This window comes from Lactuca serriola, chromosome 1 (assembly GCF_051521515.1).
Source record: "Lactuca serriola cultivar US96UC23 chromosome 1, Lser_US96UC23_V15, whole genome shotgun sequence".
NCBI classification, from domain to species: Eukaryota; Viridiplantae; Streptophyta; class Magnoliopsida; order Asterales; family Asteraceae; genus Lactuca; species Lactuca serriola.
The window spans coordinates 237,208,866-237,280,954 of record NC_136408.1 but is presented as its reverse complement, the minus strand read 5'-3'; the positions used below and the strand labels follow the sequence as shown (position 1 = coordinate 237,280,954).

Sequence of the window (72,089 nt, the reverse complement as noted above, 5' to 3'; positions counted from 1 at the left end):
GATTTTCAAAAATAAAACCAATAAAGATGGAAACATTATTCGAAACAAAGCCAGACTTGTTGTAAAAGGTTATTCACAACAAGAAGTAATCGACTATGAAGAAACTTTCGCCCCTGTCGCAAGACTCGAGGCTGTTCGTATATTTCTGGCTTATGCAGCTCACAAAGATTTCGATGTATATCAAATGGACGTGTGCATTTTTGAATGGAGAACTCAAAGAAACTATATATGTGGAACAACCTCCAGGTTTTGTCAATATAGATCATCCTGATTATTGTTATATTTTATATAAGGCAGATTATGGGTTAAAACAAGCACCAAGAGCTTGGTATGCAACTCTTACCTCTTTCTTAAAAAAAATCTAAATTTAAACAAGGATCAGTTTACCCCATATTATTTTGAAAGAAAGTTGGGAATCATCTTATGTTTATTCAAAATTATGTCGATGATATTATCTTTGGCTCTACTAACCCTGTTTTATCTAATGAATTTGAAAATCTGATGAAAAGCAAATTTTAAATGAGCATGATGGGAAAAATTAACAATTTTCTTGGTTTAAATATTCATCAAAGTAGAGAAGGAATTTTTATCAACCAAGAAAAGTATACGAAGAATTTGCTTGAAAATTTTGGATTGAGGAATAACACAAAATTACGAGTACCAATGGCAACTGGAACAAGGATAACACCTTCGTTAGATAAACCAGTAGTTGACTTAACTCTTTATCAAAGGATGATAGGTTCATTACTTTATCTCACAGCAGGTAGGCCTAATATCATGTTTTTTGTGTGTAATTGTGCTAGGTACTAGTCAAATCCACGAGAACCACATCTTACTACAGTCAATAATATTTTTCGTTATCTCAAATGCTCATCTTCGTTAGGATTATGGTATCCTTCGAAAACAGGTTTCTTTATTCATGCTTTTTCAGATGCTAATTTGGGAGGTTGTAATCTTGATAGAAAAAGCACAAGTGGAGGATGCAATTACTTGGTGGAAAATTGGTGAGCTGGCAATCGAAGAAGCAAACATGTGTTTCAATTTCGACTGTTGAAGCAGAATATGTTGCTCCTGCTGCTTGCACATCAGAAATAATTTGGATTCAAAGTCAATTGTGTGATTATGCAATAAACATGAAGAGAATTCCATTATATTGTGATTCACAAAGTGCAATTCGTATCTGTCATAACTTTTACAGCATTCGAAGACTACGCATATTGCTCTTTGTTACCATTTCATAAAAGATCATGTAGAGGATGGTAATATTGATGTGCATTTCGTGAAAACCACTGATCAATTGGCTGATATTTTCACAAAACCGTTAGATGAAAAATCATTTGTGAGTATTTTAGGTGGACTTGGAATGGTTGATAGGGATTATGTTTCGAAAGAATAGCAAAAACAGAACAGTTGTCAGAGTCAAAGGTTATTGTTCATAGTCAACGCTTCGCTACCCTTCGTCTTCGTATATTGGAGCTGAAAATTTTGTATGTTTGGTATATTTTAAATATTTTTATTAAGTTGATTTTATTTTTGAAAAATTCAAAAACAACAAAAAGATTTTTCATTTGTTTTGTTATTTCTTTTCGAAAAACACAAAAACAACAAAAAGATTTTTATTTGTTGTCACACCCCAAAACTAAGAACGGCGGAAACGTTCTGTAGCGGAGGACGTCATGTAAAGTATCACAACAAAGTAAAAGTAAACAAGCATACAACATCATCCATTGCATTAAATATATAATTTTAATACAAGCGTGTTCTGAAAAGTTATAGACACCAAAAATAATGTAAATCAAAATAATAAGACAAGTCTTGGATGCGCTCCATCTTCTCAAAAGTTGGCCTCGGTACCTGTCTACTGTCGACCTGAGAATACAAGTTATTTTGAAAGAGTATATCAGCATTAAGCCGGTGAGTTCATAAGTATTTTAGTGTCGGTGTTTGTTATCAAAACGTTTGAACATGTCTCAAGTATATGTTTGTAAAATGTATGTAAATGTTTGTAAGTGTTTGTAAAAGCTTGAATCCCTAAGAAAAACCTATATTTTCTATTAAAGTAGCCTTCTACCAAGGCTTAACTATTTTGTATGTTCGTTTGTTGTAAAAGTGAGTAATTTCCCAAGTGTAACTATCATTAACAAAATATAGTTTGTACATTAATGTTTAAGTGACATAATCACTAAATATATGTAATCGGTAAATTATTATAGTACTTTAGTGTTGTATTGTAGGAACTACTGTTGTACTAACTACCTTAAACCGGATTTATATTAAGGTATCATGTGACTAATTGTACCATACTATTGACTGGTAACAACGACATACGAATGGTCGTAAAACGGAATGACGTTTGGCACCCGCAGACCTGCAGGTCCAGCTGTAGCTAACAGCAAGGTGTAGGATAGTCAATCCAGTATAGATCTATACGCAAACTCACGCTCTCCCTTCAAGAGACTCTGGCTACAACTCGGGCGATGACATTTAAGTCATGCTCTGATTCATATCACAATAATTAACGTATTCTTGTATATATAATGTAATGAACTGTTCTAGTATAGTTGTATGTGTTCTTTCTCTAGTATAGTTGTATATGTTCTCCTTCTAGTGTAGTTGTATAAGTTCTCTATCTAGTATAGTTGTATATGTTCTTTCTCTAGTATAGTTGTATATGTTCTCTATCTAGTATAGTTGTATATGTACTCATAGTAATGTAATGTATACGTTCTCATAGTAATACGTATTGACTCATGAATGAACTGACCCATTGATCTAGCAATAGTATAAGTATGATTCTGTGCTACCCCGATGGTAGCCTATTAATGATGTAACTAGTACGCATGAATATGGAAGCAGTTTTATGTCTATATATGTACACATGATATATAATCAATATTTAAACGACCTTCGGACGAGTACCCGATATCCTATCAGACCACATCCAAATCGTGGAAAACGAAACAAGGTGGATAGCCTTCCTAAGTCTTTTAAACATTACTTATATAACTATACATATACGGACATGCAATTTATAATAAGTGTAACAAAGTTTAAGTAAAAGTATTTGATACGTAAAAGATTTTGTAAAACACTTTGAAGTAAAATAGTTTGATAAACAGTGTGAACAGTATTAAAATCATTGGTTTTATAGTTATTAATCACATGTGATTGATGTAATAACTATAAATATTCAACTTGTATTCCCCCCATAAAAGCATTTAAAACATTTAAAAGTATTTCAAAGGTTAATTAAAGGGGGTATGAACTCACTTGTGGTGAGCGGATTGGATTGAAGTGACGGATACTGTACTAGGTGGCAGACGGAGACTTGTACACACGCACGAGCCTAGTTATCATATAATGAACATGTATATAACTAATTAGCCAAATAATAACTAATAAATTTAGTTGGGACACTCTTGAACATATAAACACCTTGTATAGGTGTTATAAGTCTTAAGGGTTGCATCCAAGTTGTTGTGGGACAAGGATAAAGGGGTTTAAAGTTTCCAAGGGCCTTGTATATGAGATTACTCTTCAATAAACCCCACACAAGGAGTTTACGGTCGTAAACCCTTGAGTTTACAGCCGTAAGCTCTCAAACATGTTAACATAATTTGCTTTGAAGTGCTACTTGATTTCTAGAATAAGTTCTACTTGGTGGTTTAGTTCTTTGGGTAGTTTAGGGCATAGAAACACTCCTTTGAGGAGTTTACAGCCCCAAGGCCAATTCCCTTGGAGTTTACGGCCGTAAACTCTCATGGGATGGGTGTTTTTATGTTCTCAATCCCTACACACAAGTAGGATAGTTTCTAGGCATTTGTTTCAAGCTAATGAAGGTCCTAGGCACACTTTGGTGTCCTTGATTTTTGTTCACGACCCAAGAACATTACCAGGGCCGTAAACTCTCTTTGGGGGGTGTCTTTGATGTTTTAAAGTCCACAAATTAGCTAGGATCAAATAGGGGTTAAAGTCCAATGCCTTAGGAGTGATTTAAACACTCTTTGGCACTTGATTTTTGGAGTTCACGGTCAAAGAATTTCTTTGGCCGTGAACACCCTAATCTTGGTGTTTTTGATTGTTTTCTAGTCCCAAATACACTTACAAATAAGCCTAAGTCTGTCACTTATCAAGGGGAAAAGGGTAGGTAGCATTTAAGCCTCATATTGGAGTTTACTCTCCAAGAACGTTCTTGGGCGGTAAACTCCCGAATCTCACAGATTTGATATGTAATATATGTTATTAAGCACATAATAAGCATTATAAGACAACTAGAGAAGTGTACTCACGATTTGGGAGGAAAACCCGAAGATCCGTGATAAAGAAAATGGCTTTTCTCTAGTTGGAAATGCGAATAATGAATGAATTTTCTTCAGAATTCTATTTATAGTCCTAAGATATTTTTAACAGAAAATATTTTTATTCTCGAAATGATTTCTAATATAACAGAGTGTTGGAATAACAGTGTTGCACAAAACCCTAGTGCATCCACTCTCCTGATATCTCCTTAAATGTAAACCCTGAAATACTCAAACTTATTCGGAAAATTCAGAAATTCACTGTAACTGGTCTAGCTTCTATTGAATTGATAATGTTCGTACAAAATGGAAATTTCGGGTTGTCACATCATCCCCCCTGTTAGAAGGAATTTCATCCCGAAATTAGAATTTAAGCAAATATGAAGTTACAAATAACTAAGCGAAAAGATGAGGGTATTTTAGTTTCATCTGATCCTCGCGTTCCCAAGTGAATTCCGGTCCTCGCTTGGCATTCCAGCAAACCTTCACGATCGGGATACGGCTTTGCTTCGTCTTCTTGACCTCACGGTCCATGATCTCTACCTGTTCTTCCACGAAGTTGAGGCTCTCATTGATCTCAATCTCGTCGAGTGGGATTACAAGAGTCTCGTCGGACAGACACTTTTTCAAGTTAGATACGTGGAATGTAGAGTGTACGTTACGGAGTTCGTCGGGTAGATTGAGTTTGTAAGCTACGGGGCCGATTCTTGCGAGAATCTCGAAAGGCACTATGTACCTCGGATTTAGCTTCCCACGCTTACCGAAGCGTATCAAACCTTTCCAGGGTGAGACTTTGAGAAGGACTCGGTCTCCCACCTAAAATTCTAAAGGTTTTCTTCGCTTATCAGCGTAGCTCTTCTGTCAGTCTCTAGAGGCTTTCAATCGTTCACGGATCTGAACGATTTTCTCTGTCGTTTCCCGAATGATCTCCGGATCGGTGAGAGTACTGTCAGAAGCTTGCCCCCTAGCTAATTGGGTATCACCCACCTCAACCCAGCACAGAGGGGATCTGCACTTTCGGCCGTAGAGGGCTTCAAATGGAGCAGCCTTGATGCTCGTGTGATAATTGTTATTATAAGAAAACTCGACAAGGGGTAAGTGAGTATCCCATGACTTTCCAAAGTCAATCACACAGGCTCTCAGCATATCTTCCAGTGTTTGGATGGTCCTCTCACTCTATCCGTCGGTCTGTGGATGGTAGGTTGTGATCATGTCCAGCCTTGTTCGCAGGGAGTGTTGTATCGATTTCCAGAATCTTGAGGTGAACCTACTATCTCTATCAGAGATAATGGATATAGGTGCACCATGTAGTCGTAGGATCTCCCGAATGTATGTTCTCGTAAGCTTCTCCATCTTGTCGGTTTCCTTGATAGGCAGGAAGTGTGCAGACTTGGTCAATCTATCGACGATGACCCATATCGTATCAAGTCCACCCGTTGTCTTGGGTAGCTTTCTTATGAAATCCATAGTGATCCGTTCCCACTTCCATTCTGGAATCTCTGGTTGTTGTAGTAAACCGGAGGGCTTCTGGTACTCGACCTTAACCTTTGTGCAAGTAAGGCATTTACTTACGAAGGTAGCAATCTCTGCTTTCATATTAGGCCACCAATATAGCTTTTTAAGATCCAGATACATCTTATTTGAACATGGGTGGACGGAATACCGAGTGTTGTGCGCCTCGGTCATGACCAAGTCTTGGAAACCACCGCGTTTTGGTGTCCAGATCCGGTTCATGAAATATAAGGCTCTGCCACCCTTGGCTTCTAGATTTTTATCCATTCCTCTAAGTGATTCACTTGTCACGTTTTCAGGTTGCATAGCTTCAAGCTGGGCCGTTTGAATTTGCTTAGACAAGTGCGAATGGATAGTCATTGTCAATGACTTGACTCTTCGATCAGAATATTCTTTCCGACTTAGGGCGTCTGCCACTACATTGGCTTTACCCGGATGATAACGAATTTCGCATTTGTAGTCGCTGAGTAGCTCGACCCACCGTCGTTGTCTCAGGTTGAGCTCTTTCTGATCGAATATGTGTTGTAAACTCTTGTGGTCGGTAAAGATAGTGCTTTTCGTTCCGTATAAGTAATGTCTCCAGATCTTTAGAGCAAACACAACTGCCCCTAGTTCAAGATCATGGGTCGTGTAGTTAACTTCGTGTGTCTTCAACTGTCTCGAGGCGTAGGTGATGACCTTACCTCGCTGCATCAGAACACACCTAAGCCCTTGATTCGATGCATCGCAATAGACTATGAAGTCTTCTATCCCTTCGGGGAGGGATAGTATTGGTGCAGTGCATAAGGCTCGCTTGAGCGTTTGGAACGCTCTCTCCTATTTCTCTTCCCAGTCAAAGGCCACGCCTTTCTGGGTTAGTGTTGTAAGAGGTTTCGCAATTCGGGAGAATTTCTGTATGAACCTGCGGTAGTAGCCAGCGAGACCTAGAAACTGACGAATTTCTGTAGGCGTCTTCGGTGCTGACCAGTTCTCAATGGCTTTAATTTTAGATGGGTCCACATGGATTCCCTCTTCGCTTACCACGTGTCCTAAGAATTCGACTCTTCGGATCCAAAATTCACATTTAGAGAACTTTGCATAGAGCTTCTTCGCTCGTAAAGTTCCTATAACTTGTTGCAGATGATCGCCATGCTCTTCCTTACTTTGGGAGTAGATCAAGATGTCATCAATGAATACAATGACGAACTGATCCAAGTAAGGTCGGCATACTCTATTCATCAGATCCATGAAGACTGCGGGCACATTGCTCAATCCAAATGGCATCACTACGAACTCGTAGTGTCCGTAACGAGTTCGGAAGGTTGTCTTTGGCACATCCTCCTCTAGCACTCATAACTGGTGATATCCGGATCTTAGATCAATTTTGGAAAATTAGTTCGCCCCTTGCAGTTGGTCAAATAGATCGTCTATGCGAGGCAGAGGGTAACGATTCTTGACCGTGAGTTTGTTGACTTCTCTGTAGTCGATACACATACGGAATGATTCGTCTTTCTTCTTAACGAACAAGACCGGTGCTCCCCAAGGTGAGAAACTTGGTCTTATAAAGCCCTTGCTAAGCAGTTCGTTAAGTTGACCAGATAGTTCCTGCATCTCTGGTGGTGCTAATCGGTAGGGCTACTTAGCTACTAGGGTAGCTCCTGGAACTAAGTCGATTCTGAACTCGACCTGTCGTTGCGGAGGTAATCCTGGTAGCTCTTCTGGGAAAATGTCGGGGAAGTCGCTCACTACTGGAATGTTCTTTAGTTCCCTCGTTTCGAGGCTCGTATCGATGACGTGAGCAAGGAATGCATGGTATTCTTTACGCAGATACTTCTGTGTTTGAATACTTGATATAATACGAAGATTCGCACCGGGTTTGCCTCCGTAGACGATAAGAGTTTTGTTAGACGGGAGATTTAGACGGACTGCTTTCTCGTAGCACATGATGTCGGCGCTATGAAGACTTAACCAATCCATGCCAATAATAACGTCGAAGCTTTTTATTGAGACCGGCATAAGGTCGATTGGGAATGAATGGTTATCTAGAGTTAGGATACAACCTACGTCTATGCTATTCGTACTTTCAGTTTTTCCATTAGCCATTTCTCCTGTGAATTGTTCCTTAAGTGTGTGTGGTTGTTGCTTAAGCATGCGAGCAAATTTATGGTTCACGAAGCTTCGCTCCGCTCCACTATTGAATAGAATGCATGCATAGGAGTTATCTAGGAGGAACGTACCAATCACCACTGTCGGGTCAGCAACTGCTTCCCCATGGCCTATTGCTAGTACCCTCCCTACTCCTCCAGCATTCTTTGCTTTGGGGTAGTCCCTCTTATAGTGGCCTACTTCGCCACATCCATAGCAGGTCGGGCTCGCACCAGAGCCGGGGACTTGGGTGATCGGCCTCGCCGGGGATTTACAGAAACGGACGGTGTGTCCTTTTCTATTACGGTTAGAGCACTGCATTTCACGGCAGCGGCCGTTGTGGTGGAAGTTGCATTTTCTGCACTTAGGCAAACTTCCAGCATACTGCCTCACCGGAGCAGTAGCAGTAGCAGCAGCAGGGGTTATTGCGGCATGCATAGCCACAACTTGTTGCTTCTTGGAAGCTCGCTGTCTCTTCTTCTCTTCCCAGAATTTCCGCTTAGTGTCAGCGGGTTTGGAGGGTTCCGGGATGGCTAGGGTGGTTGTTGCTGCAGGGGTTTTGATTCCATGGTCAATGAGTCGCTGTGCCAGTCGCTTGGCACTGTCGAAGGTAGCGGGGTTTGATGATAGGACATTCCCCTGGTACGAACGCACTAGCCCCCACACGTACCTTTCGATCTTTTTCCCTTCAGTGGGAACCATATTGGGGCAGAGGGCCACCAGTTCGCTGAATCTGGCGGTATAAGCAACCACGTTGGTGCCCTTCATGGTTAGGCTCCAAAGCTCTTGCTCCAATTTTTGGATTTCGCCCCTCGGGCAGTATTCCTCAATCATGAGGTCCTTCATGGTTTCCCTGCCCATATCATTCGCCACTACGAGAGTCAGGGCTTTAATGTGGCCGTTCCACCACGTCAGGCCTTTCCTTCAAAGGTGCATGCGGCATATTTGACTTTGCTCGCAGCAGGCCATGAACAGATTTCGAAGACTGATTCAGTCTTCTCGAACCATTGCGAGAGGGCAATGACTCCGCCGGTGCCATGGAAGGACATCGGCTTACAGTTGGTGAAATCCTTGTAGGAGCACTCTCTCGAGCGCACAGGGGTTTCAACCGGAATGGAGTTAACAGGGGTTCCACCTCTGCTGGCGTCAGTAGAGTGATACTGAGCCATGGCAGTTGCCACTGCTGCGGCTACGGCAGCATTTAGGGCTGCAGTATCGATGACCGGAGGCAGAGGAGGCGGTGGAGGTGCAGGGTTATTCCGGGGAGATTTGCGAGGAGGCATCTTTCAGCTATAAGTTTATAAAGATAAGCAAGGTGGTAAGAATCAATTTCTAAGTAAGGTGAGAGTGACACATGGACTAACTAACCATAGTCCAACAGTTAAATGAGTGTTTGAGATCATAACAAAGAATATTAGTAGGAAAACACAAGTGTACAGATTTTTCCCGCAGATTAGGTAGATGTAAAAAATACTGGTATTACCAATGAAATAAGTTCAGGGAAAATTGACCTAACAGTAGGTCTTACATCATACCATACGGAAAAGTTTGACAGTTCTTAGATTCCTAATTAGAGTACTGAAAGTTAGGAATATTTTACAGACAAGTGCTACTTAGAGCACAGATTTTAAAGGCTATTCCATAACCAAAAGACAGAGATGTACTAGACATCTTCTAACGGCGATGGGAAATCCTCGGGCGAACCCTGAGATCTGCCATTTGACGAAACACCTCTTGAAGGTGTCGCTCCCGAGCCCTCTGACGGGCTCGAAGTTCCAACACTTCAGCTCGGGAGGCAGCTAGCTGTTGCTGCAGGGTCTCATTGGTTCTCCGGGTCCGTTCCATGTCTTCTTCAAGATGGCGGATGCGGACTGTGTTGACACCAGAGTTGGCATCAATCTCCATGACCCGGTCGATGGCTGCTCGACCTTGCTCAACATTACGAGCTATTATGCGGATAATGACGGGCAGAGCTCGGTCAGCAGAACCACCCTCACTGACGTTGTATAAGCTTCGGTCCCCAAAGTATGCTAAGGGTTGACCCTGTTCGTCACTCCAGCGATTCAAGTTGGTTGCCCACAAAGGTGTAGGACCTGGAAAAGCTGGTCGGGGGTTGTTGTTCGGAGCTTGAACTACTAGCGGTAGGTTGCTGACCTCAGGTTCGGAGTCAGATCCATCAGAAAAGCCTTCTGCGAGGTGATCATCCAAAGGGATTGGATGCTCATCTTTGGGCTCTTCTTCGATCCACCCGGCATTGCCTTCATTTGGAAAATACGGGTCGCCATGATGGAATCCAGCCATTTAAATCTACGCGAGAAGAGAGGTATAAGAATATAGTATATATGTAGCTAGTAGTAGTACAAAATACACCTATAGAATTTTAAGTTTAGGTTCTACTGATCTTCTTGTGGTATTGTTGGTAAGTTTTTAGACTTGTTAACATATCACAACCATTCTAGGGCATATGCTAATCACTCCTCGGACCAGCATAGTTGATCAGGCTATGCCATTCCCAGGACTGACCATACATCCCCGAGCTCACTTGTGATATTTAACAATCGTAATACTTTTATTCTTGTCATTGTGACACTGAGTTTAGTATGAATGCAGACTAGTATACTTAATTAAATATTTTAATATTTAAAGTATAGACTCTTGGTCAGAGTGCTTTAATCCCAAATGGGTTTATAGTTAGTATATCTTTTATGGGTTGATATACTTAATTCACTATAAACAATGCTCTGATACCAATCCGTCACACCCCAAAACCAAGAACAGCGGAAACGTTCTGGGGCGGAGGACGTCATGTAAAGTATCACAACACAGTAAAAGTAAACAAGCATACAACATCATCCATTGCATTAAATATATAATTTTAATACAAGCGTGTTCTGAAAAGTTATAGACACCAAAAATAATGTAAATCAAAATAATAAGACAAGTCTTGGATGCGCTCCATCTTCTCAAAAGCTGGCCTCGGTACATGTCTACTATCGACCTGAGAATACAAGTTATTTTGAAAGAGTTTATCATCATTAAGCTGGTGAGTTCATAAGTATTTTAGTGTCGGTGTTTGTTATCAAAACGTTTGAACATGTCTCAAGTGTAAGTTTGTAAGATGTATGTAAATGTTTGTAAGTGTTTGTAAAAGTTTGAATCCCTCAGAAAAACCTATATTTTCTATTAAAGTAGCCTTCTACTAACGCTTAACTGTTTTGTATGTTCGTTTGTTGTAAAAGTGTGTAATTTCCCAAGTGTAACTATCGTTAACAAAATATAGTTTGTACATTAATGTTTAAGTGACATAATCACTAAATATATGTAATGGGTAATTATTGTAGTACTGTAGTGTTGTATTATATGAACTACTACTGTACTAACTACCTTAAACCGGATTTATATTAAGGTATCATGTGACTAATTGTACCATACTATTGACTGGTAACAACGACATACGAATGGTCGTAAAACGGAATGATGTTTGGCACAATAATTAACGTATTCTTGTATATGTAATGTAATGAACTGTAATAGTATAGTTGTATATGTTCTTTCTCTAGTATAGTTGTATATGTTCTCCTTCTAGTATAGTTGTATATGTTCTCTATCTAGTATAGTTGTATATGTTCTTTCTCTAGTATAGTTGTATATGTTCTCTATCTAGTATAGTTGTATATGTACTCATAGTAATGTAATGTATATGTTCTCATAGTAATAAGTATTGACTCATGAATGAACTGACTCATTGATCTAGCAATAGTATAAGTATGATTATGTGCTACCCCGATGGTAGCCTATTAATGATGTAACTAGTACGCATGAATATGGAAGCAGTTTTATGTCTATATATGTACACATGATATATAATCAATATTTAAACGACCTTCGGACGAGTACTCGATATCCTATCAGACCACATCCAAATCGAGGAAAAGGAAACAAGGTGGATAGCCTTCCTAAGTCTTTTAAACATTACTTATATAACTATACATATACGGGCATGCAATTTATAATAAGTGTAACAAAGTTTAAGTAAAAGTATTTGATACGTAAAAGAGTTTGTAAAACAGTTTAAAGTACAATAGTTTGATAAACAGTGTGAACAGTATTAAAATCATTGGTTTTATAGTTATTAATCACATGTGATTGATGTAATAACTATAAATATTCAACTTGTATTCCCCCCATAAAAGCATTTAAAACATTTAAAAGTATTTCAAAGGTTAATTAAAGGGGGTATGAACTCACTTGTGGTGAGCGGATTGGATTGAAGTGACGGATACTATACTAGGTGGCAGACGGAGACTTGTACACACGCACGAGCCTAGTTATCATATAATGAACATGTATATAACTAATTAGCCAAATAATAACTAATAAATTTAGTTGGGACACTCTTGAACATATAAACACCTTGTATAGGTGTTATAAGTCTTAAGGGTTGCATCCAAGTTGTTGTGGGACAAGGATAAAGGGGTTTAAAGTTTCCAAGGGCCTTGTATATGAGATTACTCTTCAATAAACCCCACACAAGGAGTTTACGGTCGTAAACCCTTGAGTTTACAGCCGTAAGCTCTCAAACATGTTAACATAATTTGCTTTGAAGTGCTACTTGATTTCTAGAATAAGTTCTACTTGGTGGTTTAGTTCTTTGGGTAGTTTAGGGCATAGAAACACTCCTTTGAGGAGTTTACAGCCCCAAGGCCAATTCCCTTGGAGTTTACGGCCGTAAACTCTCATGGGATGGGTGTTTTTATGTTCTCAATCCCTACACACAAGTAGGATAGTTTCTAGGCATTTGTTTCAAGCTAATGAAGGTCCTAGGCACACTTTGGTGTCCTTGATTTTTGTTCACGACCCAAGAACATTACCAGGGCCGTAAACTCTCTTTGGGGGGTGTCTTTGATGTTTTAAAGTCCACAAATTAGCTAGGATCAAATAGGGGTTAAAGTCCAATGCCTTAGGAGTGATTTAAACACTCTTTGGCACTTGATTTTTGGAGTTCACGGTCAAAGAATTTCTTTGGCCGTGAACACCCTAATCTTGGTGTTTTTGATTGTTTTCTAGTCCCAAATACACTTACAAATAAGCCTAAGTCCGTCACTTATCAAGGGGAAAAGGGTAGGTAGCATTTAAGCCTCATATTGGAGTTTACTCTCCAAGAACGTTCTTGGGCGGTAAACTCCCGAATCTCACAGATTTGATATGTAATATATGTTATTAAGCACATAATAAGCATTATAAGACAACTAGAGAAGTGTACTCACGATTTGGGAGGAAAACCCGAAGATCCGTGAGAGAGAAAATGGCTTTTCTCTAGTTGGAAATGCGAATAATGAATGAATTTTCTTCAGAATTCTATTTATAGTCCTAAGATATTTTTAACAGAAAATATTTTTATTCTCGAAATGATTTCTAATATAACAGAGTGTTGGAATAACAGTGTTGCACAAAACCCTAGTGCATCCACTCTCCTGATATCTCCTTAAATGTAAACCCTGAAATACTCAAACTTATTCAGAAAAGTCATAAATTCACTGTAACTGGTCTAGCTTCTATTGAATTGATAATGTTCGTACAAAATGGAAATTTCGGTTTGTCACATTTTTTTTCTCTTTTATTTTCGAAAAATCAAAAATCACAAAAATATTGTGTTTTGTATTGTTTTGTCTCAGTGTTTTGTTTCAGATAACAAAGATGAATCTCAATAGTTAATGCTTGCAGTTCTAGGGCCAGGTAAATATTTCGAAACTCTTGAACTAGTTAAGGTGTCTCTAGAAGCATGTTGCAGCATGTTGACCAAAGCCTTGAATAACTTTATGTGTGTTTACCGAAAGCCTATGAAATATTTCGTACGAAAATTTCTTCCCAAGTCAGGCTTATATTCACATTAGTCACATGAGTAACCTGACTCTTCTCACATGAGTTAAGAGTTTACTAGTGTGTCCAAAATAACAGAGGTACACACGAATTCTTAAACCAATCTTTTTCATCTAAACATTCTTACACGGTCACACACGAAGACATATGTCCAAGAGGTCTTTGATCAAACCTATCGAGACTTAGACATATCAAAAAAACTATGTTTATGATCTGACATCATGAGACCATGATGAAAGTGAAACCCAATTCTCTAGATTTTAAGGAATTGACGTGGAACTTTGTTACAGTTTTTAACGAATCTTTTGTTTATGTACCTAGATTCGAAACTCCAAATCATATTCATTTCGTATCAGTGATCTTGATCAAACTTTCAAAACCCATGATGTTTGCTACCCAACAGGATCCAGCACAAAATTTTTCATAAATATGATTTCCGTGAGAGTTTCATTTGATTTCTATGTCACTTTCAAATTTAAATCAAAGCACACGTGTCACTGACTACACTGGTCAAACAAGTAATTTCTGTTACAATTTATCACCTTATGTTTTCGATGATATGTAACGAAATCCTGTATCCACCCATGAAGCCTTGAAAAAGAAGCCCTTGGAAACTTCTCAATAAGTTTTCGATTGCAATTTACAGGAAAACATACAAGCAGTTGATTATCTCTCTTGATAATTAACGAAATAACTTTTGCCCGGGGTTTAACTGCGTTCATGTCAAAATGTTTTTGACATCACAAATCCAAAGTTTATCTTTTTTTATTAATATCTTTTTCTTGGCACACTGCACTCACGAAATCCTTGAGGTTCTGAGTAATACCAACTCAGGTTGATGATTTTGAAAGTCTGGCACATGACTTCGCTTTAAATCCCAAAAGTGAAAGAGCCTAACCTCCATCCGAAGGTTGTTGACGGTTCATATTCCATTAAGAGAAATAAATAGGCTGTTTGAAGTGACGTCTTGTATTCTATCCGGTTTTCAAGGAGAAGTGACAGTTACTTTTTCACGCATGGCTACTTTATCGGAATAGTGGTGCGAGTTTCAAGGTGCCATGTTGGATTTCATTAAATGCATATCCCGCTTCAAATTCAAACCTCAAGGATACATATAAAAGGGGATTAAAGGGTTCTTGATCAGTTTAAGATTTCAAAAGAAATTTCCCAAATTTTCTCTGCAAAATTGAATTATTCTTTAGAAAATTCCAAAACCCTACTTATGGCTGCTCAAACTAATGTTGATGCACCATCCCAAACCAAAGAAGATGTTACATCTCAACCAATCATGAATATACAAGGAACCAACTATCAAGTTGAAGTAGATGTATCTCTTTACCCCGATGATTTGAAGATGTTGGTGGTCGCTCTAAAGAGTTATGTTCTTTCTACAGCGATGTTTAACTCTTTTGTTGTTCCTTTTTCCTGACTCTCAATAGCAGGATCAACTGCAACTTATAGCAAAGCCCTAGATGTTAGTACCTTTAATCTGGTAAAGGACAAGAAGGTTAGATTGACAAAGAAGTTATATTGTCAAATTCTGGAAATTCCAAATACACCATTCACTGCTCTTTCGTTTGCACAAGTGAATCATATGTTCAATGAGATGGGTCATCAACCCCACTCACCAAGATAAGCGATTTTAAGAAGTCCAGTCTTCCGACGGTGTGGAACTTTCTTTTTGGCATCTTTTTATGTTGCTTGACTGGTCCAGTTTGGGTCTTGACAGGGAAAGAATGGAGGTTTATGCCATGGTTGCAGGGGTATATTATGATATTCCAATCGACTACTCAACATAATTATGGAAAGAGTTTTAGAAGAGTGTTGAAAACACTAATGTCATGCAAGGAATTTCGTGTGCACGATATTGGAGTCTTATTTTGAGGTATTTCTATGATAAAGAAGGGATTCAATTATCCGATGAAGAGGAAACTGCTGAGTTTATGAAATATCATTTTCCGAAGGAAGTTTTAGATGATGCTCCAATTTTCTCACATGTTGCACGATTCCTGATGCCATGTTGAAAAGAGTTGATCCGACGAATGTTGTGCTTATCGAATATATGACAAAAACTGATCCCAAAGTTGAAACGGGGAAGTTGTTAACGAAAGAAGATGCAAGTCCTTCGAAGAAATCCAGGACAAGAAAGAAGAATGTGATCATAAATCCTGAGCCAATTGTTCAAGAAACGAAGAAATCAAAGTCTCCCAAGAACACAACGAAGCTAGATGAGCAAGTTTCGAAAGTTATGGTAAAGCTAGTTGTACCCATTGAACCTGTTGTTTCATAATCAACTTCGGTTACAATTCCTTCCAAGACTGGATTTTTTTGGAGATTGAAGATGAAGTATGGTGGTTCTCCAACTTCGAGTGTGGTTCACAAACCTCACGTTACTCGTCAAGCAGTTATTAAGCGCGAAGTCCCAACTCCAGTTTCTCCTCTCTCAAAGAAACAAAGAGCTGAAGATATAGCCAAGCGGATTTTGAAGAAAAAGAAGAAGACTAAGAAGAGGCACCTAGTTATTCCAAGGCAATCTTCCGAAGAAGAAGATGTGCCTGAAACACCCGGACATGTTCCTATTATTGAGCCTACATCTCCTGAGCACACTATTGTCATACCACTCGATGTTTCGTCTACCAAATCATTTCATGAGGAGGTTCGAACTTCAGACAACACTACAAACATATCTGATACGGATGTAAAAGTCATCATGGGTGAAGGATATCGATCAAAGGAAACTACACAAGCTCAACAAGGTACTCCAATTGCTATTTCTGTCAAACCTGTTACCAGCACTTTTGTCTCTTTACCTCCATATATCATCCCAACTACTTCCACCACTGAATCAGCAACATTTGAAAACATCATCAACCAACCCTTTACATCAATTTTTTCATCACAATCCATTAATCCACCAAAAACGATTGATGAGTCTGATATCGAAGGTGGTTTTGGAGGCACTTTCGAAGATATGGCATTTGATGATGAAGAAGAGGATTTCCTTAACCATATGCCGATATCCATGAAACAATTCAAAATTCTAATAAAAAGCTAAATTCTATGATTCAATCTCAAGCAGATAGGGGGGAGGAAGTTCAGTCTCAAGTTTTGAAATTGATGGACTGATGAAGGCTTTCGAAGCACGAATGGTGAGCAAAGTGTCCAGTATGATTAAAGACACTGAGTCTAGAATATTAGAGAAGGTTGATCAATCTGATCACACCACTGAGTTAAGGATAAATTCTTTCAATACAAAGTATGTGGGAGCTGTCAAAGAATTAACCAATGTACAAAAAGAAAGACATACATTATTTGGTATGGATGTGAAGAAGGTGAGAGAAGATGTTAACTTGAATCTTCAAGAGCTTCATGATGATATGGTAAAAGAAGTTGCTGCTGTTCAGCATGATTATGCAACTCTACATAAAAAGGTTGATATCATTTGTGATGTCGTCACAGAACATGTTAAGTTGTATGAAAGCTTGAGTCCTCAAATTACTCAACTTTCTACAACTGACAATCAACAGTTTAGGGAGGTTATTTCGATGCTCAAGGATTTAAAAGAGTCAGTGCTCAAGCCTGCTAAATCTTCGATAATTACTCCAAAATTCCTTTCTCAAAAATTTTCACAATTCGAAGCAATTCTTCATAAGTAATTGGCTCCGTTATCTACCATTTCAAATCTTCTACCAACCGGTGACCCACCTATTCGACCACGGGTGCAAGGAGAGAGAAGAGAATTGGAGAAGCTTCTCATGTGAAGGCTAGAGGTGAAGCTTCACAGGGATAGGTTAAAGTTGTTGGCAAAATTTTTCCTTCAAAGCTTCCATCATCTAAGCCAACAATTTCGAGTGTTGGGCCAGTTACCTCAACAATTGTGACATCAATGCCAATCATGAAGCCAATTTCGAAGGGAGTTCTAATTGGTTCATATACTGATCAAGGCGATGCTTCGAAAGCAAAAGAGGTTACAGAAAAATCAACAGACAAAGGCAAGTTGATTGTTGTTGAAAAATCAAAGGAAAAGAAGAAAGCAAAGGTTGAAGCTGAGATTGAAAAGTTAAGAGTAGTCCAAAGCATAATGAGGCAAAGGGTGAGTGATCCTCATTGTTTAAACAAAGGAGATCCTATCAAACATTACAACTACGAGACGATTGAAGCGAACGTGGCATTCAATAACATGTATGCATTCGAAAAGAAACTAAAACAGAGTTATATTGTTTCTAATGCAGACATGAGTCAGCTTGACTTCCCAATTAATGAGATAATGTTCCTGATGCCCCAGTTCAAAATTTCGGATAAATTCAAGAGCGAAGATGATTACAAGTACATGAAGCTTCGTTTTCATGCAGTTATTACTAAAGCTCCAGAGGAAATTTGGTCATTGATAAAAATCAAGAAAGTAATTAGCATCAAAATGGACGTATTATTCAAAGTTATGATGCAGAATGTGAAATTTTTTTGTTGCAAGGGCAAATGGTCAGAATTGTGATTTCACAGTTGCATATTTTCCTCTTATGAATTTATATGACCTTATACAAGATGCTCTTTACTTAAAAGACAAAAAATCTTCATACCTTCAAGAAACTAAACCTGAAGTTTTTCGACTGGGAGTTGCACCCATCAAGATCTTCTTGGAGAATTATTATGAGTGTTTGGCCCTTACAGATGTGGAGCTAGATACTGTGAAAGGGTTAGAAGTCAAAGTGCCCATGGAACCGACCAAGTCTCAACAAGAGTCGAAGAAATATGCTGATCAGGAAATTTGTTTAAAACCATTCGATATGGTATTTGCTGGAAAAGATAAAGCTGGAAAAACCAAGAGATTTTTGTTCTAAGCCTGTGAAATCGAAAGATATACAACGTCCCAATATACGAACTTCATTGTTCGTATGAATAATTTTAAGAAAAATAATGAAGGGGATAAGAAGAAGCTTAAGAAGATTATATCTTGGTACACGGAAGTTCGAAGGGTAATGATGTATGACATCCAAATTCTTACAACCTGAGAAGTCGACTTCATTCCAAATGAGGAGATTGTAAGGGTTGAAGACATTTTGTAATGAGTCGAAGACTATACCCTTCGTGTACTTTGTACTATATTTACTAAGGCGTCTAAATGTTCGAAGCTTAAATGTCAATGTCTTAGTATTTTTTGTATACTTTCATGTTTCCTATAAATAGGGACTTTACTTAGAGTTAGATAAGAGTCTTTTACAGAACTTGTCTTTTTACTCTCTGTAAAACTTTGGAAGTATAATACAGCTAAAACAATATCATATTTGCATCTCGTGTTCATTTCATATCGTTTTTACTCTGATTTGATTCTCTTTACTCGATTAACTCTTCATCATCTAGATGTAGTTTTTTTATAGAATTGTGTAGGAAAAAATCCTTCTTGAATACAATTCATATCAGCACCACTAACAATTAAAGTAGTTAGGTTGATTTTAAAATTATTTTTGACTAAAGTAATTTGAGTGTTTCATTTTTAGAAACTTGATTATTTATAATTTTACTAGTAGTTACCTTTTCAATTTTATTTTCTTCTTCATTCTTAATTTTTATATTTTTGTTTTTAAAAGTAGAAGGTTTTTCTTTTTCTATAATTAAAAGTTTATTTTTTATTTCTTTTATTTCTTGTTTTACTATTTTTAATTCTTCTTGAAGCTCTTACATAGAAATTGGCTTTGATTCGGTAAATCTTTCATATATATTTTTTAAATTAAAATTTTCATTATTAGCAGGAGTTATGTTATTAGTTTTATTAAGCATCTGCTTTATTAATAATTCTTGGATAATTTTATCATTTATAGAATCTAGAGAGTTTAAAAGATATTTATCATCTTGTGAAAGAACATTAATAGAACTACTAGTAATGACATTGATTAAATTATTACAGTGACATTTATCTATACATTCGCAAATATCAGAATCCTCTGAACTTGAAGTAATATTTTCGAGAATATTTAAATTATTTGTTTGAAAATCAAAAATACTCTCATCGGAATCTGAATCATTATTTAAAATAATTTTTCTTTTTTGTTCTTTCAAATCTTCAGAAACATTTAACTCATTTATTTTTGTCTTAGCATAACAATATTAGTTGTATGACTATTACGCCCACATTTATGACAAATAATAAAATCTTTTGATATTCTTTTAGATTTTTTGTAATTTGTTTTATAACGGTTTTTTGATTTTAAAGTGTAATCTTTGCCTTTTCTATAATTTTCTGGGAGATTGTATTTCTTTTTCTTGAAATATTTTGAAGATCTTTTCTTATATAATTTAGGTTGTAAATCCCTAATTTGCCTGTGTATCAGTCAGATCCGTTTGATGGTGCGGAATCCCAATCAAACGGATGATGTTAGATCAAATAAGAAGAGAAGGAGAAGAAGAATATTATGAATCTTGAATGTATTGATAATATGAATTATGTTCCTTACACAAGATTCACCCACTCGAACGTTTCTTTCTCTCTGGCCGTAAACTCCTTCTAGTTCATCAATCACTACTCCTCACCCTAACACCTATATTTATAGTTGGAGAATATGGGCCGGAAACAAATGGGCCGTAAATGAGTTTACAACCGTAAGGTGTTTACGGCCATAAACTCAGCCGTAAACATGACCATAAACTCATAAATATTACAGAAAAATACAATTGACCAGAAAAGCAAAGTATAAACCATATTTTTGAGCCAACAATCTCCCCCTTGGTTTATAGCTTTCTCTTCTTAATGACCCAACAAGCTCCCCCTAAAAAGTAGCTGGCTCTTCTTATTGATCTTCATTGGGAGATTGGCTTCAGCATTTATCTTCAAATTCTTCATGACTTCAAGATGAACTTGATGAATCTTCAATGAATGAATTCATCTTCAGCGGTTGGGATTTTCTTCAGAATTTGGCATTGAACGCACGTTGGGTGAGGAGGCTTGACGTACTGATTCTTGAAAGATAGTGCTTTCAGCTTGAGAATCTTCAGAGAGAACTTCAAAGAGAAATAATTTTCTGGATCACTTTAGCAGGTACAACGATAGCAGCAGACTGATTGAGGAGACTTCAATGAAATCTGTCACATAATCTTCAATTTCTGCTTCACCTTGCTTCTGGGGTTGAAGGATTGAATGTTGAAAGAATAATCTTCATTTCCTACTCCTTCGAATGAGAATTCTTCGATGCTCACAGACGAAGCCTTTGGCTCAGAAATCTTCAACACAAACTCCATGAGTCTTATCTATACCTGAAATCACTTTTCAAGACAAAACAAAACAAAACTAAAAGAAAACTTAGCACACAAATTAAAACAGAAACAAAAATATTTTTGGATTTTTTGATTTTTCTGAACAAGAAATAAAACAGAAATAACACTATTTTTGGATTTTTAATTTTTCTGATTTTTCTTTTTTTCCATATTTTTATTTTCATTATTTTTAATTTTTAATTCTCCCCTAATATTTAAATTAGAAGAAACTATGACAAATTTAACAAAAACAACATGACATCTCACTTTATAAATGATTTGGGATCAAAGTTTTTAGTCAATCATTATCCACTTGTCGGTACCTTTCATATTCACATCTTTGTCTGGTCGATCGTCGGTATTGTGGTCCACTTAAACACGAAATATTGTGACAAAATTAGGACATACTATTAATTATTACAAGACAGGGTGAACTTAAGTTCCTAAATATTATATCTGATCCTAATTTCTTAGATACTATATCTTTAAGGACCATTCATCTGACGACGACCAGGGATATTGTTGTCCACCTAAATTGAGCAGCGAGATCTACAGACAATCTGTATGAGTTCAATTTTAAGTGTACTGGAACGTGTTTCCCGCTTCCTGATATGCCCCAGCCATCAAGAACTTCCAGAGTACTCCTTACACCGGGTGAGCAGACAACCATTCAGAGAGAAGATAGATTCAGAATTCTATAACTTATTACTTCAGAGGGGTTGAGAAGTAGAAGGTTGCATATGTTGTGTACCGGGTCGGATTAGAAGTCGCGCAAAGGAGACAACATATGGCTAGCATATAAGAAGTATTTCACATATATAACATGCAGAGAAATAGAGTTGCATATGTTGTGTACCAGGTCGGATTGGAAGTCACGCAAAGGAGACAGCATATGACTAACAGACGGAAAGAAAGAAAATGATATTCTACAAACCTAATTTATCGAAATTTACCAGTCGCCCCATCCAACCAGAATTAAGGACAGAATCCACACATCGTGGAAAAGTTAAACAACGGTTCCAAGTACAGGTTCAATTAATGTGATGAGTAGATTCCCATATATATCTCCCTGCTCAACCTATCCGAGCGTCGTATTGTCAGTCTGAATGGATCTAACTATGTCAAAATTTGTCAAGTCTATAAATTTCCTAAGTTCAACTCTACCTAGTCATGTCCATTTTAAATTTTTTCGTGCCTACCGACGCATCAAACCAGAGCATAGACCCTTCAACTTTGGGTACGTTACGCAGACTCAGGTTGCCTATTATCACTTGATAATATCACTTCCCAAAACATCTCCCTCAAACACATTTCATTAACACCACATTTTTGATTTTCTGATTTTCTAATGTTTTTGGATTTTTTTTTTAAATTTTCTAATTTTTGTTTTGTTTTTATTTCTCCCCTTAAATTTGTGCATAGGAGAGAAACGAAAGTAAATGCGCAAATTTAAACTATCCTAAACAAAAATTACTCTTTAAAGCGAATTAGCTTAAGAAAAACTCAAGAGTATAGAGAAGAAAACGCAAACCGTAATTCACCAATTGAATCTGCATTCAGAAGGTCTAAGAACAGCAAGCATAATCTCATAACAGATCCGAAAATTCTTCATATCATTAAGCACTAACTCCATTTGTGATCTCTTCCTTTCTTCCTTTCCCGCAAAATGACACATACTCTCAAAAAAGGTCTGAATGTTGTACAGTTTGAGAGATGTCCTCAATCATATGCCAGGAGCAGCCACTACCAACAAACCAAAGTCTGATGATATGCCTCCATAGCTACTCCAGCACAGAGCGGGATCAGTTGGTCTTTGGAACCCAATCCATTTTGAAACTGGGTCGACCTTTGTCATCAACACACAATACTTTCTCCCATGACATATCCTGCTTATCGTAAATAGAAGACAACGAAATATTAGAATCATTAGAAGATTTGGGAGTTTTCACCTTTGGTACCTATCTATATTCGGGTTTAACCCATTTCTTTTTCGATCCAATGGGTGCCTCGGCACTTGATTTGGAACTTGAAGCCGGCTGCCTAGATGACTTTGACCTAATCGGTCTTGGCTTCACAGTAGCATCTCTTGAACTAGACTTCTGGGCCAGCATTCCCTTCTTGCCCTTGGGATTCGGATTCTTGGCCTTTGGAGTTTGATTCTTGGCCTTCTTGGAATTCCAATCATCAATGTCTGATTGTGATCTCGAGGGGTTTCTTTTGGAGTATCTCCCTCTTGGTGCGTTCTGCCATCCTTGAGCATAGTAGGGAACGTATGCGCGATTAGGACAATTTCTGGCAATGTGTACAGGTGTTCCACAGTGAAAACAAGTCTTTTTCTTCACTGTGAAGTTATTTATTCCTGCCCCTGGTGGCGTGTCTTTGCCTTGTTTCTTATTGTTCCCACAAGCACAATTGTAGGAGGCACTCTGTTTCGCTGGAATTGGTGGCCTGTATTTACCAACGGTAGGTTGATTAGAAACAACAGATTTAGAGTTCAAGGGGTCGTTTGTTTGTTCAGAAGAACTCTCCTTGTTCTCATCCTCTGCTACTTTACCTGCACATGTAACAGAAACATCAGTATTTTCAACATTAATAACTCCTCCTTACACAAATCCAGCTCGTTTGTCATATCGAAGATGTGGCTCCCTGTCAGTTTCGTCCTGTGTCATAGGGATGGATGTGTAGTTATGATTATAAGGAGGAGGTACACTATCATACCCTAGACCCTTGTTTTGATTTTCTTTGAATTTTAATTGGGTTTCATATAAGGACTCAACTGTCTAACTTGACGCAGTATAATTTTTGAAACTGACATTTGTTTTTCCACTCTTAATTTTTAAAGCGTCAAGTTCTTCAGTTATAGTAGCAAGTTGTCTATTAACATAATCATAATTTTCACACTTGCTGTTATACTCTTCCTGAAGTTTCCTAAAGTCCTTGGTTTTAGCTTCTAATTCAGCCTTCATGGGTTTCTGTCCTTTCCTGAGTTGATATCCTTCATATCTCAGGTCCTCAACTTCTTTTTTAAATATATCAATTTGTTCCCGAAGAAATTTAATCGTGGCTTCACAACCTGGAGTACATGTAACTACAGTGACCAGAATGTTTTCAGAACTCATTGTTTCTCTACACTTCAAAGCATCAAGTTCTTGAATTATATCAGCAAGACTAAGATGATTGAGATCTTTTGTCTTCTTGATGATGGCCACGTTCATATCCCACGATTTCGGAAGTGAATTTAGTAGCTTTTTGTTTATCTCGGACTTAGTCAAGAAGATTCCGGCTATATTCATCTCAGTAGTGAGTGTAGTAAATCGTTGCAACTGAGTTTCGAGCGTTTCTCCAGGGACATAATCGAAAATGTTGAAATTTTGTCTTAAAATATCCTGACGACTCTCTTTCATGTTTTCAACTCCCTCGTAGACCTTAAAATCGATTAAAAAAACACAACTAGAATCTAAAATAAAACTTAAAAGTCAAAATTAAAAATATCAAACTCAAAAGTCAAACATGAAAAAGTCAACCTTGAAAAAGTCAAACCAAAAAAAAATCAAACTTGAAAGTCAAACCGGAAAGTTAAATTTGAAAATTTTAAAAAATTAAATGAAAAAATCAAAGTTTAAAGTCAAAGGTCAAACTTGGAAGTCAAAGTCAAAATTTAAGGTCAAAAGTTAAAAATAAAAGTAAAAATTAAAATATAATTTTATTTATTAATTTTAATTTAATTTATATTTATTTATTTATTTATTATTATTATTTTAATTTTGGATGAAAAAAGGAATTTAAAGTTAAAAGAATTTGAGTTTTTGGGTTAAAAGTGTCAAAATTTCGAAAGTAGGTGCGAAAGTGAGTCTTTATCAATTAAAATCGTGAGTAATGAAACAAGATTCAGGTTGGTTCAACTAGTAAGGCATTGAGGAATGAAGAATGGGAGACCCGGTTTCGAATCCCGGCACCTCCCCCCCCTTTTCCGATTTTTTATGAAGGCGCTGATGTGAGCTGCTGCTTAGCCGAGCCGCAAGTTCCGAGCCGCCGCAAAATTCCGAGCCGTATACTCCCAACCGAGCCGCAAACTCCGGAAACTGCCGCCGCAAGCTATTTCTGGCCGAGAACTCCGATCGGCCTTAAAATCTGGTGAACCCTAGCCGTAAACGCAAACGCCGCCGCCGGCCGTGAACTGTTTCTGGCAGTAAGCTCCGGCCGAAAACCCTTCAACGATTACGTGAAAAACAGCGTTTTTTCAACTTTGAAGCTCCAAAACTCGATCAAAAACCCTTTTTTATGAAAAACACGAAGAACAAACCCCCCTTATTTTTGCGAGATCTATCCAAAAACACAAAAATATTTCAAAAATAAGATCAAATAATGCCCCAAATCTGACAAAATTGACTGATACAACTTGGCTTTGATACCAATTATAAGTCCCTAATTTGTCTGTGTATCAGTCAGATCCGTTTGATGGTGCGGAATCTGAATCAAACGGATGATGTCAGATTAAATAAGAAGAGAAGGAGAAGAAGAATATTATGAATCTTGAATGTATTGATAATATGAATTAAGTTCTTTACACAAGATTCACCCACACAAACATTTCTTTCTCTCTGGTTGTAAACTCCTTCTAGTTCATCAATCACTACTCCTCACCCTAACACCTATATTTATAGTTGGAGAATATGGGCCGGAAACAAATGGGCTGTAAATGAGTTTACGGCCGTAAGGTGTTTACGGTCGTAAACTCAGCCGTAAACATGACCATAAACTCATAAATATTACAGAAAAATACAATTGCCCAGAAAAGCAAAGTATAAATCATATTTTTGACCCAACATTGGTATTGAAATAGGCGGACCATTCAAGGGCTGATAGCCATATTTTTGGCAAAAATTTCTCAATTCATTTTTACTGTTAATTCTATCTTTTTTTTTAGCTTTTGTTTAAACCTAAGATCAACACAAACTGTTAATCCCTCTTTATTAATGTTATTTATTAAATCTCCATAAGTTAAATACGGAATGGTATTATTATCATTTTCTCTTAATTTTTGTCTAACTCTTTCTGCAAAGAGTTTTGGAAGGCCAACAATAAAACGTTCTTTCCGATAAGACTCTTTACAATCAGGTCTCGAAAAAACTTTAACAAGATAATTATATTTATACCATCTAAAATCAGTAAGTTTTCTGCAATGTAAATTCATTAAAATTTCTGAAGTTTTTTCTTGAAAAATAGTAGGATCTCTTACAAATTTTTTGATAATAGCGAATATTAAGGTGTTAACCGTATCATCTTCAAACGTTTGTATTTGTTGATTATTTTCTTGTTTTATAATAGTTTTCTTAGCAGATAAAATATAATCTTTTTCTTTTTCTGAAATATAGAAATCCCACCAACCTTTAAGACTGCCAGTAAACCTAGAAGTAATAATATTTACAATTTGAAGTTGAGAATTATTATGAGCTTTATAAGCATTAGTAGCAATAGTCATTTCCTGTATAAATTCATAATTTGATGTTCAGAATGGCCATCAATATTCCATTCATAAACAGAATTACCATCATATTGAGAACGATCAAATTGAAAAGTTCGTTCTTCGAGTTGAACATCTGGAAGAGAGAGTCTATTCCAATAATTCTTATGGTTGGTTTCAGATTTTTTCCGAAAGTGCTTTGTCTTGATTGATGAATTTTGTTAAGATTTGAAAAGTCATTAGTGAGTTGTTTAATATCATCATTGGTATTAATAAATTGTTGAGCAAGAGTTTCAAATTTTGTTTCACTGTTAATATCACTACTTTCAGATTCATCATATGTAAGAGTATTAATATTGTTAGTGTTTGAGATATGCAGTTTTGAAAGTCTCTTTTCTAATTCGTTAATTAAATCCGTATTTCCTAGATTAAAATTTTCATCAATTTGGCAAGGAACAAAACTTATATTACTAGTTCTTGCTATATCTTTGTAACAGCCCGGATTTTCAGGTATCTTTTATGCATATTTTTTTGGGGTTTTGTGAGGGGACTCGGTGAGTTGGAGCTCAAACTCGCCGACTAGGATCGCGGTTCAGGACGCGGGTTCGCGCCTGGACTCGGCGAGTCCAAGGAATGGACTCGGCGAGTCCTCGTTGTTTAATGAAACCATAATTTCCCGGTCCTAAGCCCTATTTAAAGGACCTTATGGCCCTTCATTGCGGCTACCTTGATCTTGAGAGCACCAAAGCAGCTGAGGGTTTTTGTGAGTGGGATAAGACGCCATTGTTCACCAAATTTGTGTGTTTTTGCAAGAAGGGAAGAGGAAAATCAAGCTAGAAGAGTTGGGGAGCTTGGATCTACTTCCATTTCATCAGAGGAGGCTTCTTGAGGAGGATTATAGCTCGGAGGATCGGGCACGAGTGATTTCCAGGATTCGCGAGTTATTGAGATATACGAGGTGAGTCTTCTCACTATACTTTACCTTGAGTAGGTAATCAGAGTTATGTGATAGAGTATGTGTATGTTATGTGTATGCTATGTGTTGTACTGCATGATGTCTATGTGATTTATGTTGTGCATGCTTATAGAGTTGGAACCGGAAGGTTCCCAGAGTTAGAACCTGAGGGTTCACAGAGTTTGGGTGCACGGACCCACAGAGTTATAGCCTCGAGTGGCTAATATGTGTTATATGTGGTATTTTGGGGAACTCACTAAGCTTTGTGCTTACAGTGTTAGTGTTGTTTGTTTCAGGTACTAGTGATGACCGTGGGAAGGCACCGGCTTGATCTGTACACACGCATGGGATTTTTATATGTGATCTTGGGATTTTGTATGATGTAAATTGGAGATTTAAACTTGATGTTTTATGCAAATTAAATGAAAAATGTTTTATATTTTGCAAAAAAATTATTTTGAAATTCACGGTGTTACAAGTTGGTATCAGAGCCTTGGTTTGAGGGATTCGAGTACACTTTCGGGTGTATTTGAACTCAAACTGAGGATTTGAGAAGTATTTTCAAAAAGAGTAAAAGATTTTGAAAAAAATGCAGAGCAGAGTTGTGTGTACGATCAGTCCGCGCCCGAACGGTGATTTCCCAAAATACCCTTATGTTATGTGATATTGATACTGATATGGTGTATTCTCATGCTAGAGTAGGCTAGGTATTCCTATTAGGACTAGAATGGCCTGATTTGTGATGCCTTAGCCTAGGAAGAGGTGAGCTGCTATGAGATGCTTGAGAGTGAGTAGGTAGCAGCGAGGGGCTTATGAGAGATCTATTAGAGAGTGGTCTATGCATGATAGAGTACTTGGAATTTGGGATCCAAAGAGGAGGACTTGGGGTGTATTCTGATACGGTGCGGACAGTAGTATTGGGCCCATACTACTGAAAGCACCGGAGCGATGTACAGCCCAAGTAAGAATCTTTGGAATACCAAGGATCAAGGAGGAATGAGTTGTCAAGTATGAGTATGCTCGAATGGGTTCTAATTTGTCGTATGTTGTATTTCAGAGGTAGATCATGGTGAGTACACGTTTGATGCCTGAGAGTAGTGATACCAATGATGAGGAGATCTGTCGGATCATCCATGAGGAGGTGGCTGCGGCCATTAGGGCAAAGATACCAGAGATGTTCGGGTCTATTAAGACCATGTTGATTGAGACCTTTGACGAGCGTTATGCCGCTCTTTCTGAGGCTGCTGTTGCAGCGGCCACCGCGGCTATTGCTGCCGCGAGGCCGCAAGGTGGTGATGCGTTGCTGTTTCGGGAGTTCAGCAACACAAAACCACCAGAGTTTGATGGGACCCAGGATCCGGTGGCAGCTATGAGGTGGATTTCTAATATAGAGGGGTGTTTCTTCACTTGCTCATCTCCTGAGCATTTGAAGGTTCGGTTTGCGCTGAACCAACTTTGCTTGGGAGCAAAGGATTGGTGGAAGTTTGTGATGGCGCATTTTACGCCTGCTGAGCTTGCGTCAGTGACCTGGGAGAGGTTCACTGCCATGTTCCGAGATGAGTACATTCCCCAGGTGGAGAGGGAGCGTTTGGCCCAGGAGTTTCTGACCCTCAAGCAGGGTACTGAGTCAGTTACAACGATTACCAGGATGTTCCATGAGAGGGCGATGCTCTGTCCTGAGCACGTGTCCACCGAGCAGGCACGTATGAGCTGGTATTTGAGCATTTTGAGGCGAGACATTCGGGAGTTCGCGGTGAACTCCTCATACCGGACATTTGCTGAGCTTCAGGAAAATGCCCGGAAGAGGGAGATTGAGCTAGAGACTCAAGCCAGGGAGGAGGCAGAGTCTCAGGGGAGGGATCGGCGACCGGCACAGTCTCAGCCAGCAGCCAAGCGGGCCAAGCCCGCTGATCCCAAACCAGGGAGCCAGAAGGGCCGTACTTGTGGGAAGTGTGGCAAGGGTCATGATGGAGTCTGCAGAGCGGGATCTTGCTACAAGTGTGGCAAGGAGGGGCATATGGCCAAGGACTGCCCCAAGGGGTTTGCAATGTGTTTTCACTGCAACCAGACTGGACACCGGAAGGCGGAGTGTCCGCAGTTGCGGGGATCAGCTCAGGGAGCACCTCAGGGATCCGCCCCTGCCGCCATTAGAGCTACAGAGAGTCGGCCAGTGAAGGCCGAGGCGCCGAGGGCACGAGGGAGAGCCTTTCAGCTGACCGCGGAGGAGGTCCGCGCAGCGCCCGATGTCGTGGTTGGTATGTATTCTTTCATGTATTTATTTTGATGTTGAGATATTATGCTTATGTTATGTTATGCGTAGGTACTTTTCTTGTGAATTCTGTACCTGCCTTGGTGTTATTTGACTCGGGTGCGAGTCGGTCTTTTGTGTCTTTGGCTTTTAGTCAGCATATCAGTGTTAGTCGTGAGGCGTTGAGTCGGCCTCTGAGAGTTTCGATAGCTGATGAGAGGGTGATATATGCCACGGAGGTTCTCCGAGGTTGCGTAGTTGAGATTTTCGGTGTTGAGTTCCCGATTGATCTGGTTCCTATTGTGATGGGTGATGTCTATGTCATTGTGGGCATGGACTGGTTGAGCAGATTCGGTGCGGTTATCGACTGCGAGCGTCAGCTGGTGACCATACGAGACCCTAGTGGGGGAGTTCTTTCGGTGTACGGCGAGGGTACATGTTCAGGATCAGCGTTTTGTTCGGCCGCTAAGGCGAGGCAGTGTCTACAACAGGACTGTAAGGGTTTTGTGGCGTATGTGATGGATACGCGGGTGGGTTCCAAGAGGCCGAGTTCAGTTGAGGAGGTTCTGGTGGTGCGTGAGTTCCCGGATGTATTTCCCGAGGAGTTGTCGGGTGTGCCTCCTGTGAGGCAAGTGGAGTTCAGTATCGATTTGGTTCCGGGGGCCGCGCCTATCGCTAAGGTGCCTTATCGCCTTGCACCTCCAGAGATGCAAGAGTTATCCTCACAGCTTCAGGAGCTGCTGGGGAAGGGGTTTATTCGACCGAGCAGCTCACCGTGGAGAGCGCCTATCCTGTTCGTGAAGAAGAAGGATGGTTCACACCGGATGTGCATTGATTACCGGGAGTTGAACAAGCTGACGGTCAAGAACCGTTACCCGTTACCGAGGATCGACGATTTGTTCGATCAGTTGCAGGGAGCATCTTGGTTCTCCAAGATCGATTTGAGGTCTGGATATCATCAGGTGAGGGTGCGAGATGAGGACGTCTAGAAGATAGCGTTCAGGACGCGTTATGGGCATTATGAGTTTGTGGTGATGCCTTTTGGGCTCACCAATGCCCCGGCAGTGTTCATGGATCTCATGAACCGAGTGTGTAGGCCGATGCTGGATCGGTCAGTGATTGTGTTTATCAACGACATTTTGGTGTATTCGAGATCTAGAGAGCAGCATGAGGAGCATCTGAGAGAGGTTCTCGGAGTTCTGAGATTGGAGAGGCTTTATTCCAAATTCTCCAAGTGTGATTTCTGGTTGCGGGAGGTCCAGTTTTTAGGACATCTCGTTAACCAGGAAGGGATATTGGTCGATCCGGGCAAGGTTGAGGCGGTGATGAGTTCGGAGGTGCCGAAGTCACTCTCCGAGATCAGGAGTTTCCTAGGGTTGGCAGGGTATTATCGGAGGTTTATCAGGGATTTCTCTAAGATCGCAGTGCCACTCACCAGATTGACCCGGAAAGGTGTTGCTTTTTCTTGGGGCCCCGAGCAGCAGGCCTCCTTTGAGACACTTCGCCAAAGGTTGTGCGAAGCCCCGGTGTTAGTTCTCCCGGAAGGGATGGAGGACTTTGTGGTATACTGTGATGCATCGATCTTGGGGTTGGGAGTGGTGCTGACGCAGAGAGGGCATGTGATAGAATATGCATCGCGGCAGTTGAAGCCTCATGAGATGAGATATCCCACCCATTATTTAGAGTTGGGGGCAGTGGTGTTCGCCCTCAAGATTTGGCGTCACTACTTGTATGGGGTTCGGTGTACGATATACACGGACCATAAGAGTTTGAAGTATTTGATGGATCAGCCCAACCTAAATATGCGTCAGAGAAGGTGGTTGGATGTGGTCAAGGATTATGGTTGTGAGATCCTGTACCACCCAGGCAAGGTTAATGTGGTAGCCGATGCATTGAACCGCAGGGCGGAGAGTACCCTGCTGCGGGATGTATGTTTGAGATTGACCGTGATAGCTCCAGTGTTGGACGCCATTCGTGAGGCGCAGGCCGAGGCTGTGCAACCCGAGATGCAGAAGAGGGAACGGGTTGTTGGTTTGGTTTCAGAGTTCGTTACCGATGGTCGGGGGCTTATGACATTTCTGGGGCGTATCTGGGTGCCGTTTGTGGGAGGAATGCGTACCATTTTGATGGAGGAGGCCCATCGGTCGAAATTTTCGATCCATCTAAGAGCCACTAAGATGTATTTGGATATGAGAAAAGAGTATTGGTGGCCCTATATGAAGAGGGATGTTGCATGGTTTGTTGAGAGGTGCTTGACCTGCCGTAGGGTTAAGGTCGAGCACCAGAGGCCGCATGGTAAGTTGCAGCCATTGGAGGTTCCCGAATGGAAGTGAGAACAGATCACTATGGATTTCATCACCAAATTGCCAAGGACTGCCAGGGGAGTTGATGCAATTTGGGTGATTGTGGACAGATTGACGAAGAGCGCTCACTTCCTTGCCATCAGTGAGAGTTCTTCAGCAGAGAAATTGGTGGAGGTGTATGTGAAGGAAGTGGTATCTCGGCATGGGGTGCCGATCTCGATTGTTTCAGACCATGATGTGCGCTTCACTTCCAGATTCTGGAAGAAGTTTCATGAGGAGTTGGGTACTAGACTGCATTTTAGTACCGCATATTATTCCCAGATAGACGGTCAGAGTGAGCGGACGATTCAGACGCTCGAGGACATGCTCCGAGCATGCGTGTTGGATTTCGGGGGTAGCTGGGATGCATATTTGCCCTTAGCAGAGTTTTCCTACAACAACAGCCATCATTCGAGCATTGGTATGCCACCCTTTGAGCTGTTGTATGGGAGGAGGTGTCGGATCCCCATTTGTTGGGGAGAGGTTGGTCAGAGGGTGATGGGCAGTACAGAGATCGTGCTTCGGACGACAGAGCAGATTCAGCAGGTCAGACAGAGGTTGTTGACCGCTCAGAGCCGACAGAAGAGTTATGTAGACAGACGCCGGTCCGAGCTTGAGTTTCAGGTTGGCGACCTTGTACTCCTGAAGGTCTCTCCTTGGAAAGGAGTGATTCGATTCAGGAAGAGGGGCAAGTTGGGGCCCTGATATATTGGTCATTTCCATGTGATCGCGAGGGTAGGACGGGTAGCCTATCGTTTGGATTTTCCAGCAGAGTTGGGGCAGATTCACGACACTTTTCATGTGTCGCAGCTGAGGAAGTGTATAGCCAACGAGTCGGCAGTGGTTCGATTAGAGGATATTCAGGTGGATGCGAGCCTGAATTATGCCGAGAGACCAGTGGCCATCAGAGATCGGAAGATCAAGGTTTTGAGGAACAAGGAGGTACCCCTGGTGTTGGTTCAGTGGCAACATCGAAAGGGATCAGAGATGACCTGGGAGCCGGAGCGTGAGATGCGTGAGCAGCATCCGGAGCTATTTGCAGAGCGAGACTTCGAGGGCGAAGTCTAGTTCCAGTGGGGGAGAATTGTAACAGCCCGGATTTCCAGATATCTTTTATGCATATTATTTTGGGGTTTTGTGAGGGGACTCGGCGAGTTGGAGCTCAAACTCGCCGAGTAGGATCGCGGTTCAGGACGCGGGTTCGCGCCTGGACTCGGCGAGTCCAAGGAATGGACTCAGCGAGTCCTCACTGTTTAATGAAACCCTAATTTCCCGGTCCTAAGCCCTATTTAAAGGACCTTATGGCCCTTCATTGCGGCTACCTTGATCTTGAGGGCACCAAAGCAGCTGAGGGTTTTTGTGAGTGAGATAAGATGCCATTGTTCACCAAATTTGTGTGTTTTTGCAAGAAGGGAAGAGGAAAATCAAGCTAGAAGAGTTGGGGAGCTTGGATCTACTTCCATTTCATCAGAGGAGGCTTCTTGAGGAGGATTATAGCTCGGAGGATCGGGCACAAGTGATTTCCAGGATTCGCGAGTTATTGAGATATACGAGGTGAGTCTTCTCACTATACTTTACCTTGAGTAGGTAATCAGAGTTATGTGATAGAGTATGTGTATGTTATGTGTATACTATGTGTTGTACTGCATGATGTCTATGTGATTTATGCTGTGCATGCTTATAGAGTTGGAACCGGAAGGTTCCCAGAGTTAGAACCTGAGGGTTCACAGAGTTTGGGTGCACGGACCCACAGAGTTATAGCCTCGAGTGGCTAATATGTGTTATATGTGGTATTTTGGGGAACTCACTAAGCTTTGTGCTTACAGTGTTAGTGTTGTTTGTTTCAGGTACTAGTGATGATCGTGGGAAGGCGCCGGCTTGATCTGTACACACGCATGGGATTTTTATATGTGATCTTGGGATTTTGTATGATGTAAATTGGAGATTTAAACTTGATGTTTTATGAAAATTAAATGAAAAATGTTTTATATTTTGCGAAAGGTTATTTTGAAATTCACGGTGTTACAATCTTGCTTATTAATATTTTTATCTTTGAAAAATTTTTCTTCAACTTTAACTAAATGTTGGGTAAAACTAGATAAAGTTTCGTTTGCATAATTATTTTGGTAAATAATTTTTTGAAGATCCTTTTCAGTGGTTAATTGATTCGGGGTTTGAACTAAAGGAGTTGCAATAAACATTTCGTTAATAATAATTTCTCCTTTTGGTGGAAAGTTAGCAACAATTTCTTTATTAGAAATAATATCTTTATATTTTTCTCTAAAATAGGAGTGATAGAATCATTTTTAAATGGTTAATTTATTTTATGTTTAGGGTCATAAATTAATTTAAACCATTGAAAAAAGGAGAATGAATTTTATTTAATAAAACATAATCTTCCCAAAGGCCTGGAAGATATAGTGGATAACCTATTGACCCATGTTCAAATCCTGGCATTACTAAGCCCTTGTGGCCATGGAGGTTCGCCTGCAGTGACTCCAGGACATGAGGCAAAGCCTCATGTTTGCAGCGGGGGATTAGTCGGTGCGCGAAAGTTGGCCCAGAAACCCTCATTAGGGAAGTTCCCTTTCCAAAAAAATAAAAAAATCTTAAGTAGTATGAAATATTTTCTTCGTGTCAAGCTCTTTTTTTTATTATTGTAATCTTTATAATATTCATTATCTTTTAAGTAATCAAAAGTAACTTGATATTCCAAATTTGAGAAATTCATTTTAACATGTTTTTCTTGTTAGGATTTACGAAATATATTTTATTGACTTTAAATTATAACTTCGTGATTTCTGGTATTTTTTAATTCCTATTGTTAGTCTAGAAATTTTTTGTATTTGTTTATTATGCTTATTAGTATATGGAGATATTTTGTATAAATTATTATTTTTTTGAGTTCTAATTTCTTCGTAATATTGAATGGTTTTGCATATATTAAAATTTATTTTCCAATGTCTTTTTAACATATTAGCATAAAGCTTATTATTTTTTGAACAATTAATTTGTACTTTAGAGCTCATATCTGTTGTTTAAAAGTTTGAAGTTCATCAATAAAATCCAATTTAGTAGGACTAAGAAGACTATTTTCACTTTTTTGATTATCTTGATATAAAGGTTTGGGAATAGAATTAGTATAGTCAACAATTTTTAATTTTAAAGATCTTGACTTTGGAAATGAAGACTTTGAAGAGCTTGTTTCTGGGGTAAACGAAGTTGAGAATCTGGATGACGAAATATTTAAGGAAGAAAATTTTATATCTACTAAACCATCATTATATTCAATAATATTTGAGATCTGTTTTGAAGAATCTAAAGATTTTGGATCGATAACATTTTGTAAGTTCCAATTACATTATTAAGTTATATCAGATCATTTTAATCTTTTTGGTGTATGGACTTTGGTATAGTTAGTATTTGTTTCAAAAATAATTGTTTCATTTCTAGGACTTGATAAACGAGTTTCGGTTAAAGTGTAGTTGTCATAATTTTGTAACAAACGCGATAAATTATAGTTAAAGGTTTTGTATCATCTTTAAATTCTAATTTTTTTTTCTGTAGTTAATACTAAAGTGTCTAGAATATTTTTATCAAATAGTCCTACAGAAAATTTTTGATAACAATTGAAATAAATGGGTCCATTACGAATATTTGTGTCAGTCATAGCTAAAATAGAATTTTGAAAATCTTTATATCTCTTGTCTCTTAAAATAAGGAGAACAGTGGCATCTATTCCAAGTCTAAATAGAGGTTTGATAGCAATCTGGACTAAACCGACATGTAAAAATTTATATTTAATTCTATGATCTAGAATAGATCGTGATGATAATAAATGTAAATTTTGTTGGTTTTGACCAATGGACAAAGTTTGTTCTGTCATTTTAATAGAGTAACTTTGAAAATAATCAAAAGTTCATATTTTATATATATTCTATTAACATTAGTTTTAGGTATTGTCCAATTATTCAAACTTTGTTCTATGTTAGTAACGGTTTCTTCAATAGAATTTATTTGATTGTCATCATAATTTTGTTCGTTGTTGATATTTTTATGAGTAATATATTTTTTGGATAGTATGTCTGAAAATTTACTCATATTTAATTAATTTTGCTTTAAAATTCTATAAGAAAACTTACTTGTTTTAATAATGATGAACAAAGGGGAACGTCCCGACGATGATTGTGGTCAAGTACTGTGACTTACGTCATTATTCGTACGTTTTACGCTAATCCAACCTATCACTAGTCTTGTCTCTGAATCATATTTATTAAAACTTATAAATTTCTTAGAGAATATTAAACCAAGATTAAATAAATTTGAGATAAATATGTCAGTCAAAATTATATATATATATATATATATATATATATATATATATATATATATATAATGAAAAGGTAAAGATAGAAGAGGGTTTGGGAATACCTGTGAATTCTCGGGATGTTACAACATGTTATGTTATTATAGACGCCTAACGAGTTGCAGGTTATATGGAAATGTGTGTTTATATTGAAATATAAGAAAAATATTGTCTATTTTATATAAGAAAAATTATAGCCTATTTTGCGGAAAATCATGAATAGCAACCAATGTTTTAAAAATCTCGTCATAGCTTCACTATGGCTTCATGACTTGTAATTAACTTTAAACTTAAACAAAATGTCAACTTAATTCAAATATATATATATATATATATTAAAAAAAATATTTAACTCTATTAATTATATATAATATTTTCTCATTAAAGTCTCACCGTACAAACGACTTAGGTCCCCACAACTTGTAAAAATTTGAAGTTTTACCTTGTTGCTAAGTGAAACCTAACTTTATTTAGAACTATAGCAAAAACATATTACTATAGAAAAATGTCAAAGCCTAGATGGAAATGTGTGGCTATTTTCAAATGCTAGGTAAATATGCGTGTATTTTTTTTTTTTTTTTGACAAATCATCAACAAATTTGTCATATTCTTTTCAAAAATAAATATTTGATAGAGTTGATAAACATAAAACATTAGTTGGTGCAATAATATTTTGTTAAAAGGTTAAAAGTGAATGTTGAAAATAGCTAAGGTCCGTTCTTGTAGTTTTGAAAAGACGTAGATATTGACATATTGTTACCGTTGTTGCGCACCCTAATTAGAGCATCACCCCCAAATTCTCCACTACATAGACCACAATTGCCGAAGACCTAGGTTTATCGGAGGATCTTCATCTCTCGGCGGATCATGGCGCAATCGAAACTAGAGATGAACAATTCATCGTCTGATGATGAAGAAGTGTCAACCGGAGTTTCCGAGTCGGAATTGGAATCCGATATGACACCACCACCTCAGCCGTTTTCCAGAAAAACCCAAGCGACTCCACAATTATCCTCCGAAGAATCCGAATCCGACGCTGATTCACCTCGAAAGAAGTTCGAAAAAGCCGATCCAAATATTAAACCTTTAGCTTCAAAGCCCATGGATGATGAACCGAGCAAAAAACCCAAACCCAAAAACCCTATTTCACGCAATTCTCCCCCTCCTCCGAAACCAGTAAACGGGAAACGGAAGGCTGCGGAGGTTGAAGATGAAGATACGGAAACGAAGATCACGAAGAAGGAGGTGGTAGCACCGGCGCCATCGGGTCCTGAGAATGCTGCAGAAAAGAAGCCGTTATTTCAGAGGCTATGGAGCGAAGAGGATGAAATTGTGTTAATAAAAGGTATGATTAGTTACGTTGAGACAAAGGGGAAAGACCCAATTGCGGATGTTAATGATTTCCATGAATTCGTGAAGAATTCACTGAATGTCGATGTGAACAATGGGCAAATGACAGCTAAAGTTAAAAGGTTGAAGGCGAAATTCATGAACAATGTAGGTAAAATTGAGCAGAATGGGAAAGTTAGGTCATTGTCCAATCCCCATGAGAAGAAAATGTATGAGTTATCAGAGAAGCTATGGGATAGAAATAGTATAAAAAACGCAGCCATTGTTGGTTGTAACACCAAGAAAGTTAACCCTAAGCCAAAACCAGATCAGAAGCTGAAAGCGAACTCTAATCATGTGGTTTCTAATGGAGGCCATGAATCTGGCAAAAAAGTGGTGCTTTCAAGGGGTGGAATCAAGATTCCGATCACAGATGAGGATATTATGAATAGGGGATTAGAGTTGCTTTCAGGTCAGAAGAAAGTGGAATTGGAAGAGAAATGGAATGATTTGAAGGTGCAAGAACTGAAGAATTATTTGAGAAAATTGGAGCTTATGAAAGAACAGGGAGAGCTTGTGTTGAATGCGATGAAGAAATCTTGTGCTAGTTAAGCATGTAAGGTAAGTTATGATTATGAGAAGTGTTATTTATGAAGTATTTATGTTAAGTGTCTAGAAGAAGTTAGGTTAGTAACATGAACTTGAGTTGTATGATAAATTGATAATGTTTCATTGATGAATATGCAAAAAATATGTATAATCTCTGTATGTGGTAACTTCTTTTTTATAGAATACTGCTAAGTATGCTAGCTTTTTTGAAAATATAACATTAGTTGACATGGATTTTTTATTTTTATATCTAATTTGATCATTTGACTGTAAAAATGTTTAATAAAACCGCTCTCCTTTTTAAAATAGATCATGTTTGGTAAATTGGATTAGGAAACCTAAAGATACATGTTTTATTTATTTATTTATTTATTCTATATATATATATATATATATATATATATATATATATATATATATATATATATATATATATATGATTTTTGGATTAGGAAACCTAAAAGATACTTTTTTTTTTTAAATTTAAAATTTTGTTCTTTTGTGTATTGTGGTTCATAAATGTCTTAAGTTTGACTTTCTGGTTCATTAAAGCCGTTAAGTTTGACAAAAAATTTCGGTTTTACCAGGTAAATCTGCAAAAAGGGTAAAATTGAAAAAAAAAAGTTGCAAACATCCGGTTTTAGTGAACCTAAAATCTCCAAAACGGTGAATTTGTATATTTCTGTCAAACGTAAGGGCTTTTATGTCATTATAGCAGATAATTAAATCAAGGTTTTGCATTTTATACTTGAAAGTAGATCGAGAAATAACTTTCTTTAAACGGTTGAAAAAACTATATTAAGATCAAGAAATATAAGATATAGCACCAAACTAAGTCATACAAGAATAGAACCTCAAAAAAATATAAAAGAAAAAAAAACCGACACCTTGTATCTTGTCACACCTTTTTAGATGTGACTATAAAACTACAGTCAGTCTCACTGCATAACAAACACAGTACAATTTGTAACTCAGTACAGACACAAACACAGTACCGTTTGTAACAAATGGTGCCGAAAGTTAAAAAATTAAACAGGTGTTTGTTGTGGTGGGGGGTGCATAACACTAGGTGGATTCAACTTTTTTTCTTCTCTTTCAACGGTGGTGGCAGAAATGTAATAACACACTGCAAACATGGCGTGGATGATACACGCAATGCCACCAATGGAGAGATAACGATGGTGTGAAATTCCACATGATTTTCTTGAACTTGAATTCGCCATAACTCCTGCTGTTAGCATGATAAATCCAGCGACTAGTGTAATCCTGGTACAAATTTTAATCCATTAGGTACATGTTCCTTATGTTGGGTTTTACAAAAAGTGAACTTCCAAAATGTCTAAAAATTATAGAAGTGTTGCAATTTTAAATGTTATAATTGGGTAGCTTTTTATATGTATAATATCCTAATAAGAAAAAAAAAGTAAATTGTTGTAATTGGTTAGGTTTTTTGAAGTCCAATGTTGTGAATGACTAGATTTCTAAACCAATTTTTTGAAGTGATATACCTTAATAAAAAATTTGCAAGTACAATGTTGTGAATGACTAGATTTCTTAAAGTACGATGCATTGATTAGAGATTAATTGAATGCATAAGGTTGTAATTGAGTAAAGTAAAAGTTGGATTCTATAATGTTAAAATAAAAAATAATTGAATATACAATGTTATAATAGACTAAAATAAAAGTAGGATGCTATAATAAAAAAATGTTTTTGATTTTATTATTATTTTTTCATTTAGCTTTTCTGCTAAAAAAATATATTTCCAACAATCATCCACCACCTACACCTTCCAACCCCAAAAAGTATCATGCAGTTTAATTTGGTATATAGTGTGTGGAAAAAGGGCCCAAGGGCCCAAGACTCATATTGAGCATGATTTTAGAATCTAAACTCTCATACAGTCTGTCAAGACTAAAACTATCGAATATATTATCCATATTGGAATCTAAACTCTCATATAGTTTGTCAAGACTAAAACTATCAAACATATTATCCATATTGGAATCTAAACTCTCATACAGTCTATCAAGATTAAAACTATTGTTTGTTTCTGTAAAGATATCAGCATAAACCTTAGAAAGAGAAGATGGGTACCATAAGAAAACGAGGGACCCGAAAGCCAACCGCTTGTTATACGAGACATTGTCTAGCTCTTCTCGAGATCGAACACAATGACAACCACCAAGAATGTTTGCAATGGCATGAGCAAATGCTAAAAGCACCGCTGCTGCAAAACCTAACTTAAAAGCTTTGTTACTTGGATCTCGACATTCAACGATCCACACCCTTAAACTTTGCACCTACACAAAAAATATGGCCAATTTATGTTGGTGAATTTTGTCAAAATGCCACCGTTTTGAGAAAAATATGATATATTTGTGGCGAAAATTTATAAGTTTGGAATAAGTGGAGAAAGATCATTTTATGACTTTTAAAAAAATATCCACATATAGCTTAGAGAATTAAATTGTGTCTACGTTAAGTCAGTTAAGTAAAAAAGAAATAGTATTAAAAACAGACCTGGTTTTGAGCTACCTCGGCTTGAATGCCGAGGATTCCAGCTATAACATCCATAAGTATGATTAAGAAACAAACTAAAGGGAGTGTGTATTGACTGGTGTTTTGACCTTTCATTGCCATTTTTTTTGAAGGCCTAAAAGATAGAATATGGTGGATTTTGAAAAGAAATATGGTGAATTTTTATAGGCGGTGGTGGAGAGATCTTAGAACGTGATAAGGGGGAAAAAGATAGAATGTGAATAAAGGGGATTAAGGAAGAGTGAATGAGGTTTAACTGCATATGGGTATGTGTAAGATTAGCTGTTTTTATAGAGTAAAAAAAAAAAAAAAAACTTTATGTTCTCTTCAAAGTTGTCTTTATTCTGTTTTTTGTAATCCTCACGTGTTTGCTTTGGTGTAAGATTAGGTTCCTTCCATGGCGAACAAGTAAGATAAGTTCCAAATGTAGCTTCTTTTCTTTAACCGAAGCCCACAGACATTGCAAACTACTTATGAATTCTATAAATATTTCATATAGGACTTCAACGTCAGCCTCTTATAACAAGATCACTAGGCCAAAGACCTCTTGAAAGGAAGATGTCTCATTCAGTGTAGCTACTTGATCAAGAAAATAGTGAGCAGTTGTATCATGTTATCATGTTAATATGGTACAACAAACCAATTCATTTGGTTAGATGTGAAAGGACAACGTCCAAACTTATAGTTTGAGTATGTATATGGGATGGATGATTAGGAGTGAACATTCTTCAATTCAATTTAATTTTTTTTATTAAAATCAAAACCAAATCCGAAAGTATCATTGATTTTTTTTAGGTATCGCTTTCTAAGTTTTTATTTTTTTTATTTTTTTATTTTTTTAATTCTTATTTTTTTGGGGGTTAATATTAAAAAGTCCTAAATTTTTAATCTGTAATTGGAAAAAGCCCTAATATTTTTTTTATTCTTGATGTGGCCACAACTTTTTGGCAGAATTATCACTCTAGCCCACTTAACGAGTTCTATGGTTAAGTTGGTTATTTTTTTTTTTGCAAAATTAGTCCTAAAAAGTTCAAATTTAGTGTATGAGGTTTGAAAAAAATTACACCACATTGGTTTTTAACTTTATTTTTCGTTTTTTGTATACATTATTTATTTTCGGTTTTTTTTATAAATATATGTACATTTTTTATTTTCTTTTTATATATATACTTTATTTATTTTCATTTTTTAACATTATTTTTCAACAATTTTTTTTTAACATTTTTACCTTTTGTTTTCTATTTTTTGGTGTATATATAGAGTATATTAGAGTTTTTTTTAAGGTTTTTTCATATTTCTTTTCGTATTATATTTTATTTTTTTCACCTTTTTATTTTTTTATTTTTTTTTTCTATTTTTTGTTATTTATGGTTTTTCTAATATTTTTTCTAAGGTTTTTTCATATTACAATTTTGTTTTCTATTTTTTTTTTCTATTTTACTTATTTATGGTTTTTCTAATGTTTTTATTTACTTTGATTCAAGTAAACGAACTTGAATTCAATATAAATTACTATAACAAGTTTTTTTTTTTTTATAAAGATCGACTATTATTATTTTTTTTTGTTTATTTAGTCTATTATCAAATTGAAAAATATTATCTTGAATTTAATCTATTGATATCACATATAGAACTATGATTTAATTTGCAAGTTATATAACACATTGAAACACTAACTCTTAGTAAACAAACTTTTTTTTTTTAATTTTCATTTTTTCGTAACATAAATATAATAGCACTAAAGAAAAAAAAGAAAATAAGTTGGACCGAAATTACAAATATAAACATTACTTTATTTACTTGAATAAAAATAAAAAAACAATTACAAAAACTATAAATTATCAAAATTATAATATACTTATATACTCTAATATATTAATACATTTTATATTTTTTTGAATAATGTCAATAAAAGATAAATTTACAAAAAAAAAACAAATAATTGGAAAAAAAATAAGACAAAAAAATAAAAAAATAAAAAGATTAAAAAAATAAAATAGAATATGAAAAGAAATATGAAAAAAACCTAAAAAAAACTCTAATATACTCTATATATACACTAAAAAATAGAAAACAAAAGGTAAAAAGGTTTTAAAAAAATTGTTGAAAAATAAAGTTAAAAAAGGAAAATAAGTAAAATATACATATAAAAAAAATGTACATATATTTATAAAAAAAACCGAAAATAAATAAAGTATACAAAAAACAAAAAATAAAGTTAAAAAACCATGTGGTGTAATTTTTTTCAAACCTCAGGGACTAAATTTGAACTTTTTAGGACTGATTTTGCAAAAAAGTTAACCAACTTAACCATAAAACTCGTTAAGTAGGCTAGAGTGATAATTCAGCGAGAAAGTTGTGGCTACAGCAACAATAAAAAAAATATCAGGGCTTTTTCCAATTACGCGTTAGAAATTTAGGGCTTTTATAATATTAACTCTTTTTTTGGTCATCAACTATGATTTAAAATCAAGGTTGTAAAAGTCGTTAGACGGTAGCTCGACGGTCAACTGGTGTTAAGGGACTAATCAGTCATGGCAGGGATTAATCGTAGATTAATCGGGGACCATTGATTATTAATAAAATATTAAAATTAATCAAATATTTATATATCTTAAGAAAAACAATTACTAAAAAATTAGAAAATAAGAAATTTTGTAATTTGAAAATTTGAAAATACAAAAATATGAACATTTTGGTATAATATTGAAATTTTGAAAATTTAAAAATTTTGGAGTAAAAAAAAAGTTGATTTTTTGAATTATTTTTAAAGTTTTTTAATTTTTTTGATTTTTGTTGACCTATTAATCCCGCCAAGACCGATTAGTCCTGCTAAACCACATTAATCCTAAATTTCCGATTAATACCGTAATCCTCGACGGTTGGGGAACGCCAAACGATTAATCCACGATTAATCGCTGATTAATCCCAATTTCTGCAACCTTGTTTAAAATTAACAAAAATAAAAGTAATTTGTCAAAAACAAAAAAAATTACAAGACATTGATACATATGCTCATTATTTAATTTTCAGTGAAAACGTAAATGTTTATAGTTTTTTTTAACATACTTAATTTACGTAACAGGATTGCTTTGGTGGATAAATGCAGTTTCGTTTTTGTTTAATGTCAATTAAGGTTTGTATACCTCACGTGTTGCAAAAGAGACCATTATTCGATTCAAATCCAAATATATCACTGATACATTCTCATTTTTATCCATATAGCGATAAGAATTTGTCTCACTCAGACGTATAATAGACATGACATTTTTTTTATCTCCCTTTTCTATTTGTAGTTTTATATGTTTACCTAGTTTATACTACTGAAATATGACGTTTTACAAACATACAAACTCATGAATTTAAGGGGTGTTTGGATAGGAAAAAAATAGGCTGCTTATTGTTTATTGTTTAATCCTACCGCAATAAGCAAATTTAAGTGTTTGGATAGAAGTCTTTAAAAATTAGCTTATTGCGGTTGGAATAAGCTAAATAAACTGATTTTAATAAGCAATGGGGAAATGCTTATTGCTTATTGTTTATTGGTCATTTTACTCATATAAGTTGTCTTGTTTGCTAAACACTTAAGATGCTTATTGTTTATTGCTTATTCGCACCACAATAAGCTAATCCAAACACATTTTAAAAAAATGTTTATTCCCACCGCAATAAACAAAATAACCAATAAGCTAATAAGCTAAAAACTATTTATCCAAACACCCCCTTAATAAGCTAGACCCCATTTTCAATTAAACCCGATAACCTAAATATTGTCCAATTAAAAAACTAATTACATCGTTTTAATCATTATAAACCATCAACTAGCATAAAAAATATTCATAATTTATTTCAAAAACAAATAAAAATTATGAAAGTTGAAGGGCTAATATAAAAATTCCAGTCAAGAAATAAAAGAAATAGATTTAAATACATTATAAAAAGGAAATCTCCAGAAAAGTCTTAAAATTTTAATCTAATTTATCAAAAAGTTCCAAACTAAATTTTATTTATAGAAAATCACAGAATACCGGTTAAAACTGCGAAAAAACTCTTTTCGACCGTTTTCGCAAATTTTGCCGATATTTTGTCCTTTTTCTTAGTTTGCTCAAAATTTTGGGACTTTTCCAAAAATTACATAATAACCAAAATATTGTGATTTATTTTGAAAATTACCATGAAATTAACGGATACTATTATTAACAAATCATTTATAAACATAAAAAATATTTTTATTATAAAAAAAGAAAATACATTTGTTGCTAATTTCTAGGAATAAATTTGTGGTCTAAGTATTATATTGCTTCCTGACCACTCAAACTCTCTACGTTCTTCCTATGCATTGTTAGGTGGTAGTTGAACTTAGTTAGCATTTATCTAATGTTGGTGTTCCTATTATGTTGTTTAACCTAACTAGCAACCAACATTCATACCTTACATGTTAACAACCATCGGCTAACACACATCTATAAAATGTGAAAAGTAAACCGTGAATGATAATTTATATGGAAACAAGTGAAGGGTTATTATCTATTTAAATTGTCATTCAATGTTTACTTTTCGCTCTCGATAGATGTGTGTAATTTTATGGTTGTTACTGGATAATGTTTGGAGGTTAGATGATAGTTAGGTTAAAGAACATAATGAAAGATCTATATGTTCGTGTAATGATATTTTCTTATAATACATGATCATATAGCATCATGCCTAATAGCAAGTAGACACTTATTGATTGTGTATTAATAAATATTATCAACTCTTGTATTGGTCATGCCTAACAAAGTACTTCTCACTATGAAACCCACAACTATACATAGGAAGAACATAGAGACTTTGAAAGGGTCAACAAACAATAGAAAAGTACATAGTCGACCATTCTATTCCTAGAAATTAGCAACAAATGTATTTCCTTTGTTTATAATAAAAAAAAAATTATGTTTATAAATGATTTGTTAATAATAATATCGATTAATTCCATAGTAATTTTCAAAAAAGTCCCAATATTTTGTTTATCGGGTAATTTTCAAAAAAGTCCTAATATTTTGAGCAAACTAACGAAAAATGACAGAATACCGGCTAAATCTACGAAACCGGCCAAAAAGGGTTTTTTCGATGTTTTAGCCGGTATTCTGTGCTTTTCTGTAAACAAAAAATAGTTCGGGACTTTTTCATAAATTAGACTAAAATTTTAGGACTTTTCTGGAGATTTCCCATTATAAAACAGAGAGAAGGTAACATTACTTTATAAAACCAATTCCTGTAAATAAAACATGTAACATCCGGGATTTCGGGTATGATAGTTCGTGTTTCAATTTTAAGGATAAAGGAGGGACTCAACAAGTCGAAAGTCTGACTCGCCGAGTTACGTCGAGTTGGTCACATGGATTTAATGAGCGGACTCGACGAGTCCAAGTATGGACTCACCGAGTAGGTAATGGGCAGAGAAAACCCTAAGTTCTGGGGTTGGAGCCTATTTAAAGGAACTTATGACCTTAGATGCACCCCATATATTCTGTGAGAAACCCTAAATTGCCATTGGAGCCATGGGAGAGTTCTTATGATGAAATCAAGTAATTTGGGGGGTTTATGGAAGGGAAAGAGCATGATTCAAGAAAGGAACGAGATGGGGTTGATGGTCTAACATTTCTTCGCTTGGGACTGTTGTTAGAGGTATGGTCTTGCATCCTTTTCACCTATTTTTGGTTATACCTCAAGATCTTGGGAGTGTTAGGGTTTAACTCTCCTTCTTTTGTGATTATGAGCTAAGTGAGACATGATCTGAAATGGGAAACCTCAGAGCTGAACCTTGAGAGGTCTAGGGAGTCTCACTCGTTCAACTTTATTTTGTTCCATTCGAGTTGTGAACCTAGGTTGCCATTTTAGAAACTATTTCATCAAATAAGACCCTATGAGTGGTGCGTGAGCTTAAAGATTGGACCTTTACGCAATTATTGAGTATTAGAAGGTTAGAGCTACAAGTTAGAGAAGCAGATCTGACATCAGAAGATAGTTTGAGTGTTGCCATGGAGGAAACTCGCCGAGTCCATAAGAGGACTCGACGAGTCTAGTCGGGTTGCCCCGCGATTCGTGTCTAGTGGTGACCCATCGAGTGAAAGGATAACTCGACGAGTCGAGTGAGGCCTTAGGAGGATTATGAGAACACGCATGGACTCGCCGAGTCACCTGAGTGCACTCAACGAGTCTGGTAAAAGTTTGACCGTTGACTAGAGTTGACTTCAGTTGACCTTGGGGTTTTGGTCAAGCTGATTCATGAGAGGTCAGGGAAGGGAAGAATGGTCTTCTACCCATTCTTTAGAGATGAGGACAAGAGAAAGTATTTATTTGAGATGTTATCATTTTGATAGGAGGAGGCTAGGTCGGTTTATCGAGCACGAGAGGGTATCTGATATCATGCGAGGTAAGTCTTCTCACTATACTTTACCTTGAGTGGTATTTATGTGTGACCGGAAGGTCTTATGTGCTTACATTGAGTATTATGTTATCCTGTTGTATGTGACATGCTATGCATTATGTCTTTGTGATTTATGCTATGCGGAGTTTATAGACCGGACCGAAGGGTCCAACGATTTATGAGGCCGGAAGGCTCAAGCAGACCGTGTTGGATATAGTGTCTAAGTCCATAACTATATTTGGTGTGTACTTGACCTGACCCGGCATGGTCAATTTGGGTTCCACTTCACCCGAACAATTTATGGATAATCTTTGGAGAATAGTATTAGTTATGATTTATTAATATATTATAAATTCAAATATATTAATATAAGATCATATTATTTAATTAGTATTGATCTATAAGTAATCTAGGATTAATTTAGAGATCAAAAGTATTACTAATTAAATATGGGCTCTTATATTTATATAGTGTGGGCTAATGCTTATTTGGAATGGGCTAGGCTTGCATGGAAAGTCCATGGATACTCCATGGAGCTTTAACCCATGGATCTCATGAAAATGAAGAGACGTGGGTATTAGGGTTTAAATGGATGTAACCCTAATCCACCACACTATATAAAGAAGGCCTTGGTTCTTGAAATCACACTAGTTGAGTTAAGTAAAGCAAGAGGGCCGATTTCAAGATAGTTGTGACTATTCTCTCAAGGTTCCAAAGTTTGTGGTGATTTGTGATTTCCATTTGAGGCCTTCACACTATTGGTGCTAGGCTCTAAAACTCCAAGCAATCAACTACAACTACAAGGTAAGTAATTCTACTAGCTTTATTTGATTCAAGTTCCCCATGCCATGCTAGATAGGATAAGAACCTTGGAAAATAATTATTTGCATGTATCTTAGACAAACATAAATCCAATGTTTATTAGGGTTGCATGTACACTTAGGAAGTGTTAGAATGCTCAAAACCCATTAGTGGTATCAGAGCCTAGGCTTGTTTGTTTGATACTTGATGCAAAATATTGGAAAAAGTAGAAATCTTGCTGTCTGCCTGATGAACTTGCCGATTCCATGGGGGGACTCGCCGAGTTCATGTGTATCTTCATCCTACTCGCCGAGTAGGTTCGTGCACTCGACGAGTAGGAGCCTCAGAATGCAGATTTTCGACTTTTGCTGCTGGAAATGGACTAGAAACATTACCCTAAACTGTTTTGGTGTTATAAAACTTGTTTTAGATGGTGTAATGGTTATGCTAATCCATTTACAATGGCTATAATCAAAAAATTACAAGATTTATAAGTAATTTATGATTCTTGAAATGTTCATATTCATGTTCTTGAACTTATGAAGATTAGATGATCATAGGAATTGTATGTAACCTACTTGGTAGTTTGATTCTTGATCATAATGTGTTTTAATAGAGTCCATAACTTGTTCTCAAGTTATAGAAAACCAAGACTCACACTTGAATTAAAACCATTAAAAGAACACAAGAGTTAGAAAAATGAATAGTCTTCATTTTAATACTCAATTAACTTCATAAGTTATAAGAAATGAAAAGTTTTGAAAGTTTACAAAACTTGCCCTCAAGTTTTGGAACAAGTAAAGTCATGATTAAAACTTTAGTTCCAACCCTTAGAATTTTAAAAGATAAAATTCAACCCTTATACTTATAATATTATAAGTTAATAATATATATATATATATATATATATATACATATATATATATATATATACATACATACATATATATATATATATATATATATATATATATATATATATGTATGTATGTATAAGATCAAAGTCGTCTTACCGCTAGTACGCCTCATTCACGAAGCCGGTCTATAAGGGGGGTATAAGGTTGTTGCCTATAAAATGACAACTTAATGGGTGTCCACTCTCACCCACTGCTTCCTTGATCGGTGGAGGGTCGTTAGCCGAACGGGTAGGACAAGGACTTATAAATTCTCATTAAAAGTATAATGATAATGCTAAAGTAACTAAACTTTATTGAATTCCCAATCTTAGTTATTTTAGGAAAATGTGAATAAGGTGCTAATCCATGAAATTACACTTTACACTTTGTTTAAGTCGTTAGTGGAGCATGTGTGGTTAACCAGCACACTAACTTGAACTTAACAAGGTAGGTAAAGGGTGGCTTAATGTTTATCATAGTATCGATGGAGCGTGTGTGGTTAACCGACACATCGATTGAGGGGTAATACATTAAGGGTACCAAGTAATTTGCATGGTTACTTCACACCTTGTTTTGTGATCCTCGACATCCCAATCACAAAACTTGAAGGGTACACTCAAGATTGAAACATGCCATTGAAGAAAGTTCAATGAATCTCAAAGAATCTAGGAGTTTCTAAACCAATTAAAAACCTAATTAAAAATTTCGTTTTTCATGGTGGAAATTTGTGAATCGTCATTCACCTACCTTCAAATATCTTATAGCTTAGATTACGGCATCCCTCTTCTAAGTTATAAAATATTGTGTTGGATCCTAGCCTTAATACTACATTTGGGTGTTTTATTAAGGACTATCCCTAAATCTAATCTAATCTATTTCCTCTTCTTTTCAGATGTCTTCCAATAACAATGCTTCTGGCTCTAACCCCACCAACTCCTTCTCTCTCATGAATCTTTGTGGGAGAGTCATCTTTGATGGATCCAACTTTACTGATTGGATCATGAACATCAGAATGGTCACTCGGTATGAGAACAAAGAATATGTTCTCGACAAGGAGCTAAAGGTACCTGAGCCAACTACAACTCCTAAAGAGCTTGCTGAATATGAGGTACATGAAAGAGATGCTACAAAAGTAGCATGCATCATGATGGCCACCATGACAGCCGAGCTCCAAAAGTTCTATGAGGACTATTATCCTTTTGAGATGCACCAGGACTTGATGGACCGTTACCATCAAAGTGCTCGTCAAGAGCGATATGAAATAATCTCCTCCATGATAACAACCCGAATGAAGGATGGTGAACCCATCACGGGCCACATGCCGAAAATGCAAAGGTATTGGACCGTTTACTGAAGCTGAATGTGAACTTCCCCGAGGAGTTAGCAATAGACATCATTTTGCACTACTTACCATCGTGTTATGATCAATTCCGCATGACATATCACATGAACAAGGAAGGAGTCACCCTCAGCAAACTTCAGGGACTCTTGAAGACTGTAGAAAGTGGTCTAAAGGGTAAGTCGGTTGTTACTACTCCTACTCCTACTCCAACTGTGGCCAATGTCTTGGCAATCGGGCATGGCAAAGGGAAGAAGAGAAAGAACCCTTCTAAGGGTACCAAGGGTAAGACCCTTGAAGGCTCCTCTTCAAGAAAAACCAATAAAGGTTTTGTCACTCCTTCTGCTAACCCTAATGAGGCTGAATGCTTCTATTGTCATGAAAAGTCGCACTGGAAGCGAAACTACCCGAAGTACCTGCAAGATGTGAAGGATGGGAAAGTAAAACCCAACCATGCAGGTATATACACTATATTTTCTAATAACTCACCTCATTCTAAGTCTTGGGTCCTTGACACAGGTTGTGGTATTCACATATGTTGTGATTTGCAGGGACTAAGAAGAAGTGAGAATGTGGAGCAGGGAAAGATAAACTTGATCATGGGAAACAGGAAAGCTGCACCTGTCACCAAGATAGGAGTTTATTCTTTAGTGCTAAATAGTGGGTTTACATTAGATTTGAATAAGTGTTATTATTCGCCAGAAATGGCAAGAAATGTTATTTCCTTCCATGCATTGTATAAACAAGGTTTTACCTTCTATTTTGATAATAATAATAGTAGTATTGATGCTTTCTTTAATAATGTTCATTATTTCAAAGCATTACCTTGTGATGGCGTGTATGAAACTGTATCCGTTGTAGATAATCTAGGAAATAATGTATTGTATATTGACTCTTCCACTAGCTTAGACAAAGCATCTTTATTGCATTGTCGTATTGGACATGTAAGCAGGAAACGCATAGGCCAACTCCAAAAAGATGGAGTCTTGGAGTCATTTGACCTAAAGTCAGATGATAGTTGTGAATCTTGTTTTCTTGGTAAAATGACAAAGTCACCTTTTACTGGCACTTGTGCTAGGGGTGAAGGTTTGTTAGACCTCATACACACGGATGTGTGTGGACCCTTCAGGACCGCCACAAGAGATGCTAATCGGTTTTATGTGACTTTCACTAATGATTTTAATAGATATGGATATGTCTACATAATCAAGCATAAGTCAGAAAACTTTGAGAAATTCAAAGAGTTTAAGCAAGAAGTGGAGAATCAGTTGGGCAGGAACATTAAGATGCTTCAATCCGATCGTGGTGGTGAGTATCTTAGTACTGAGTTCCTTGACTATCTTAAGGAATGTGGGATTGTCTCACAATTGACACCTCCTAGGACACCACAGTTGAATGGTGTAGCTGAGAGGCGCAATCGGACCTTGTTGGACATGGTTCGTTCCATGATGAGTTGAGCTTCGCTACCAATCTCATTTTGGGGTATGCCTTAGAGACTGCCACCCTTATCCTTAATCTAGTCCCTACAAAGAAGGTTGCCAAAACACCTCACGAGACGTGGACTGGAAAAGTTCCCAATCCAGACCACATCAAGATTTGGGGTTGTGAGGCTTTCGTGAGACGTGAGACTTATGATAAGCTCGAACCCCAAAGCGAAAGGTGTATTTTCATCGACTATCCACAGAAATCCTTTGGCTACATCTTCTATAGACCCAGTGATAATGTGGTCTTTGTAGCAAGAAGAGGATTCTTTTGATAGAGAGAATTCATGAGTCAAGGAGATAGTGGGAGGCAAATTGACCTTGAGGAACTTCAAGAGTCAAGTGATGAAGGAACCTCAAACCCTAGCCCTCAACTTGAGGAGGAAACTCCTGTTGAGCCGACTGAAGAATCTATACCTCTGAGGCGTTCCACCAGAGTTAGGAATGCACCTGAGCATTATTATGGTTTCCATATTACTGCAGAAGGTGACACACTTATCAGTGATAACACACTGGTAAATCTAGATGAGCCTAACAGCTACACAGAAGCCATGGCAGGCCCTGAGGCTGCTAAATGGAAAGAGGCTATGGATAGCGAGATACAGTCCATGTATGACAATCAAGTTTGGAACTTGGTTGACAATGTACCTGATCGTAAGATAGTTGGGTGCAAATGGATCTTCAAGAAGAAGACCAAAATGGATGGTAATGTACACACTTATAAGGCACGACTGGTTGCAAAGGGTTATTCTCAAACTCCGGGAATTGATTATGATGAGACCTTTTCACCAATGGCCAAGATTAAGTCTATTAGGGTTCTGTTAGCCATTGCTGCATTTTATGACTATGAAATATGGCAAATGGATGTCAAAACCGCTTTCCTTAATGGAAAGTTGGCTGAAGATGTTTACATGGTTCAGCCAGAGGGTTTTGTCAGTACAGAGTGCCCCAATAGAGCGTGTAAACTCGAGAAATCCATTTATGGATTGAAACAGGCACCTCGCAGATGGAATCTTTGCTTTGATGAGAAAGTCAAAGAATTTGGTTTTTCAAGGAGTGAAGATGAATCTTTTGTCTATATCAAGGCTAGTGGGAGCATAGTCAGCTTTTTGGTTGTTGAATCATAAAAGTGACCCTCTTGAACTCAACTACCGCAACCGTCTCTTTACTATCGCAACGGTTCAGCTCCCATAACCAATCCAGCATCTGAATTCATTTCTACAAACCGCAACCATTCTCCATCAGCAATCATCTCAGCATCCGGAGTCATTAAGTCTTCAGCATTCGCAGTCTTAGTTATTTCCTTTACTTATCTTATGTAATGTACTCTATTGTCCAGCATGGCTTACACGGCTGCTTATAGAGTAGTTTGTTTCAGAGTCTTTATAAATAGACTCATTCTCTTATATCAATAACACTTCCAACTATGAGTTCTTACTTCTCACTTCTTGCTCCTTACTGTTAACTTATGAACTTATTCTGAATATATTTCTCTAAGTTATCTTCTTCATTTCTCTATCTTATTACTCTTCAGACTCAAACTGCTACTAGAATATAACCTCTCTTCGGAGCAAGTCTTCTAGACTTAATCACTAAACTTGATCTCACTTACTATCTCGGAGTGAATGCATTCCTTATTATGAATCAGTTTAAGTGTATTCTTGATATAACAACTGTTGTCATTTACATTTCTTTACTTTCCGCAACTAACTATCTAACTATTTAACTATATTATTGTTGAGCTTTTAGATCCTTTGAGATTAACTCTATTCCGCAATATACTTGTACTAACGTTTGTTCAAGTGTGTCTCCAAGTTTTTCTCTCAACAATTGGTATCAGAGACAAAGTGGTTGCTTCTTGGATATCGGAACTCTGATTTTCTCATTAAGCCTTCTATACCACTAAAGCTCATTTCTCAAAAAAAAAATGGCACAATCGTTATCTCTGAATGTCTCCAATAGTGTTGGTGGTTCTAACCGAGCACCGATACTGGTAGCAAATGAATATCATCACTGGTCACAAAGAATGGAGAGGTACTTAAGAAGATTGGGTAGAGATGTATGGCGATCCGTGGAAGAAGGATCACATGTTCCAGTCCTTACACCAGTTCAAACTGACGGCGCAGCAACCAGATGTAACAACCCGAAATTCATATCCCTAAATGTAACCCTTCTCGCGACTCGTTCTGATCATCCAATCGCTGTTTTCGATTTTGTTTCTGATTCTGACATTTTATTAAGTCATTAATGTGGATTTTATTTTATGACTTAATGAGTGTCTTAATACCCTTAGAACTCATTCTAACGCCGCATATTAATGATCGGAACATTTCTAGAATCAACCATATCGGGTTATGGCAAATTGGCCGGGTGCGACCAAAAGCCCCGTCTAATGCCGGTATCGGGTAAAATTTTACCATGTCCCGAACTTGGACACTATTTAAAGTGATCCAAGTCTTCATTTTGAAGCTTTTGCTTCATTCTACAACTATCACTCCAACCTCTCTCCTCAAACTAGATTTGAAGGTTGAAATCTCAAGTTTAAGGCTTCAAATCTTCAAGGTACCTTCCTATACTCATTGTGTATCATATTGGACCTTCAAATTCGAGATTTATTCATGATTTAGAGCCTTGTATATGAGTTTATGGCCCAGGATGGTGCTTAGGCCGTAAACCCATATTTAAACGGTTTTTAAGCCCTTAAACCCTTCCATGACTCAAACTAGACCTAGTTATGACTTTTAGAAATTTGGTAATGGACTTAGAACACTTTAAACATGGATTTTGAGGGATTTGTATGAGTTTACGGCCAAGGCATGTGCTTGGGCCGTAAACCCCTCAAACATGGGTGTAAACTCATTTCCAATGTGTTAGAAAGCCATCCAACACCACCAAAAGCCTTAGAATAAATCATAGAACCAACCAAAAACAGTTTAGGGACCTTAAACATATCAAAACTCTTCATTTGAGAGTTTACGACCATAGAACATGCTCCAGGGTCGTAAACTCCTAAAAATATGTCAATTGGTGCCCCAAATTCATTTCAAGGCTTGTAGGAATTTTTAGAATCACATGTGATTAACTTTGGGACATTAAAATCACTTATGCAACGGCGTATGAGAGTTTACAGCCGTAAGCTCCATGCTAGGGCAGTAAACTCCCTTAAGTGTTGTTATTGGTAATTTAAATTCATTCCAAGCCTTAGGTAAAATTGTTCCAACCCTTCCCAAGTGTTAATGACCCTTTAAGCACCATAAATCTTGCCAACATGAGTTCACGGCCGTGAACTCATGTGTGAGTGGTGTATATGGCTGAAAACTCATTAGGAATTTTACTCTTGGGGAGTAAACTCAAATCCCAAGTCCCTCGCTTCATTTCAAGTCCGTAGATGTCACCCGTGTCACTCCAAACACCCGTTTTGAGGTGTTTTCGTTCGTTGGAGTGTGACTTCATATCTTATTAGAGTTTATGAATCTAATTAGATATATTTGTATGCCATTTCATGTTACATAGGAACCTCGCATGTTATTAGGCCTCGATTTGACGCTTACCATCCGAAATCGACACGTTTCCGCGTCCGGTGAGTTCATACCCCTACCCTTTTTCAATGGTTTTTCAATGTTTTCAGGGGGGGGGGGGGGAATACAAGCAAAAGTACAAGAATATCTTGTACTTAAACACATGATTACAGTTAAATGGTTTCATAATTGTACATTTTTAATAATTGAAAACCTTTTAACAAACTGTTTTAACTTGCAGAGTTATTTGTTTTAAACTGATTTTCAATTTTTATTATACATTGATGTATTGTATACCTTATATTTGATTGTTCACATTTAAACTGATAGAACACATAAACCATTGTAATGTCTGTAATAAAACACTAAGGTTCGAGTGTAAAAGACAGACACCATCAGAAAACATAAAACATCTGTATGTCCTTAACAATACACCTAGGCTCGAGTGTGATAGATAAATACCATCATAATACACAAATCAATTGTAATGTCCTTAATAATACACCTAGGATTGAGTGTAAAGGACAATCACCATAAGATAACACATATATCATTTGTAACGTCCTTAATAATACACCTAGGATCGAGTGTAAAGGACAGCCATCATTAGATAACACCTAGGCTCAAGTGTAATGTCCTTAATAAAACACCTAGGCTCGAGTGTAAAGGACAGGTACGTTAGAACTTAGCTAGTCGTAGATACTACTTTCCTAGTCGAAAAGTAAAGAGTAATCTTAAAGATTGGTGACACGTCCTTGTAACACTTCCTTGGCACGAGATAGTGGAGGACTAATCCTGTAACCAGAATCTCCGAACGTAGGAGAGCGTGGCTTGAGTGTATAGATCTATACGGGACTGACAATCCCACACCTGGCTGCTAGCTACAGCCGAACCGAAAGGTTCAAGGGTGACAAAAGTCATAAAAAGGATACTGGCCCTGGTCCGAGTCATATCTAGTCTGAGTATTGTTAAGGACTCGCAATTAGGATTATTAACACTTTACGAGTATTTATTAGTTTTATGTACGTAATAAAACTAATGTACGTTCAAGGATGTCAGGCACACACATACACACATTCAGGAAAACATGGGGTTTTCCTGGGGAGAACACTGAACATAACCAGAATCGGTGAAGATACACACACACACATTCAGGAAAACATGGGGTTTTCCTGGGGAGAACACTGAACATAACCAGAATCGGTAAAGATACACACACACACAGTCAGGAAAACATGCGGTTTTCCTGGGGAGGACACCGAACATAATCAGAATTGGTAATAGTTCACACACACACAGTCAGGAGAACATGGGGTTCTTCCTGAGTAACAGTAGTACGTAACTAGAAAAGTATAACAAGTTAAATAACTGAACTAAAATTCACAAGAACAATCATGATTTCATTGTACATCATTTACTTTACTTTTCGGATTTGGAAACTAACTTTACATAAGAAAATATGGGATTTTCTTGGATAACCACGTTTTCAGAAAACTAAGGGAACTCGTACATATTCAGAAAAGAAAACCGCTTATGAACTCACCAGCTTTATGCTGATTTTTAAACCGCAGGTATTCTCAGGTTCACGTTAGACAGGTACCTGAAGATCTTTTTTTTCAAAGACGGAGTTCTCAGAAGACTCGTTTCGTGTTGTTTATATATGATATGTATCACTTGTATAACTTATGCTTTTGAAATGAATGTAATGAAATCTATGTAATGTAATATTTTGTGTTTTACTTTGCTTACTATGTACATTGGTTATGATATTCCCATGAAGTCACCTCCACCCAGAGACGTTTCCGCCTTCGGTTTCGGGGTGTGACAGATTGGTATCAGAGCCCTTGTTTATAGTGAATGAAGTATACCAAACCTTACATGGTATAAAACTATAAACATTAAGGGGCCTAAGTGCTCTGAACTAAAAGTATCCTTCAAAATATAAGTATTTTCGAAAGTATATAAGTATACCGACCCGTCGAGATCCGTAACTACAAGTAGAATAGAACATAAGTAAATGGGTGTTGTACGCTATGGTTAAACCTGGGCAGTTATGTAGTCGTGTCTAGGATCAATATAGCCTGGCCAACTATATTCATTCGAGACACGGCCAACATGTGCTTGGGAGTGACTGTGGTATGCGGCATGCCTAAAACTTACCCTAATACCACAAACATCGAACCATCGTCGTAACGAATCATGAAATACTCTGGGAGTATTTCTCGAGCCAATCCTTGGTAGAAATCCTCGTTCATACATTGTTCTTTGACCATTCTCTTAGCGATAATTTTCTTGTCTTGATAACTCTATCCTGCTTTATCGCTTATTCAGCATATATCTGTCATATCTCTTGATTCAATTCAGAGGACATATCATCCTTTCTCCCTTGATCTTATTAGATCAAGATGCCTCCAAGAAAGAGACCCAGCTCCAAGACCAACAACCCTCCGCCACCACCGCCTCCCCAAATTGATCCAGTAGTATTCCAGGCAGCTGTTACAGCCACGATAGCAGCTGTCATGTCTCAACGGAACTCCGACGGTTCCGGTGGTTCGGGAGGTGATACCCAAACCCAAAACCAAGAAAGCAATCAGGGACGCCGGAAAGAGGGTTCCTATAAGGATTTCATGAACACCAAACCCACGTCCTTTGATGGCACTGGAGGTCTCATTTCCCTCACCCGATGGTTCGAGAAGATCGAATCCATCTTTGAAATTTGCGCCTGTTCAAATTCAGACAAGGTGAAATTTGCCGCCTACACATTTATCGACAAAGCTCTGACTTGGTGGAATGGCCGAGTCAAATCCCTAACCTTACCTGTAGCCAACGCCATGGGTTGGGAAGCCATGAAGGAACTTCTGCTGGCTGAGTACTGCCATCGGGGCGAAATGCAGAAGTTAGAACATGAACTTTGGAACCTAAAGATGAAAGGTTCCGACATCACTGCTTATACTTCCAGATTCGACGACTTGGAACTACTCTGCCCGGGAATGGTTACCCCGGAGAGTAAGAAGATAGAAAGATTCATCTGGGGGCTGACCCAGCCAACGAAAGGAAACGTCATAGCTGCGAGGCCGGATACATACGACAACACCAAACGCTTAGCACAGATCCTAATCGATCATAGCGAAGACCTTGAGGAGGCAACTACCACTCCTGAGCCGACAGTGAGGAGTGGTGAGAAAATAAAACTTGGGAAGAAAGAGAAAAGTCAGACATCGCATGAGTCTTCGAAGAGACAGCAAACGGTGGCAGTTTACGCTGTCACTTCCCCCGCAACTGTTTCTGTTGATGGATCCTCAACCCGAAAACCTACCAATAGGTATGCTGGAGCCCTTCCTAGTTGTGGCAAGTGCAACTATCATCATCTTCCTTCCGGTCCATGTATAGAGATAATTTGCAACAAATGTGGCATAAAGGGTCACATGGCGAAAAACTGTAAGACACCAACCCAATCAATGAGTCAAACTTCCGGAGCGGGCATTGGTCGGACCTGCTATGGTTGTGGAGAAGTTGGGCATCTTAAGCGAAACTGTCCCAAGGCTGTAACACCTGGCAACACCGGAAGAGTTTTAGCGATAGGACAAGAGGAGACAGCCACCGATCCCACCGTTGCCACATGTATATTTCCCCTTGTTAAATTTATATGCCTGTTATTCTTTTCGATTCTAGCACCAAAAGCAATTCGTTAAACATCCATTGGAACATCTTCTAACCCCGTCGTTTGCGAGTAACCGAAAATGTATACCTTCGAGATGGTTATCACGTGAGAACGAGAACGCTTGTGTCGTATCCGTAGATTGTAGTCTCAATTCGAGTGATTATTCTTTCCATTCGACCTATTGGCAAACTTTTTTTGAGATACTTTGATGTCACCTTTAGCATGTAATGACTGAGCCTCATTCATGCTGTCTTTCCTAGTTTTGAGAAAGCCATTCGTTCCAACCTTCCTCCGACTAGACCCTCATGATCCTCGTACATCAAAGCTTAAAAAGTCTTCCCATGTATCTTTCGTCCGAGTGATCATCAAGAAACGAGAAGTCTACAATCTTTTTTCCGATGCTGTTTCTGAAGAATTCTTGAGAATTCTTTCCGAACGCATAGTCCAGTCTCGCATCGACCTAATCATAGGAATTTCCTCGTAGCCAAACCTCAGTGAGCACGATGTATGCAAGTCAGCAATCAGGGCTTGATACGATCACTACGAGGTAGTAGTGGCGCCCTTCGGTCGAACCATTTTCTTAGTCATGTAGATAAGCAAAGCAGTCATACTCGTAAACCCTTCCAAAGGCAAAGGCAATAAAGAATTACTCGACACCGGGAACACCCATGGAAACTTGTCGATTCTTGGGTTCCGCCGATTATAATAGTAGACTCATGTAGAAGTTTCCCTTAGAACCATCGGACTCTTAGTTACTCTGCCATGTGAAAATGTACCCACTTTTTGGAGGTTTTACCTTGGAAAGACATAGTACGCCTTGGGAAGTGTGGAAAACTTAACTTGTGGAACCTTAGACTCTTCGAGATCCTCGTTAGGAATCGATTCCATAGCCCTCTCCGAGCTATCTTCAGGAACTCCGCAGCGAGCATCCGGTATTCCACATCGTTGTTTGTGAGAAGTGCTAACCTGACGAAAACCTTAGTTGCCCTTTGATGAGGTCCAAACCAATGAAAAATCCGAACCTTCGTGTGTGAATCAATTGAGATCGTGGATTGAAAGGTTAACCATGCGTAACAAAGCCACGTCCTGATAGTGAGGGTTCGCTGGAATGTCAAGCGGAGACCCGATTCCACTTAGGAGCTTGAAGACCCGAAGCAGTATATTCATCCTTATATATCTTTTCACTTCGTGATATGTGATCGAATCTTTGAATTTCGGGACGAAATTCCCTCTAACGGGGGGATAATGTAACAACCCGAAATTCATATCCCTAAATGTAACCCTTCTCGCGACTCGTTCTGATCATCCAATCGTCGTTTCCGATTTCGTTTTCGATTTTGACATTTTATTAAGTCATTAATGTGGATTTTATTTTATGAATTAATGAGTGTCTTAATACCCTTAGAACTCATTCTAACGCCTCATATTAATGATCAGAACATTTCTAGAATCAACCATAACGGGTTACGACAAATTGGCCGGGAGCGACCAAAAGCCCCGTCTAACGCCGGTATCGGGTAAAATTTTACCATGTCCCGAACATGGACACTATTTAAAGTGATCCAAGTCTTCATTTTGAAGCTTTTGCTTCATTCTACAACTATCACTCCAACCTCTCTCCTCAAAGTAGATTTAAAGGTCCAAATCTCAAGTTTAAGGCTTCAAATCTTCAAGGTACCTTCCTATACTCATTATGTATCATATTGGACCTTCAAATTCGATATTTATTCATGATTTAGAGCCTTGTATATGAGTTTACGGCCCAGGAAGGTGCTTAGGCCGTAAACCCATATTTAAACGGTTTTTAAGCCCTTAAACCCTTCCATGACTCAAACTAGACCTAGATATGACTTTTAGAAATTTGGTAATGGACTTAGAACACTTTAAACATGGATTTTGAGGGATTTGTATGAGTTTATGGCCAAGGCATGTGCTTGGGCCGTAAACCCCTCAAACATGGGTGTAAACTCATTTCCAATGTGTTAGAAATCCATCCAACACCACCAAAAGCCTTGGAATAAATCATAGAACCAACCAAAAATAGTTTAGGGACCTTAAACATATCAAAACTCTTCATTTGAGAGTTTACGGCCATAGATAATGCTCCAGGGCCGTAAACTCCTAAAAATATGTCAATTGGTGCCCCAAATTCATTTCAAGGCTTGTAGGAATTTTTAGAATCACATGTGATTAACTTTGGGACATTAAAATCACTTATTCAAGGGAGTATGAGAGTTTACGGCCGTAAGCTCCATGCTAGGGCTGTAAACTCCCTTAAGTGTTGTTATTGGTAATTTAAATTCATTCCAAGCCTTAGCTAAAATTGTTCCAACCCTTCCCAAGTGTGAATGACCCTTTAAGCACCATAAATCTTGCCAACATGAGTTCACGGCCGTGAACTCATGTGTGAGTGGTGTATATGGCTGAAAACTCATTTGGAAGTTTACTCTTGGGGAGTAAACTCAAATCCCAAGTCCCTCGCTTCATTTCAAGTCCGTAGATGTCACCCGGGTCACTCCAAACACCCGTTTTGAGGTGTTTTCGTTCGTTGGAGTGTGACTTCATATCTAATTAGAGTTTATGAATCTAATTAGATATATTTGTATTCCATTTCATGTTACATAGGAACCTCGTGTGTTATAAGGCCTCGATTCGACGTTTAGCATTCGAAATCGACACGTTTCCGCGTCCGGTGAGTTCATACCCCTACCCTTTTTCAATGGTTTTTCAATGTTTTCAAGGGGGAATACAAGCAAAAGTACAAGAATATCTTGTACTTAAACACATGATTTCAGTTAAATGGTTTCATAATTATACATTTTTAAGAATTGAAAACCTTTTAACAAACTGTTTTAACTTGCAGAGTTATTTGTTTTAAACCGATTTTCAATTCTTATTATACATTGATGTATTGTATACCTTATATTTGATTGTTCACATTTAAACTGATAGAACACATAAACCATTGTAATGTCTGTAATAAAACACTAAGGTTCGAGTGTAAAAGACAGACACCATCAGAAAACATAAAACATCTGTATGTCCTTAACAATACACCTAGGCTCGAGTGTGATAGATAAATACCATCATAATACACAAATCAATTGTAATGTCCTTAATAATACACCTAGGATCGAGTGTAAAGGACAATCACCATAAGATAACACATATATCATTTGTAACGTCCTTAATAATACACCTAGGATCGAGTGTAAAGGACAGCCATCATTAGATAACACCTAGGCTCGAGTGTAATGTCCTTAATAAAACACCTAGGCTCGAGTGTAAAGGACAGGTACGTTAGAACTTAGCTAGTCGTAGATACTACTTTCCTAGTCGAAAAGTAAAGAGTAATCTTAAAGATTGGAGACACGTCCTTGTAACACTTCCTTGGCACGAGATAGTGGAGGACTAACCCTGTAACCAGAATCTCCGAACGTAGGAGAGCGTGGCTTGATTGTATAGATCTATACGGGACTAACAATCCCACACCTGGCTGCTAGCTACAGCCGAACCGAAAGGTTCAAGGGTGACGAAAGTCATAAAAAGGATACTAGCCCTGGTCCGAGTCATATCTAGTCTGAGTATGGTTAAGGACTCGCAATCAGGATTATTAACACTTTACGAGTATTTATTAGTTTTATGTACGTAATAAAACTAATGTACGTTCAAGGATGTCAGGCACACACGTACACACATTCAGGAAAACATGGGGTTTTCCTGGGGAGAACACTGAACATAACCAGAATCGGTGAAGATACACACACACACATTCAGGAAAACATGGGGTTTTCCTGGGGAGAACACTGAACATAACCAGAATTGGTAAAGATACACACACACACACAGTCAGGAAAACATGGGGTTTTCCTGGGGAGGAAACTGAACATAATCAGAATTGGTAGTAGTTCACACACACACAGTCAAGAGAACATGGGGTTCTTCCTGAGTAACAGTAGTACGTAACTAGAAAAGTATAACAAGTTAAATAACTGAACTACAATTCACAAGAACAATCATGTTTTCATTGTACATCGTTTACTTTACTTTTCGGATTTGGAAACTAACTTTACATAAGAAAATATGGGATTTTCTTGGATAACCACGTCTTCAGAAAACTAAGGGAACTCGTACATTTTCAGAAAACAAAACCGCTTATGAACTCACCAGCTTTATGCTGATTTTTAAACCGCTTGTATTCTCAGGTTCACGTTAGACAGGTACCTGAAGATCTTTTTTGTTCGAAGACGGAGTTCTCAGAAGACTCGTTTCATGTTGTTTATATATGATATGTATCACTTGTATAACTTATGCTTTTGAAACGAATGTAATGAAATCTATGTAATGTAATGTTTTGTGTTTTACTTTTCTTACTATGTACATTGGTTATGATATTCCCATGAAGTCACCTCTACCCCGAGACGTTTCCGCCTTCGGTTACGGGGTGTGAGACCAGACTAGGTGGATGTCAACCAACTATGAGCCGTCCTACCAAGGATGATCTCAATAAAATGGAAAATGATGCTATTGCCTTTTATGAAATTTCTTGTGGTGTCGCTCCTGAAAAATTTGATATTATCATAAACTGCAAGTCAGCAAAAGAGATCTGGGATGTACTCAAAAACCTGTACGAAGGCTCGGAACAAGCACAAGATAAGAAGCTCACTACCGCACTAAACGATTTCAACAACTTCAAATCTCATGCTGGTGAAAGTTTGGAAGACTCCTTCAAGAGATTCAACCTGATAGTCACAAAGTTGTCAAATGCTGGTACCATCCGCAGCAACCATGAAACCAATCTCCAGTTCCTTAATGGCTTAGGACCACATTGGACTACGGCCAAAATGATAGTCCAAGGTGACAGGAAGATTCACTCTTTATCACTCTACAAACTCTATGGAGAACTTCAAGCACAAGAATCGACTGTACTCAAAGACTGTGCTGACTTCGGAGGACCACTTGCTCTTATAGCACAAGCTCCACTGCAGTCACCTTACTCTTCATCATATGACACCCCACCAAAGTCATACGAAGCGGATTCTGAGTATGATAATGAAGAAGAATTTTAGAAGGCTATTGCTCTAGTTAGCCAACAGTTCAACCGCATACCACCTTCTTCTTTCCGCAAGAATCAACAATTCAACAAACCTCCATTCAACCGTAACTTCGGTCCTCAGAACAACCACTCTCGGTATCCTAAAGGCTCTCACAACAATCAACCCAAGGAGGTACCGCAATCTTCTCAGAACAATGACTCCGGTACTCAATCAGAAGACAAGACTGATGTTGTGATTTGTCACAAATGCAACAAAGAAAATCACTTCGCAAAAGACTGTAAGGCCAACGTAGTCAAGGACAGAGCATTCTATCTTAGAATGGCTCAAGAGTTAGAAGAAAAAGAAAAAGAAAGGGCATATATGGGTCAAGTTAAAAGAGACCATCAAGTTTGGTCATCAGGGGATGAAGAAGAGACCATCAGCAGTGTTAAGGGAAAAGGGAAAATCTGCATGCTGGCCACTGCGGATGATGATGGGTCAGCAATGTTAAATAAAAACTACTGCTACATGGTGAAAGATGGGACTCTAAGCATCGTTGAACAGGTAAAACTCATTATCCAAACTTTAAATTATAGCATGCATGACTGTCAACCCTACATAAATGATCTTAATGACACTTGTGTTGCTGTCCTTACAGACTATAACAAAGCCCTAGATGAGAAGAACATTGCGTCCCAAGAGATGTTCCATGTGAGAGGAAGACTGGATAACAAGAGAGTTAAGATGGAAATGTTAGAAAGGGATCTAGAGTTAGAGAAAGATGCTAGAATGTTAAGTGAAACCTAATTAGAAATAGCTTTGAATCAGAGAGATTTAGCTCAGAGAGAAATTGTACGTTTAAATGTTTTAATTGAAAAATTGTTTAATGAAAGTGAGGCTATTGAAAATTTGGTAAATAATGGAACCGTAGATAATACATACAATTGGGGTTGGTCAAATGGGTATCCTACCGCAATGGATTCCTCACCCCGGTTCAACAAAGACAGAGTGTATGTCCCTGCTGATAGAGAATTTCATTTCCCTGTCAATGACAAGACCTTTCCCGAAGATATCAAAACTCACTTCGGTAGATTACACAATTTGAGCAATAATTGTGTCATTGAGGAAATTGTGCCCGAGGATTCTAGTCACACGTATGATCAAAGTCTCATTAGTGGCACCACTCACTCAAATTCTCAAACTTCATCCGAAGATGATGAAGAAATTATTGTTGAAAACCCCGAAGCCTCAAAGGACTTTCCATCTTTGTCCTCAGACCATAGTATTCCACACTATAGTCAAATGTCCCAGAAGTGTCCCACCGTGGTCTCATCGAAAACCTACTCTGCGGTAGTCAAATCATCTTCACCGCAGTTGAATAACAATTCCTGCAACTCTTCAGTTCAAGGAACTACAACACTTCAACCGATTTTTCATGAATTACCTATAGAAAATTTTGAAGTAGGTGAATGCTCTCAAATTCTAGAATCCTCAAGTTCTGATGATTCTAGTCCGTGTTTTCAAAAGTGTTCAAAAAATCTTAGGAAACCGCAGTAGAATAACAATGACTGCAGTTCACCAAATTTTTTTGGCAAAAAGAGCTTTCAAAGAAGAAATTAGATCTCGAAACTGTAGAGTCTAAGTGTTGTAAAAGTTGAAGTGTTTGTTTCTTTAAGTTTCGCATGTTAGTTATTTTACTAAGTCACATTTTGTGCGAAGTATATTGTAATAGACTTAGTATATTTTTTGTTCACTCAGGTTGCCTATAAATAGGAACTGGGGTTAGAAGTAGAACATGCTTGTTACGAGTATTCATTCTGCTTATTTTGTAATCAGTTCTTTATCAATATAAGATCTGATTAATATTTACTCTCCATGTTCATACTTTTCATTCATTCAATCATGATTGCTTTCTAAATCTTGATAACAATTCACATCAATTGGTATAAGAGTAGGATTCAAACTGCATTGATCTGATTTTCGTTTTAGAATGATTTGTTTTTTGAGTAGTAACTTTACTCAAAATTTTCCGCACAATTTGGTTTTGAAAATAACTCTTGATCTTCAGATTTGAATCGATTTTGCATTTGAATTGTTTAGTCGAGTGATCGATTAGCAATTTGTGATCAATACGTTTGATCAATTAACAAATTCATCAATATTTTCAAGCTTTCTAAAAAAAAAATTCTCGTGTTCATCAATGGCGAAATTCAACATGAATACCATGACTTCCTTCTCTCACTTACTCGGTTCTTCAACCAAAATTTCGATGTTAATCCTTGAATACTATGATCAGTGGGCTGATAGGATGGAGGATTAATTAAATGGAATCGATGAAGAACTTTGGAATTGTATCAAAGAAACAGTTCAAGCTCCTACAAATGTTCAACCAATTGGACAATCTGCTACAACAGCTGAAGTTGCTGAACAACAAAATCGCTTTAAGAAGAACGAAAAGAGATGCATGAGGGAACTAAGAGGTGCTTTGCCTCCCGTGGTTTACAATTACATTCGTAGTTGTAAAACAACAAAGGAAATTTGGATCACTTTGAAAGAGAAGTATCAAGGTAGCGAAAAGACGAAGATCAACTCTGTGAAGCAATGTCTTGTTGAACTTAAGGAATTCAGACAAAAGGAGGTTGAAATTCTCGAAAACTACTATGATTGTCTGAATAAGCTTGTTTATCGCTGCAATAGGTATGGAATCACAAGATCTCTCATGGAATTCAATCTAACATTCATCATGGGCCTTCGCAAGGAATGGAGAAGTGTGAGTATGATGATAAAGAAACAACAAAGTTTTGATACAACCAGCTTGAATGATCTCTACAACCAGCTGAAAACACATGAAAGTGAAGTTTCAGAAATGTTTGAGGAATCAAAACAAAGTCTAGGAGGTCCTTTGGCTTTTGTTTCAAAGGTTTCAGAGGTTGATACTAATGAAACAGATGGTTCAGACAATGAAGGATTCTTAATGAACTCTGATGATGAAGCTGTTGCATTTTACTCAAAAAACAGAGTTAAGAAATTTTTCAAAAAGCCTTTTAATCCAAAAGGAAAGTCAAATGATATGAAGAGCGGTGTTGCAAAAGCTGGAGGTGAGGAGAAGAAGAAATTAGAAAAGATTGATAAAAGGCAAAAAGATGCGAAGGATGTGAAGAAGCTAAAAGGTGATTCTGGAGTTTATTGTCACTACTGCAATGGTGCAAATCACTTCGCAGCTGATTGCATGTTGAGAAAGAAAGAGGAGAAGAAGAGCAAAATTAAAGATGAAGCTTACTATTCCGAAAAACTCGAAGAAGTGCGTGCGAAGGCAAAAGAAATGTCATTAGTTGCAAAAGGAGAGTCTGATGAAAGAGAGAATGGAACATATCAGATCTGGTCTTCAAGATCTGATGATGAAGAAATGAGGCATCAAACTCATGGTGCAATGTTCGCAAGCTTTGAAGAAAATTGCGAAGAGACTGTTGCAGGATGATGCTTTGTGTCTAAATCCACAGACAAATCTCCAATGACTACCAAGGTACGCGCTATTCTTGAACCTTTTAATATTCCTTTATCTGCTTATGATGCTGAAATTACTTCATTTGATGATACTATGGCTTATTTTGATTCTGTTATTGTGTCTGCTAGTACAGAACTCAAAAATTAAATATGCAACTAGTTGAGACACGGAGAGAATTAGAAATAAAACGAAGCAGAATAGATAAACTTGAATTGCAAATCAAAAATGTAAATTGTGATAGAGACAATCTTGGAAAAGATGTTAGGTTGTTACTAGCACAAAGAAATATCTATTGTAACTCTGTTAAACGTTTGTATGCGAAATTAACTGCTTTACGTCATTCATCTGAAATTAGCAAAGAACAACATAGGAAACTTTTACCTTTTCTTGAGTATGAACGTGAAAAAGTTGATGTTGTTTCTTATGATTGCGAAAACACAATTGCCAAATTTGACAAAGTACTTGATGATAGATTCGTATATGGTATTGTCAAAATTGATGAATTCTTGAATGCTGATGAGTTGGTTGAAATTGTCAATGAAAGTTTGACAAAGAATGAACAAGTGAAAATCTTAAAGAAAACTGAAAACTCAACTCGTGATTCTCAACTCAATTATGCTGATGTCGATGACAATTCAGATAATGTGAGTGAAATCAGTGAGATTGAAGAGGAAGAAGAGGTTGATTGTTCTCATTTGTCAATCATTAATATCACATCTAAGATCAAAGGTAAAGAAATTATAGTTGATTCAATAGTAATGGATGAAAATGATAAACCATCTACTTCACAACTTAGTAACTTTGATAATGTGGAAGTTGAAAGCTGGAAGTCTGATGACACTGATGAAGATAAAGAAGAAGTGAAGGATTCGCATGAGACAACATAACGAGTTGTTGTTGATCAAGTGTTTGGTGATACAAAAGAATTCAACAAAATTCTTAGTGACAAAGGTGCGCATTATTTGGAAACTAACACTGTGGTTTATCCAAATTTTACATGCACAGATAACAAAATTTTTCCGAATCAAGTTTTTATCACAATTGGGAATGTTGAGAATATTAAACCTGAATTCAACAAAATGGTTGAAAATGATAATCAAAGGTTAACTACTGAAGGTTTGTTTGCAAATCAAAACACAGTAGAAAACAATTTAACTCAAAATTCTTATGTTTTTCAAAGTCAAAAATCATCACAAAAATGGGTGGTTAAACGTCAAAAAGAAAACAAAGTTTTTGAAAAAGATGAAAAACCAGAAATGGAAGTAAAACTAAATTCTCATGAATTCAAATTGATGGTTGGAAAGTATTCAACAGAAAATAATGTCTTAAAAAGAAAAGCAAGAAAAGTAATATTTTGGCAGGTTGTGTCAAATGATAAATCAAAAGTTGAAAGAGCACAAATTTCAAAGGAAAAATCATCAAAAGTTCAAAAGGATACAATTTTTCATAAATCAATATATTCTGTTGACAAAATTCCAAAGAAAAATAATGATAAATTTGTTCGGACATATGACAACATTAGAAAATTTGAGACTTCGGAAAAATTTGTGAATAATCATAAGTTTCATAATGTTGGAAAATCGACAAATAATTCATCAAATTTGAATGTCATAAATCAAACAAAACCAAAATTTTCACCAAATCTACGAAATTTTCCAAATCCTTCAATCTCAAAACCGACCAAAGTTTCGTATACAAAAGGAAAATCTGATGTTTATACGATCAACCGTTGGCTTGAAGGGAAAGGAAACAATATCAAAGTGGGAAGTTCTCAAAGCAACAGTTAAAGACTGCATTTGACAAGTTCGTGAATAACTCTTCTACGGGTAGTTCATCATCTCATGATTCGCAAGTTCAAGTACAAAAATGGAAACCAATTATCAAAGTTGCAAATGTTGTGAAAAATGAGATGAAAGTTAATGGAAATACAAAACTGATGAACAACTATATTTCAATATCTAGAACTGATGATGTTGATTTAATGGATGGTATCTCAGATAAAGTGAAAACATGGTTTTTAAATTCAAAGAATTTGTTCAAAAATACTAATGATGGACCCAATAAGTTTTGGGTTCCTAAATTTTTTCAGTAAATGCAGGTGATCTGTGATGAGCAATATGATACGAAATGGTATATTGATAGTGGTTGCTCGCGTCACATGACTGGAAGAAAGGAAAACTTGCGAGATTATAGAAGCTTGGAGAATGCTCGAGTAGTGAAATTTGGAAATAATCACAAATGTCAAGTGAAAGGATATGGAAAAGTAACAAATGGACAATTCACAGTTAATAGGGTTGCTTATGTTGAAGGTCTTCAACATAACTTGATTAGTGTTTCGCAACTTGTTGTGGGTACTAGAAATCAGGTTGTGTTTAATGAAGAAGGAAGTATCATTTCAAATGCGAAGACAAATGAAGTACTTCTCAAATATAAAAGATATGGTGATATGTTTACATTGAACATCAAACCAATCGTGGGTAAACCTGCTGTGTGTTTACTATCAAAGGCATCTAACGATGTTAGCTAGCTTTAGCATAGAAGATTGTCGCATTTGAATTTTTGCAATATTAACAAACTTGTTACTGAAGATTTAGTTCGAGATTTACCTATACTAAAATTTGATAATGATACTTTGTGTGCAGCTTGCGAACAAGGAAAACAACATAGAAAAGGTCATCCAATTGTGATAGATTCAAAGATCGTGGAACCATTGGAACTTCTTCACATTGACTTATGTGGACCGTCGACTGTTGCTACAATCAATAAAAAGCGTTACATTTTAGTTATTGTTGATGATTTTTCTCGATTCACATGGGTATTTTTTCTCAGGTTAAAATCTGAAGTTGCTCAGACGATGATTGATTTTATCAAAAAGATTGAGATTAGTCTTAGAAAGAGTGTTCGCAGAGTTAAAAGTGATAATGGTTCTGATTTTAAAAATAAAACATTGGATTTTTTTCTCACAGACAAAGGCATTTCGCATAATTTCTCATCACCATATACTCCACAACAGAATGGTGTTGTTGAAAGAAGAAATAGGTCTTTATGCAAAGCAGCCAAAACCATGTTGACATATGCGAACTTACCTCAATATCTTTGGGCTGAAGCAGTCTCAACTGCATGTTTTACTCAGAATCGGTCATTTATTTATCGCAAATTCAATGTCACTCCATACGAAATACTCAACAATCGAAAACCTAATGTCAAATTTTGCATGTTTTTGTTTGTAGGTGTTTTATAATGAATCTAAAAGATAATTTGCCCAAGTTTCAAGCTAAAGCTGATGAAGGCATTTTCTTAGGATATTCACACAACTCAGTTGCATACAGGGTGTTAAACAAGCGAACAAGAAAAGTTGAAGAAACTTTCAACTTAACTTTTGATGATTACTATCTTAAACAAACGGATAGTAAATTTGAACATAAATTAATTCTTGTTGATTCAGATAATCAGATTGAAAATTCCGAAATAAATGATTTTGATTATGATTTAATTTTTGGAACTGCTGACAGGGCAATTGATGCGGAAGTTAATGCTCCTAATAATCAAACATCAGAATTCTTAAAACATAATGATGATTCAACAATCACTACAACGTCGATATCTTGCGAAAGTGTGCCTGAAGTTCGTATAGTGGAAGAGCAAACTTTCGAGGGAGAGAATGAAAATATGAATCATCAAGTTGAGGGGGAGCATTTGCAAATCCAACAGGAATCTCATTTTAAGGGGGAGCATCAAGATGAAAATCATGTTAAGGGGGAGCATGATGAAACAGAGAAAATTAATCTTGATGAAAATGATGAATTTCATGAATTAAATGATAATTTTTCTGTTGCAGGATCTGAAAATGAAGATATGTACAAAGATCCACCATTGGAATTTAATCCTGATTTTCCACCACTTGAGAAATGGACAAAAAATCATCCCAAAGAACAGGTTATTGGAATCCACAAGATGGTGTGTTGACAAGAGCTCAAATTCGTACGAAAAATGAGGTACTGAATCCGAACCAAGAATTGTGTATGTTTAATGTTTTTATTTCGAAAATAGAGACAAAGACAGTAAAGGATGCTATGGATCACTCAGATTGGGTTGTTGCTATGCAATCTGAACTGGCTGAATTTGAACGAAACAAGGTTTGGAGATTAATTTCTAAACCCTCTGATGTTTCAATTGTCGGATTAAAATGGATTTTTAAAAATAAAATCGACAAAGATGAAAATATTATTCGAAATAAAGCTAGACTAGTGGTTAAAGGATATTCGCAACAAGAAGGAATAGACTATGAAGAAACATTTGCTCCTCTTGCAAGACTCGAAGCAGTTCACATATTTTTAGCTTATGTAGCTCACAAAGACTTTGACGTTTTTCAAATGGATGTTAAGTGTGCATTCTTAAATGGAGAACTTGAAGAAACAGTTTATGTTGAACGACCACCAGGGTTTATAGATAAGGAACATCCTGATCATGTATACATTCTAGACAAAGCAGTTTATGGGTTAAAACAAGCACCAAGAGCATGGTACGCAA

The 72,089-nt window shown here is 37.1% G+C and overlaps 2 protein-coding genes across 2 annotated transcripts; one reads left to right on the top strand and one right to left on the bottom strand.

Moving 5' to 3' along the window:
• Positions 1-37,197: 37,197 nt before the first annotated feature.
• On the top strand, positions 37,198-38,539 carry LOC145049984 (putative transcription factor At1g61730). Its single transcript, XM_078998315.1, has one exon. The coding sequence runs from the start codon at positions 37,302-37,304 to the stop codon at positions 38,373-38,375; it is 1,074 nt and encodes a 357-aa protein (XP_078854441.1). The 5' UTR covers positions 37,198-37,301; the 3' UTR covers positions 38,376-38,539.
• Positions 38,540-39,170: 631 nt separating this feature from the next.
• On the bottom strand, positions 39,171-41,065 carry LOC145049978 (protein DESIGUAL 2-like). The gene is made up of 3 exons (XM_078998309.1): positions 40,896-41,065; positions 40,470-40,675; positions 39,171-39,638 (listed from the first exon to the last, which is right to left on the bottom strand). The coding sequence occupies exons 1-3, from the start codon at positions 41,013-41,015 to the stop codon at positions 39,401-39,403; spliced, it is 564 nt and encodes a 187-aa protein (XP_078854435.1). The 5' UTR covers positions 41,016-41,065; the 3' UTR covers positions 39,171-39,400.
• Between the last annotated feature and the right edge of the window lie 31,024 nt (positions 41,066-72,089).

Excerpts from the sequence above, each read along its gene's own strand:
- LOC145049984 (XM_078998315.1), top strand. The coding sequence starts at position 37,302 with ATGGCGCAATCGAAACTAGAGATGAACAATTCATCGTCTGATGATGAA.
- LOC145049978 (XM_078998309.1), bottom strand. The coding sequence starts at position 41,015 with ATGGCAATGAAAGGTCAAAACACCAGTCAATACACACTCCCTTTAGTT. Across the intron at positions 40,676-40,895 it reads CCGAGGTAGCTCAAAACCAG|GTGCAAAGTTTAAGGGTGTG; the intron begins GTCTGTTTTTAA and ends TTTTTTGTGTAG. Across the intron at positions 39,639-40,469 it reads GGGTCCCTCGTTTTCTTATG|GATTACACTAGTCGCTGGAT; the intron begins GTACCCATCTTC and ends AATTTGTACCAG.